Source organism: Pungitius pungitius, chromosome 15 (genome assembly GCF_949316345.1).
Source record: "Pungitius pungitius chromosome 15, fPunPun2.1, whole genome shotgun sequence".
NCBI classification, from domain to species: Eukaryota; Metazoa; Chordata; class Actinopteri; order Perciformes; family Gasterosteidae; genus Pungitius; species Pungitius pungitius.
Window position 1 is genome coordinate 15,011,890 of NC_084914.1, and position 62,035 is coordinate 15,073,924.

General features: G+C 42.8%; 2 protein-coding genes across 4 annotated transcripts in view; both read right to left on the bottom strand.

The window, feature by feature from the left end:
* The window catches only part of col15a1b (collagen, type XV, alpha 1b), a 38,612-nt gene extending 9,214 nt beyond the window's left edge, over positions 1-29,398 (bottom strand). Inside the window, exons 1-34 of one of the 2 annotated variants that reach the window (XM_062557707.1) lie at positions 29,235-29,398; positions 28,982-29,046; positions 14,798-14,982; positions 14,231-14,440; positions 13,850-14,002; positions 11,930-12,004; positions 11,247-11,336; positions 10,507-10,621; positions 10,135-10,172; positions 9,793-9,975; positions 9,657-9,683; positions 9,511-9,573; positions 9,319-9,396; positions 9,046-9,108; positions 8,811-8,960; positions 7,750-7,914; positions 6,421-6,474; positions 6,264-6,299; positions 5,969-6,106; positions 5,788-5,847; positions 5,673-5,708; positions 5,517-5,558; positions 5,267-5,329; positions 4,153-4,188; positions 3,882-3,965; positions 3,724-3,786; positions 3,326-3,361; positions 2,992-3,054; positions 2,771-2,860; positions 2,183-2,218; positions 2,000-2,053; positions 872-928; positions 675-734; positions 151-195 (exon numbers count right to left, since the gene is read on the bottom strand). In XM_062557707.1, coding sequence (XP_062413691.1) covers positions 151-195; positions 675-734; positions 872-928; positions 2,000-2,053; positions 2,183-2,218; positions 2,771-2,860; positions 2,992-3,054; positions 3,326-3,361; positions 3,724-3,786; positions 3,882-3,965; positions 4,153-4,188; positions 5,267-5,329; positions 5,517-5,558; positions 5,673-5,708; positions 5,788-5,847; positions 5,969-6,106; positions 6,264-6,299; positions 6,421-6,474; positions 7,750-7,914; positions 8,811-8,960; positions 9,046-9,108; positions 9,319-9,396; positions 9,511-9,573; positions 9,657-9,683; positions 9,793-9,975; positions 10,135-10,172; positions 10,507-10,621; positions 11,247-11,336; positions 11,930-12,004; positions 13,850-14,002; positions 14,231-14,440; positions 14,798-14,982; positions 28,982-29,046; positions 29,235-29,245 — 2,724 coding nt within the window. In that variant the 5' untranslated portion in view covers positions 29,246-29,398. Of the gene's footprint in view, positions 1-150; positions 196-674; positions 735-871; positions 929-1,999; positions 2,054-2,182; positions 2,219-2,770; positions 2,861-2,991; positions 3,055-3,325; positions 3,362-3,723; positions 3,787-3,881; positions 3,966-4,152; positions 4,189-5,266; positions 5,330-5,516; positions 5,559-5,672; positions 5,709-5,787; positions 5,848-5,968; positions 6,107-6,263; positions 6,300-6,420; positions 6,475-7,749; positions 7,915-8,810; positions 8,961-9,045; positions 9,109-9,318; positions 9,397-9,510; positions 9,574-9,656; positions 9,684-9,792; positions 9,976-10,134; positions 10,173-10,506; positions 10,622-11,246; positions 11,337-11,929; positions 12,005-13,849; positions 14,003-14,230; positions 14,441-14,797; positions 14,983-17,530; positions 18,137-28,981; positions 29,047-29,234 lie in introns of those variants that run through there. The other variant, XM_062557706.1, reaches the window with a different exon arrangement.
* A 1,863-nt stretch (positions 29,399-31,261) lies between these two features.
* Positions 31,262-60,696, bottom strand: LOC119209687 (solute carrier family 12 member 7-like). 2 transcript variants are annotated; one of them, XM_037459173.2, is made up of 27 exons: positions 59,989-60,696; positions 54,952-55,043; positions 54,447-54,572; positions 52,218-52,364; positions 49,293-49,347; positions 48,652-48,782; positions 48,435-48,556; positions 48,255-48,359; positions 47,733-47,935; positions 47,186-47,353; positions 46,897-46,995; positions 46,681-46,738; positions 46,275-46,449; positions 45,594-45,712; positions 45,425-45,523; positions 45,189-45,308; positions 44,948-45,052; positions 44,296-44,464; positions 42,404-42,599; positions 42,108-42,277; positions 41,639-41,770; positions 41,408-41,515; positions 40,704-40,799; positions 34,417-34,586; positions 33,952-33,966; positions 33,578-33,711; positions 31,262-33,098 (listed from the first exon to the last, which is right to left on the bottom strand). In XM_037459173.2, the coding sequence occupies exons 1-27, from the start codon at positions 60,131-60,133 to the stop codon at positions 33,007-33,009; spliced, it is 3,351 nt and encodes a 1,116-aa protein (XP_037315070.1). In that variant the 5' UTR covers positions 60,134-60,696; the 3' UTR covers positions 31,262-33,006. The 2 variants fall into 2 exon arrangements, with proteins under 2 accessions (XP_037315070.1, XP_037315072.1); XM_037459175.2 differs by lacking the exon at positions 40,704-40,799.
* Positions 60,697-62,035: the final 1,339 nt, after the last annotated feature.

The following is a 62,035-nucleotide window of genomic DNA, read 5'->3' on the forward strand; positions in this document are numbered from 1 at the left end:
AGGGAGGAGAGGAGAAAATAAAGGGGGTAAAAAGGTTTGTAGCCCAGACCAGAGAGCTGCCATGCTGCTACACCCACACACCAAAAGAACCAACGAATAGTCAGATTTCAATGTGAAACAGACCAATCAGAAGCTCCGACTCCGACTTACTCGTCCCTTTTTGCAGTGCGGTCTGGGGCGCACCGGAAACACTGTCTTTAAAATTCAAAGAAGAGCGATGTAATCAGACTAGGTGAGTCATGAGCTTCAAAGACAGTTTGAGGGAATAATAAAATGAACACAAACAAACTGGCTTCCAACACTTTATCACAGCGCTTCAAAACCAATATGTGTCGTACCTTAATGAAGTGGATGAGAGGATTTTTCTAATTCTTCCAATGGTTTGTAGAAAGAATTGTCAATCTCTCATTTTCTGAATTCAAACACAAACTCACATCTACACTTGAGCTTGAGTGATTTTCAATGGAAGCTTATTTCCTCAATAAAAGATTTTCAAGATTTTTGGTGTTCCAAAATAATTTCTTTTTTAAGATATTTGAAAAAACAGCTTTTTAAATATTCCAATACAAAGTGTGGGCGGTATCTTATCATCAACCTCAATGACCATAATCATGATGCCAGTCCACCAACTGAATTTGAAGTTAGAGAAAAAAAATGTACGAATGGAAACTCACTCCTTTAAGCCCAATAACTCTTCCCGGATGTCCAGGTGCGCCTGGAGGACCAGGAGGTCCCTGAGAGGGTGAGAACATTATCACATTAGTGTGAGCGCCCAGTAACATTTCTCATCTAGTTTCTAACCAAAGTGAAAACAACGGGTTTCAACAACAAGGACATCAAAATGTTTTAAGTCCTTTCTTTCAATTCTTACCGGTAGGCCGACAGAGTCTCCTTTGTCACCTTTCCTCCCAGGCATACCAGATCGTCCCTGAAGACAAAGAGCGGTATTTGCAAAAGACAAAAAGATTGTGCAGGGCCCACAGTGTATTGCACCATACAGTTTCTCTTGTTGATAAAATATCACTAATTAAGTGTGTTGCCAGTACCACAAATACCGTATTTTCGCGACTATAAGGCGCACTGAATTATAAAACGCACCTTTAATGAATCGCCGATTTTAGAACTCTTTTCCTATATAGGGCGCACCAGATTATAAGGCGCATAGAATAGAAGATACTCCAGTAAAACGTTTGACTGGGGTTGCGTTATGCATCCACTAGATCGGGCTAAGCTAAATCAAACGTTATTAAGCGTTCACTCCCATGGTAACGTTGTTCAAACGTTAATGTGGATATTAACAATATCTCTGAACCTCCAACTGTCGTTCTTGATTAATGAAAACATTCTTGGCAAATGCTTTCGAGCATCTTGCACCGAGAGGCACCGCTGGAACAGACGGTGGCACCTCGCGGCGGACCGTCAGCTCGATCCCGAGATCCAACTACGAGCTTTTTAACTACAGCAGCTTTAATATACGCTGTTGGAGCTGGAATTACCGTGGCTGCTGGCACCAGACTTTGCCTCCAATAGATCCTCGTTAACCAGTACGGATCAACCAATTGATCCATATATCTGGCGCTCCGGATTATGAGAAAAAAAAGGATTTTAAGTGCGCCTTATAGTCGCGAAAATACGGTAGGCTACTCCTCTTACTTTAAGGCTCCTTTAAAAATAAACTAGAAATAAGAAACATTTGATTTGACCATTTGATAACAAGACTTTCCGAGGTGCTGTTTAGTTTTTTGATTGATACGATCTTAATTAGAGAATCATAATCACAGGTAATAAGGAGTGCAGGCGGTTCCTCACCAAAAAAATGGTTATTTATGAATAGATCAATGAAAAAATGATAAAAAGACGAAGAAATACATTGTTTTTCGGGCTTGGCACTAAAGAATACTGCATATAAGTATATGTGTTGTGAATTTTTCACATTGAGTTTTGTTACCAGTACCTAAACTACAAGGAGAGAATTATACAAGAAATATATTGTACTCACTGAACGGCCAGGAAAGCCATATTCTCCCTTTTGTCCAGCTGGTCCTATTGGGCCCTGAAATAAACAGCCACACGGATGTTAATTTCAACTTATAACAACATGAATAAAGAGATTTGTGTTGAAGTCCTACTTAGTAAATATGTATTACTAGATATTTATGTCCTATTGAACATTCAAACTCACCATAAGTCCGACAGGTCCAGGAAACCCACGGTCACCCTGAATGACCAGGTAGTGCAGTGAATTGTGAGGCAAGAATATATAGACGAGACATGTGGCATTATTTATATTTTTGACAGTAATACACATGTTTTCAAATGGCAGCTTGTTTCTCAGGCCTCCAATAGAGCTGTGGGAATCTTCACACAGTCTCAGATTTGATACCGATTCAAGTCTTCAAGAGCTCCATTGTGTCACGATGCTTATTTCTTGTGTCCTCTTCACCTCAACTCTGACTCTTGGTGTCCTCTTCACCTCAACTCTGACTCTTGGTGTCCTCTTCACCTCAACTCTGACTTTTGGTGTCCTCTTCACCTCAACTCTGACTCTTGGTGTCCTCTTCACCTCACCACTGAGTCTTGATGTCCTCTTCACCTCACCACTGACTCTTGGCGTCCTCTTCACCTCACCACTGACTCTTGGCAGCCTCTTCACCTCACCACTGAATCTTTTCAGTGAGTTTGCAGGAAATATTGACATCCGCTCCTCAAATTCCCCTCTGGATAAGTTAAGATTGATCGTGATTGGAGTAAGAGGTCACTTGTCTGGTACCTTGATGCCTTTGGGTCCCTGGGGGCCTTTTGGCGCGGATAAGAGGGACCCATCAGCAGCAATGGTCACCCCCGCCTCTCCCTTCTCCCCCTGTTAGCACAAAGACACCAACATTTTTTTGGTTATATTCCTACATGTATGGTACATGGGTCTCTGTTGAAACTAATTGTCTCAATTGTCACATGTTATAATATTTTTATATTTTTTTGTGTAGCTCTCACCTTGAAGCCTGCTGGTCCCTGGACTCCCACAGGGCCGGGGTCTCCCTTTGGTCCTCTGGGGCCCTGGGGAGTGATTCAATTGTAGTGTGATTTGGTTTAGTGAGTTTTATATATATATATATGAATACACAAAAATAAACATTCCGGGTCCGTTATCAGCCCAAGACAGCAAAAACCAAAATTGGAGAAAAAAATGTTACATGGCTTTAAAAGATATGTTGCATCTTCTGTCATGAACTAAACAAACATCCATGTACTCTTTCAAATTGTAAGAACAGAGTCAACTGGTGATACAAATGATCAGCATAAGGAAGTGTTGTAAAAAGGCTCTTACAGGAAATCCAGCTCTACCAGGCAACCCTTCAGGGCCCTGCAACACAAACAAACAACAAAGCCACATGTCAAAACGTAGCTAGAACAGCAGTCATGGTTTAATACTGTTGTTTTCGGACAAAGCCAAAAAGCAACATTCTCCCACACCACAAACGTTTGCAGCCCAAGCCCTTTTTTAAATGCATAGATGCAAGTGTATGAACTCCTTTTATTGTTTTTTTTATGTATATGACCCCTGCATCTGATGCATTTTTCTGTCCCTTTTTATTTGGTTGTGGGAGGTCGTAATACATCACATTACTTCTGACCTTTTAGCTGGTGCCTCTTAGTCAAACAGTTTCCATAGAAGGTTGGTACCAACTTGATAGACATTATCCTTAATAGGTTAGTGATACGGACCATGGGGCCTGGTGCTCCTCTGATCTCTGTGAAGTTGAAGATTCCGTCGGTTAAATTGAACAGCTGTAAATGAAATAGACAGTGAGTGAAAGTGGCACCTTTCTGCAGGGTATGTTTAGAGCTTTGCAGATTTCAGTAAATAAGAAGGGCACACATACGTCGAACAGATTGGGGAGCGGCCCAGGAAGTCCAGGAGCTCCTGGTGGTCCTGGAATACTGAGTCCATCAACACCACAATCACCCTTTATGACCCCCCAAAAAGTACTTTGTTAAAATAAAAATGTGGCAGCTGCCCACATTAGTTTTCATTTGGTACATAGCTATAATGAAAATATGAATCATAGCCTCTAAACAAGCGTCATAGAGCATAAGAAAACATTGAAATAAATGGTGGAGACAGCATAGCTATGACTATTATGCCAGACCTACCTTGTGTCCTTGATTGCCCTTTTCTCCTTTGGCCCCCTGTTTGTAGTCAAGGGAAATAAAAAAGTAATTTATCTGTTGTTAACCACCATCTAGAAACCATATGCTTATATAACAGGGATTTGACACATTATACCAGTCGTACTGGAGTACGAGTAGTAGTATGAGTAGTAGAAACTGTAGAAGCTAATGAAGCTAGATAGATGTCTACAACTGACACTTCTGCTAACTTTCTTGCTATAATTAATATGTCTTGGGTGACAAATGTGATAGATGAGCTAGTGTAGTTTGCTGTATGAATTTAAATCCTTCTCCTTTTGGGATAATTCTTTAGTGGTAATTATACAAAATGAGTAGTAATTATTGAGTCCAGTCATTTAAAACCTGTAGCTTCCTAGCCTCTTTCTAGCCAGAGAAACGGGAGAAGATGAACAACATCTTGTCTGAATGCATAGAAATGATGCCGATGCCCTGCTGGAAAGACAGCGGCACAAGCTTATTTTCCAAAAAGGTTAGATAAACCGAGCATATTTAGATACGCTTTATTTATGTAATTACACAATTTGACACCATAATCCCATCATTATTCTTTACAAATGAAAAAAACAGTAACACAAATTGGTAAGGGCCACGACAACCAATTGTAAAGTACACAGCAAATCTGATGATGTAACAACAGTTCGACATTTGTCCGTATCAGTTATATCATCAACACGTTTGCTGTGGAAACACCTGCTATTTGTCACCGTTTGGGTTCTTGTCTTGTTATATTTTGAAGTTTCATATCTCTTGTGTTCCTGGGTAACTTCACTTCCTGCCTTGTCCTGTGATTGTCTGCAGTGTCGATGATCGTTTCCAGCTGTGTCCAATCACCTGCACCCCCCTTGTGTATTTAAACCTTGTGAGTCTCTTGTCTCTTGTCGCGTCTCATCATTGTCATGTAAGTTTATGTCCTTGTTGTTTCAAGTCCAGGCCCCCGTCTTTGTTGTTTTCCCTCCTTCCCCTTTTTATCGGTTGGAGTGATTTTGAGTTTCGTTTTTGACTATTAAAGTCCTTTTATTTTGAACACTGAGTCCTCCCTCCTTGCCCACGACCCGCCCCCACTGACACTACTTACCCTAGCACCTGGTAGTCCTGCAGGACCTTGACGACCCTCTGGTCCTGGGTCCCCTGGCTGACCCTACAATCCACATGCTTATTATTTGGGTCATTTCATGGTGAGTTTCAAATCAAACAACTATGTTATTGTTTCATAAAAGGACGAAGGCTTTTTAAAAGTCCCCGCTCACTGTTAGAAGCGGTACACTAAAACCACATATATATATATCCCCATTCCCATTGGCAGTGCCATTAAAGAATCATCTTACTTTGACAGACAGCCCTGGAGCACCAGTGGTTCCATCCTCACCCTACAGAAGACATGGGAGAGCATTTTCAACCACTGTATCATTACCTAATACCTAGCTAGCATTTAATGCTTTCATTTAATTCTTCATAAATAGAAACACTTGTACATGTATTACCTTGGCACCCTGTGGGCCAGGTATGCCTGGGGGACCCTAGAAAAAAACAAAAGGATTTGATATATTAAATGAAACACAGCAAACAATGTATTTAAAAACACTCTCTGGCACTAACCTGTGGGCCTCTGACTCCAGCTTTGATGAGCATGTCACTCTTCCCGGAACCCTCCATATCCTGAAAACAATAACAAAGTCTAGTGCTACACATTGCACTCACACTCTTAATAATTCAAATGGACTTGAAACAGCCGGAATGCTATGTGTGTGCGTAGATCTTTGGTATTAAATTGGGTCACCTCGATAAAGAAGTTGGTTCCTGGAGGGCCGGGAGGGCCAGCAGGACCCGGGGAACCTGCTGGGCCTCTCTTCCCTGGTGGACCACTGGGCCCTGGTTGCCCCGGAGACCCTGCTTTACCCTCAGACCCACATTCACCCTGCAGAAAGAAAAACTGTCTGGTTAGCAGTAATTTGTTGCTCTTCTTAGCCAAGAACCCAAAATGTGTTTGTTTTGATGATGAAATAGAAATGCAGACATCAAGCACATGGTCAGTGGATTTATCTTGGATTATGCTGTGTTGAGTTATATATTACCTTTGGCCCAGGTGGCCCAGATAATCCTTGGTTACCCTTAGGATTTCAGAAAGAATAGAGAAAGAAAAGAAAAAAATTGATGACCATGAAAATGTGCCCTGATGAGAGTGACTGATAGAGTTCACTAAGCTCTCTCAGAACATTTTGAGGACCATACCTTTGCTCCCACTGATCCAGGGAGACCTGGATCCCCATCTCTTCCTGATGGACCCTAGACAAGCAAACGCAGACAGAAACAAAGAGAGCCCAACAAAAAGACGAGTCACAGCAAATGTGCAAACAAAGAAAAATATGATGCTTTCATCCAGCCGTTCATCCAGCCTTTAGCCATTCCAAAAGGTGACAGCACGTCGGTCTGAAGGAATACCCGTCATGACTCAGCTTCCTTAAGTGATAAAATCATCCATGCCGATGTCATTACAAGAAGGTCGTCCATCATAGATAATGTTCACACAATGTTGAACGATTATTAAATTGTTAGTCACAGTCTTGTAATACCAACCTCAATGCCTATCATATTATTTTAAGAAATTGGTTGTTTCGGCTTCAGCTAAAATTTGACACAAAGCAGTGGAATCAGCAGTCATTGTTGTTTTCTCATCACTTTACAGGAAAGTTGAAATGATTCCTTCACAAAAGCAGCATCAGAACAAAGTCTGTACAGTTTATTGTACAAAATGACAAGAGGCCTCAGACTTTTTCAGTAAAACACAAAATACCAAGGCACACTGACTTCTTGAAGGCAAACCCATGGCTCATGAGATTATTAGCTAAAAAATGCACCAAGGGAGGCAATATATCTGCTTGTTGATCTTTTGAACACTTTAATCCTATGCAGAATATCTCAATAACAAGTTTTTCAAAGCTATCAGAATGACAAAATTGTCATTGTGTTATTTGCCTAATCCAACGTTCCCATACAGTGATCAGTGTACCTTGAAGCTTTGCATTAACTGAAAACAGCCAATTTAGAGCAATGTGCAAACATTTCAGCAAATGCGTATGCTGTTTACATGCTGTCATTTGCCAATGACAACATGTAAACTAAAGTTTAGAGGTAAGTGAACCAAAGCGTGTTCTCAACAAAGGAGCTCATACAATGTGTAAGCAATATCATGGCTGCATGGGGGGGATACAAAAGGGACAACGAAAGCAGTGACACACACAAAGACATACAAACAAATCCAGCCAGGTAGGTAAATAGAATAATAGAAAAGCTGCAGTGGTCTGCCAGCAAATAAGACAACATGGTTGTACAGCCATTATCCTGAGTATTGTGCAAGTGAGCTAAAGCTGGGTTGAATCTAGAATGTGATTGGTTTAGCAAGTTAAAAGTACCTTGGATTGTTTCAGATTAAACTCTAATAATATAGATTATAATACATTTTATTTTCTCAGAGTGTTACTTCCTCAATACACAGGTGTTTGACTGCAACTCTGTCTTTTTATTGTTTGTTGGTTCACCCAGCAAACCAGAAAAATATACCTCTCCTGAACCCCAAGCGGACCCAAAGTCAGGACCAGAACCAGAGGCAAAGCTGGACTCAGGACTGAACCCCGAGCTGAAACCAGAGCCGAGGTCATAAGAGAGCCCCGAGCCCAAACCTGAACCCTCGGGTCCAGAACCACTAAACCCATCCTCATCAAACTTCTGAAACACAGTGGGAGGTGATGGGAGGAGGGGGAGGAGGAGAATGAAGAACAAGGATTTGGTGGAGGACATAAAAGAAGAAAGAAGGTAAGAGAAGATGAGGGACAATGAAGACACACCGATCATCGACCATGACACACACAAATACCAATCACTACCATATTATTAGAGAAGAAACAACCTGAAGGTTAATTTGAATGGGAGTGGAAGAACGACGATGATTAAACAGACGGGTTTAAAGCATCACCACAGTATAAAAAGGTAAAGGCTACGTATTTACATATAAATCATTTAATCGCAAAGATAATCAAACTTAAAGAACTTAAAATTGTTTTACAAAAGCACAGATTTTATTTATGCTTTAATGTCATCAATCTGAATTTTTCTCTCTGCCTCCCGATAGCATCTGATATGAGTTCTGAGTTCTACTGAAACATTTACGGTAATTAAAAAACATTTGGTCCTACTGAAGTCGACCAGATGTTTGGGGCCACTAGTTTTGATTGACTGGTGAAACTTGATAATGGATGGATGCTTAATACTGAAAGACATGAATAGCCAACATTGCGCAAAAGTAATATGAACATATTCCACTTTGATCTGGACCATTAGCACAGACAGTGTTTGGTTAGTATTCTGTGTCTTTCCTGCATCTTTTCTCTGGCGAGTCAGATCATTCGTTGAAAACAGCGTTTTAAACATAACTGTTGATTACCATGAATTTATTAGTGCCCATGCATGAATTTGTTGAAGAATGAATTCATGAAACTATGTTTTAGGGCTCTGACATTACTGACAATTATTTGCAATGAAAACAAATCTGCAGGTCCTGGTTGATTTGTAACAAAATGAGATGGAAAATGAAATGCTGAATGTCTTTCATCCAGGGAACTGACCGGTATTCCAGGTTTGCCTGGGAGCCCGTCTCTGCCAGGGGCCCCGGGTGGTCCGGCATGCCCTAGAGAGAGCCCTTCCGCTGAGTCAGATGATGACAGGGGTCCCGGGGGACCAGGAGGACCAGGAGGACCTGGTGGACCAGGATGACCCTGGTTGAAAGAGTTTTTTTAGTATTCCCACCGTCCAAATAAAGCTCAAGTCTATCCCGTCTGTCCTCTGCTACCTTTCTCTTACCCTGAGGACATCAGTTTCACTGTCCAGCTCTTCAAAGCCAGACCCCAGGGCATCTGCTCCATACTGTTACACATGAACACACAGTCACAGATGTCTGTTCAAACATATTACCTCACTCACACTGAACTTCTCAGTAGCTCACAGGTTGCCAACTCGGATTAACCCTTGTCTACATTTATTACATTGATTGATTTCATCTCTGGAAAATACAGGATCGCACACTACAAGTGCATGTTGTGTGAGCACAAGTCAAACCAAAACTGTGACACTCACAGGTACACTGCGTGATCTGGGGGGTCCAGGAGTCCCAGGACGCCCGGGAGGACCTGGCAGACCAACTCCTGGGTCTCCCTGTAGAGGTAAAGCAATAATTACACTGAATTTGGTGAAATACACTTAAAGGGATTAAATTTAAAATTAGGATTCTATTTTTACTATGCTGTGTAATTAACTTGTGGGCTCTACCTTCTCTCCTTTATGTCCAGCTTCTCCATCCAAACCTGAAAATCCCTGAGATCCTCTCTGACCCTGGATGGAAAACCACATTGGAGTTATTGAATGACACATTCAAAGCATAGCACATATGACTTAAGGAGAGATGAATGACTTACTGGAACTCCTGTATCACCCTTCATTCCCTGTGAAGGAAGGGAGAGGGAGGGAGAGAGTGAGAAAGAGAGAGAGGGAGAGATTTTGGATCAGCACTAAATCTCAAGAACTCACACAAACAGACAGACGCACACACACCTGCTGTCCGTCTCTCCCTTTCGGTCCCGGGGATCCAGGGGTTCCTGGTGGTCCTTTTGTCCCTCTTGGACCTGGCTGAGCTTGCCCAGGTAGAGGGCTGTAACCTGGGCGACCGGGCGGGCCAGGTGGGCCTTTGGGTCCAGGATCTCCACGCTCTCCCTTTGACCCATGTCTGAAATGACCCTGGAAAATCAGATGAAATATAATTTACATAGAACAAAAGAACGTAGTCTGTGTAAATAACTAAACATGTATGTCAAAGGACTCATAAGGTTGTAAAAAAGCATTGACGACGATATGAGAATGGTGAAAGATTGGAGATAGAAGTCCACCCCAACTCACATGTCCTGATCTCTCCCCCAGCTCTTCCGTCTGCGGCTCTGTGCACACCATGTGACATCATCAACAGGTTTTTCCGAGCATGTGAGGTAACGTTTTGCAAAAAAGCATTCGACAAGTATGATGCAGACATATGCACATGACTGATGTTGTCAATTTTCATTCCGTTTATTGTCGATATACGTGATTTATTCTGCTTTTGTTGCTGCTTTAACATATTTTCTCATCTGCGTATATCAAAAAAGTGTATTTACAGTTATAGCCCTACTGAATAACATTATAAATGATTTTTTGCAGTGACGTTGACCTTGAAGTACAAATATCCAGTCTCCATGTTTGTCATGTACATCAGTTATAATAGAGGTTCATTCTGACCTCTGATCAGCATTTCGTCACTGGTGTCTATTGGGGTGTGGTGACCGGAGTACTCGTCCAGCTCCGTCTCCGGGGCCTCAGTGGGCGGAGCTATTACTGGAACGCTGTCCTCCTCCTTAGGGAAACCAAGACGACGAGTAAACCTCAACAGCCCAACCACATCAAAAATTATACTTTTTTTCTTTGTAGCAGTTGACACACTGTCAGAAAATTCTGATTCAACTATTTGTCCGCACTGTTTGCCGATGAAGGTCTCCGGACATCTACCAAGACTTTGATATATCTGGTAACAGTTATTTAACTTCTGAGGGATTGTTTCCTTTGAAGCTTCAAAGTCATTGCTGATTGTGGGATGTTTGGGGTCGGACTGACTCCCTCGTCCGAGGGAGAAGGAAAGTTGGTACCGGAACAGAGAAGAAACAAACACACACATGCAGATATTCCCAAAAACTAAATGCAACTTTTTGATGTTCAGCATATTTGAGCATCAATGCATTCAGAGCCATTTCAGCTGCCCTTTTTATTTATTCATAAGGCATTTGAAGAACCAAAAACCTCTGCTCACAGTTGTTTTTCTAACCCAGAGGACATTGTTTTACGCGTATACTGAGGTCCCAGACTTTCAAAAGATGAAGACAGAAATGCCAAAGCCGTCGAATGAGTTTCCATTTGATGAAATGATAAAAAACCAACAGGTTTCCCCGGGTACTAGTTCCCAGCATTTCATCCAGCCAGCTCACCTGGACTGTGCCATGTTTTCTCTTGTAGGTTTTCATCTCCTCTGTCTCTGTGTCATCCAGAGCATCATCTCCACTGGTGAATCCCGAGGCCTTCACAATAGACAATAGACATCACAATATGCGTTGGTTTACAAAAACAATCATACTTTTTTTTTTTTACCCTAAACAATGATGATTCCGTCCTCTATTATTTTTCCATATTGTTACAAATAATAGAATAACTTTTAAGGTTCTGTATTCTGTAAAGCTATCCCAATGACAACTTAATTTGTTTAGACTTTGACAAGTTCTGTGTACAAAAGCGTTTCTTCTAAGGACCAGTCAATGCAAAGCACCGTCTCCGTCCGGAGGAGGAATCCAGGTAAAGTCGAATCTGGATCAATGTAGATCCCATAGAGACATTAGTATTTCATTACCAGTTCAAATTTCTAACTAACTTGTATGATATAATGTATGAAATATTTCCCATGCCACTTACAAAGGGGCAAGAAACTGCACAAAGTCCTCACATTACAACCATAATTACCTCATTTGATCTTTCAGTGAAGTTCTTTGACCACTAGATGGCAGTGTTGATTAATGTGTTTGATATTTGAAGAGAATTTGAAATATCCACAGAAGAGCTACATAGTGATCTCCTGCTTTCCAGCCACCTCCACCATGTTCATGTGTGTGTTCCTCACATAAGGATCGTCATCTTCACACTGCTCCTCAGCTACTCTGGGGTCATCACTTATCACCAGCTGCTGAATGGATCCCTGGATGAAAGAGAGAGAATTAGATCACACTGAAATATGTAAATATGATCTAAATATTGGAGCTGCATTACACAGGTATATTAACTCCGGTAATATAAATCGAGTTGGAGCCCCACAAACAAAGCGGCATGACAAAAACAAAGATAATTTTCACTTTCATCGTCATCAGAATCCGCTTTATTTTTTCCATTTATTTAGTCATTCCATCTCTTTAGTTTTTATATGATTTTATATATTTTAAAAGTTGTTCTGCATAACAACTTTGATTTAAGGCATTAAAGGGTTTAAACCCTTTAATGTATGATTTTGCATGTTTATTTGTAGTCATATTTTCATATAGAAGTATTGTTAACACTTCATATATCTTCCACTCAATATAGAACCCTAACTGAGATATCTCGAACCATGCTGTGCTATGGTTTTCATGTTACCATAATCTGGATATTAGAGCACATTTTAAATACACTTACATCAATCAAGGACAACTTTGATCACATATTACTGACACAAACTTCAAACTCCCACAAGTCACTGTTGGAGAATGTGTGGAAAAAGCCTATGTCTGCTGGTCATTTTCATATTTTTTGGGTTTGATGAAAGATTATAAATAGAGACGGGACACACACAGGTGCACAACACTCAAACGTGCAGCATGGTAGTGATAGTACTATTACTGTTATACAACTGGTTTAGTTTTATAGGAGCATGAAAAGGGCCCCATGCCACAACATGCCGGCAGAGTCAACAAATACTAACACGCATGCACACAAACAGAGTGTGACCCAGTTATTTCACACCACATGTCGCTGCTGCGGAGCATGAACATATTCCGTCGTCATGCTTTGGTCAACCCGTTCAGAAATTCAAGCTGCGCTGAACAAAGCAGAATAGAGTGCAGTTGTCCAGTCACTATGGCAACAAATGAACGGCAGCTTGTATGTGTGTGCGTCCATGAGTGGAAAACGGACCCAAAAGCAATTAATAATATCAATGAGAAGAGAGTAGAGTAGATGAGTGTTTCAGTTTCCCACTGACACGCTGGAACTCTGCTTAGAGTTTTACCGTACCACAGCATAATGATTGACATGGCGGGGGACTCAAAGGCCAGAGTCAAGCCCTTGATGTGACCGCAACTAAGCCTTCCTCATCCGACATCTGCTTACTCCTCCCGTCCTCTCCTCCCACACTCCCATTTCACCCCTCTCCCTTCATTCTTCACCATGTCTAGTCTTAGCCCCCATTTATTGCTTCCTCTCTCTCTCTGGTCTTATATGGCTTTATCCAGTAACATATGCTAAAGGGGTAACGGGTTCCACAATCATGCCTCGTTTTACATGTATGTTGCATGTATGTTGCGAAAAGCATTGTAGATATCGACACAATAATGATAAAGCACTCCTTGAAGTCAGCTCACCAGTCCAGCTCTCAGGTGCTAAACTCAACTGATATTTTATGTTTAAATCATAGCCACTGATTCATTCATTCTAAAAGTTAACTTGAAAAATGGCAAGAAAAGAAGCAAAGGAAGAGCACGATAAAATGAGTAATATCTTGGTTTTTACCAAAGCCATGTTCTTGGCCACTGTGCCATAAAGTTTAGGGAAAGGTTATGTTTTTACTCCTGTTCTTATCACCTTTGAGTACTCGTACCAGCAAAAGGGAATACTCACATTTAGGCCGGAACACAACTTCACAAGCCTCAACACACACATGAACAAATGTAATCTTAACCCAACTTCACACGATGCCATTGACACTGGCATCCTTCTCCTCTTCCTTTCTTCAGAGTAAAAGTCGTGCTACAAAAGACACTCAAAACTAAATTTAGAGGATTTCTTTACTCACCACAAACTTTTCGAGCCCCGTGCTTCCCGCATTGGCTACAAAAACACCTGAATTGCGAGAGAAGTTCAGTCTTTCGGGACTCCGAGAGAACGTGGTCCTTTTGGCGTCTCTGCAGTTCATGTAGAGACGCACCTCATCGTGCTCCACCACCACCTGATGGACCAATTCTCATGGTTGACAATAAAAAAAGAAATCTTTCCATTTTGAAAATGGTATGGTGACGACAGCATTCTCTTTCAAAGTGTTTACATCTGCTTACGTCAGATGGAACCTCATATACGTAGGTTTAATACCTCTGCATATTCAGTGGTGAATAAAATTATAAAGGGTACAAATATTACAGATCCCAGAATAGTTTAACGTACAGAATGAAATCCTCACCGTGAACCGTGTCCACTGGTGGGTCATATTGGGAACAATAAAGGATGCAGCTATGCTGCTGTTGGAGGCCTGCTCCCTGTCAGTGTAGTATAGTGCGATGCCCTGGAGGCCCCCGCGCACCGGATTGAGGGCCAAACCCAGCTCCACCTTCTCCCGACCGGAGTCTGTGATGGCAAAGAGCACGCCTCCTCTCGGAGTATCCGGGCGTACCTGCAGGGATGGCACAAGACATCAGAGGTCACCAAAGGGCTTTGTTTTGGCATATTGCTCACATATGAGTATTACAGGCATACCATGAGGCATATTAACCCATTCGTTTGACACAGAACACTGAGAGCCACACAACGGGGCATTTGGAATAGGTATCATAGAAGGCATATACAGATGTAAGAGAAATTAAATAACTGTTGATCAGGAAAATAAAGAAAACTCCCTTTTTTTACATAAAGGTTGCCATGGCTTCAGATACAGCGCCCAACAGACCACATGCAAGTTTAGCTTTGTGGACACAAAAGCACTGCATATTGTTATGGGCTTGCAGATAAAATATCATTTCTTTAGCGTTACCGTGGCAATGATGGAAAAGTCCCTGTAGAACGACCCTGGGACGAAGGTCTTTGTGAGCCGGCCGATGTTGGCGTTGGGCCCGAAGTTGTAGGCTGGCCGGCCTTCATAGCCAGGGGTGAAGGAGACGGAGGGAGGGAGGGGAGCACCAATTAACTCCGTCAGGTCCAGGTGACCTGAGCCTCGCTCTGAAGGACACAGACAATGTAAAAAAAACATGAGGTAGAATGTGAATGGAAACCATGAAGGAGTAACAGGTAGCATGCTTTTCTTTCCTTTGACATTAACATTGACCTCTAAGTGAACCGTACTGAGATGCACAGAGGCCGTTCCAGCTGAGGTCAGTTTGAACTGGCTTCTTCTCGTCTGCTACCCGTGTGTTGCTAAATCCACACAACACATCAGGGTGGAGAAGAAAGGCTACCAGAATCATCTTGACATGGCTTTAATTTGAATCAATTTGTTCCGGGACTCTGCCCACGCCTTGCTGCCCGGCTCCGTATGGACATAATCCATCGAAACAGAAGTGCACACATAATGACCGGCAATTAGGGGTATTCGCCGGGTCGCATTCCCCCACTTCCCCTCACCGAGGAGTCGGTCTCCTGTGGCGACTAACTCTCACCTCGGCATTCCGGCCGGGATCATCGCTGCCGCATACATCTCTGTCAAGAGCAAGCACACACACTCAAAGATACATGCTCATTTGTATGCATAGCACACACATCAAACACACATCTCTCCCACACAGACCCTAGACCAGAGCAGACAGGCCAACATTTGGAGGTCTTTAATTCACCACCCTGACCAACTGGAAGCACGCCTGATTAGAGGGTTACAGGAGTGTGTCTGCGTGAGGCCAAGCTCTGCAAATGTACGCGTTTATTGTCGCAACCAGGAGGTCACTGGGGGTGTGCAAAACACACAAACACACCAAGGCCGTGGGGGTCGTGCCCCCCCCCCCCCCCCGGGCAGGATGCACAGTCATTAGTGCTCAGTAATAATGTGTGCTGCCCCAAACTGCACAAGTTTGACTTTTCATTCGTCCGGGCGTGAGAGACACAAGTTTGAAATACAGCTGTGGACATTGCTGTTGGAATTAGTGTGAGCAGGACTTGGCAGCAGCAGTAACCTGGCAGAGATTACCAGTCATGACTTGGACGGCTGCCATTTGAAGGCAAGGATCCACGGCTGCGTCGTTAATGCTGTGAAGAGTTCTCAAGGTTCATGTTGGCCAGTAGGAAGAGGGCTGGGGGAATTACTACGAATCTCATCGACATTTTGGAGTACAATAATCTGGTCTTGTTTTATGTAAAGCACGGTGTTCTTTAAAACAATAAATTGTTGAAAAATACCCCAGGAAAATATCCAAGAAACATATTTGACATATTTTGAAATGAGTCTGATGGATGTGCAGAGAGACCACCATTTGCTAGGAAATATTCATTACATAGTGTCAATGACCTATTGATGCTACATTTTTTAGCTTTTACCACCATCCCTGTAATGGCGTAAATGGTTTTATTAATAACATTACATGTAAAAAAAATCATAAATTCAAGTGAAAGTTGAAATGTTACTTGTTGCAAAGGTATTTTCAGACATTTACTCATAATAAGAACAAATTTCAAATGGACCACGACTGAAATAGTGTGCTTGTCATGTGATATTTTACAAAGTAGAACTTTAGCTTCTGCCCGTCTTTGTTCTAGTTCCACTCTAATGACATCATGTGATGGTTTTAAGAGTACACACATTTACTTTAGTTAGATTGCAAGGGGAAATTATTCACAAATAAATCTCTATATTTCCAATGAATTACTAATTAAAAGTTTGATTGAATTCCTATGAAACAACACGGTACAGCCTTTAGTGATCTAGTGAGGGGCATCGGTCACTGTTCACTGCATTCATGTCGCCAACTCAAACAGTCTGCAGGTCATTTGATCTCTGAGTCATTCCGCCTCACATTTTTCCACATCAATGTTGAAGCTAATCCTTGTCATGTTGGCCCCATGAAGGCCTGAGAAGTGGATTGTGGAAACCCCCTATACCCTACAGGGAGTTTGCCATGTCTGACCTTTTAAACCCACCTTGACCCTGAAACACCACACAATAGGCTCCCGCTGCCATGCCCACTCTGTCTGGATTTTTTAGGACTTTGACGGCTTTAATGGAGAGCACATCGAGGTACTGGGTCACATTACAAACCCACGCTACACAAATCACGACTTCTGTTCCGAATTTGTGTGACACACTGGGGCATGAGAATGAGGAACTTAACTGCTGTCCCATCAGCATGAGATACTGAACCAATGACTTATCTTCATTGCAGCTTCATGCTTCAAGTTGAGTGAGTAGTGGATTTGCATTTGTCAGGTGGACACAACTACTTCCCTGATGCATGTTGCTCTGAGTCCGCTGGATGAGTAAAGGCAAGCGCTTGCTTGTGAGTTAGAACTATCAACTTCATTTCTGCTGCCTCCAAGTGGACAAAAAATGTTTTGGGGCAGGCAGGTTATATTTATATATATATAATTATATATAATTATTTGCAACCTTATTGAGTAGTTGTTGATGTTATTTTTACAGAATGATCTAATCCAATCAGTTCCCTACCAGTGGGAAGATGAACAACATGAGAAAATATTAAAGTTTCCTGACCTTTCAATTATCTTTATTTTTTTTACAACAACCCTTTTCTCCTATCCTCTCCAGCGTCCCCACATCACTCACCGCTCTTCCAGTGTTTCAGTGCCTTGTATCGGGCCCCACCACCTGCATTCTCTGGATGGAACAGCCCGGCTTCTGCAGTGATGCGGGCGGAGATTGACATCCCTGGGCTGGACGTAGGGGTCAGCACGGACCCCTCTGTGAGAGGGCTACCGTCCGGAGCTTTCTCTTCCCCCCCTTCATCCAGTGACACCACCATCTCCGTCGCCCCTGGGGTGTCAGATGGGCCCAGCGGGGTGATGGATGGAGAGGGGATAGGAGGAGGAATGGAGGGAGAAGCTGAGCCCTTGCTGGTTTTGGGGTTCCCCCAAAAGGAACTCCACCACAGGGCTTGTACAGGAGAGGAGAAGAGGAGGAAGAGAGCGAGAGGGAGGCAAAGGGCTCTCATCCTCTGACTATGCCTTGCATTTATGTACAAAAACGCTGGTTAAATGCAGCTAGTACACACGTGCAAACAGGCACAAAGTCTCCTTCTCTGAGAGGATGCACATGAAAGTAAATTTCACTAATCCAGCAGGTCCAGGGGTGTAAGTATTGAAGGTTCTTCTTGCCGTCCTCTCAGCTCCTTCTCCCTTTTTTTCTCTCCTTGTTACCTCCGTCCCTCTCTGTCTCCTGCCCTGTTTTTCACTGCCTGACCTCGCTCTCTTTCCCTCCCCCCTCTCCCTCTCCTCCTCGCCCTGTGTAATTACCAACTCCCCCTCCTCTGGCACTCCATAAAACAGCAAACTTGATTTTCTCTCCCGCCTTTCTTTCTGACAGGCAGATTAGAGAGTTAGTTCACTACCCCCCCCCCCATCTGTGTGTGGGTTTTGATGGGCTCACCCCTCACACCCAATGTACAGCATGTCACGTCTGATAAACTCAGAGATACACATTTAGAATAATCATTTAGAATGCTGCGATGCAGCAGAAAATTTACGGCTGCCATTTCCAATTAATAGGTGGTGTGGTGTTACCTCGCAGCAAGAAGGTTTTGGGTTCGGATCCACCCACCAGCCTTTCTGTGTGCAGTGTGCATGTTCTTCCAGTGTCCCCTGGTTCTCATAGGGTACTCCGGCTTCCTCTGGCGATTTGGGTGATTGGTGACTCTAAATTTCCCGCTGGTGTGTGGAGGTGTGTGTGAATGGTTGTTTGTGAATGTGTGTTCGCCCTGCAAGTGAGTGGCGACCAATCCAGGGAGTACCTCGTCTCTCACTGGATATTGGCAGGGATTGACTCCAGCCCCCCTACCCCTATATGAAGAATAAGCGGATGGGCATCCCATTGAGAATGATTAATACCAATGTTAAAGATTTTAGATTAAATCATAACAAAGGGTGAACACATCTTGGGCCAAAATGTATTGGATGCATGTACGCTTTTGATGACTACATGGGCCCGCTCATTTCTTACAGCTGTATACAACAGCAACAAAAGCTAAATACTACCACTCGCTGAGTGAGACACTTTTAGGACACCAGAATGTGACAAATAACTTTCCGAAAACTGCAAACCCAGTGTGAACAGCTTAAAGTGACAAATAGAGTGAAAAGAATGAGCATTTAAGAAGAGTTGCCCATTAGAAAGAATGCAAGTTTAAGGCATTTCTGCAGCTGCTTGACTTTTCATAACAAGAGTTTGCTGCCCGCACAGATGCCAATCCCTTTGTTTAAAGGATTGGTGATGACATCGACTCAAAGACACTTGAACGACCTCCAAAACCAATGTGTTTGCTGGGGGCTGATGGTGTTCACCAGTCACCAGATGCATCAATAAGCGTTGACAAACACGTCTCAAATTCAATCTCCGCTACAATTTCTTACAGAGTCTGATCTCTGTTTTTGTTAGATCAGCTTACCAGATAATCGCCTGACTGATGACTAAGTCACCTGACTGTAATCAAGATCAAAATCTAGACAAATTAAAGAGGTTGGATGGAAGCACTGATAAAGTGGGGCCTTTCTCTCTTCTGCAGCTGACTGATCAGGGAGAGAGGGGCAGAGGCCCCGTGTTGGTGATGACAAAGGGATCCCTGTTCTGTCGTATTGTGCTCCTCTAAATGTTAAGTGATGTCCAGGATGTGGATTGAGAGGCTGATTAGGGACCTTCAATTTCTTGATTGGATGTTTTTCCATTTGACAACTTTTACAACTTAGAAGATAAAAAAAGTTTTGGGGAGTGTACTGTACTGGGTGCATTGGGATGTTGATTTTTGTTAAACAGACTTATAAGGGCGCTTTAGGATGTTAAAATTCACCTATTCACACCCATTCATACCCTGATGGCCGGGACTCAATGCAAGGTGCTACCTGCACATCAGGACTACAACTAATCGTTCATGCCAATTTGGATTAATGAAGAAGTCTGGCAAAGGACACATCGACATGGAGAAGCTGGAGAAACTAACAACCAACCTTCTGATTGATGGACAAACCCGCCTCTTTACCTCCTAAAACACCTCCACCCGTTTAGCCACAATGTGGAATTTGATTGAAAGCTGGGTGCTTTCCATCATTGTATGTTCTGGTTGAAGAGCTTAACACTGTTTGCCTATTGGTGGTAAATAGGAGCCTGAATCTGCCATTTGCATTTCAATACAAACTCATTTTAAAAGACAGCAGAAAACTAGCAAAATGCTTAAGATGATTCTCTATTAGATGCCGTTTACTTTCAGTTAAGGCTAAAAGGTTCCCATCAAGAATCAGAAATTCTGAATTTGTAGTTGTTTTCGATTGCTATGTTGATCGGAACCTGGGAGTCATTCTGGTCAGAGCACAGCAAGACACAAACAGTCGTGGGAAGAAAGGGGTGAGGTGGTCTCTAATGGAGCAGATGATAGGGTTAAGATTTTAAAAAAGGGTGAGGGAGAAAAGAGGCTTGATTAGTCATGGATTACCAAGGATAAGGGGGTGTGGAATGGTATGGGATGAGGATGGGTACGAGGGGGTAAGGAAGAGAGGGAGGGTCACCTCTGACACTGTCATAACACACAGTGGATACTGAGGGCGTAACTGTTAGCACAGTGGTCCCCACACTCATTTTGTCGACCCCCCCTTTGATGATTATAAAGAGAATGAGAATGAGAATGATTATAATTGTATTTCATATTGCTCTACCGTGTGTGTTTGCCTGTGTGTGGGGGGGTAAGTGATTAAGTTGCGCCCCCCCCCCCCTACTGCTAAAACTTGAGATAATGAACTTCTTATCTTAACGTGTGGCGTTGGCCTGACAATGCACCATGTGCATGTTTACCGAGCCACTAGCGGAGGTAAACGTGACGAGCAGATTCGTGCAATCCCTCTCTTCTAAGAACCCCGCTTAGGGCCTCTGGATTTCTGGAAGAGTAACCCCATCACCGTTCACCTCTCTGTCTCTCTCTCACTTCCCCCTCTACCCAACAATCCCAACAGCAAACTTTAATTGGTTTACTGTTACGGCCAATCACACGAAGATCATATGAATCTATTTTGCAAAATTTACCAGGTTGCTTTAGGACACAGATCAGTTGCTTGTGCTTCGCACACTATAACATGTGACTTTAATATGGAAGTTATCATTTTAAGTCATTAGATTGTCAACATCTTTACAGAGAGATATGATTGCATATAAGCGTACTACTGTTAGTCACTTCAAACAGGCACAACAGAGGAGACACAATTAAGGGGCCACAGAGGACCTGCAGCACAACCCTTCTTTATAATTCTAGCTCTCTTGCATCACCTATTGGCCGTAAACAATAATGCACACAGACTTGAGAAGAGAATAGATCAAACCATTTAGCCCATGGTCTGTCATGTTATCTAGATTAACGTTTATTATCTTAAGTTTTAAAAGTCATGTATGAGTCAAATCATGTATGAGAAAAACTAGGTTAGGTACGTCAGAGAAAACACGTTATGAAACAATGGCGTTAAAATATTTTCACCTGGTTAAAATAGTCTGTAATAGACCCAATCATGTATCTGCCAAATTAAAGGACATATTGACAAGAACAAAAAGTCTTTCTGTAACAGTATGACTGACTGCCCTGTTCTAAGATGCTCTCGATGGTCAAAAGCTCTTATGTAAGACTGAGTTCATTACGTTTTTTGTGTGTTTAGATGTCCTGTGTGTGTGTGTGTCTGAGGGTGCAAGTTGGTGCCAATTGGAGCGAAAGAGGTTTTGGCTTACTGGCCAGTGATTTTGTGCCAAAAAACACAGGAACTCATTTATTGGGTGCTATAGATGCTAACAAAGTGGAATCTTTTTTTTAGAAAATCCTGAAATATAGGTTACTTGTTCTGTCAAGATCATCGCTCCACTCAAAGAGGCTTTTTGCGTTGGGCCCTTTTTTCTGTTATGTCGCTACATTTTACTTTTTGCCCCCCAGTAGGGTTGATTGACACATGTTCTCGACCAACCCTAGTGCAGAAAAGGTGGGTGGGCTGTGGACATCAACAGAGAGGACCTGTTCCCAGGTAATGGTAATACACGCACACATTTTCAAACGCTAGCACACTGTACAGCCACTAGGAGAGCAGTGAATGAGGCCTGTGTTACAAAGCTGCTCTTCCCATGCACCCCCCCCCCCCCCCTTGCACCCCACCTCTCTTCTGCTTCTCCTACCACGTGTTTTCATTTCAGATTTGTAGGCCATGTCCAGTCAGGAAATGTGCTCATAATTCATAAGCTTTTGTGGGAGAGAGCAGTTAAGAGACGACTAAATAACATCAACTATCATCATGACAACAACAGCAGGTGGGGGTCAAAAACACCACCTAAAAAGAGTGCCTGGAATGTTTCAGATAATGTACATACTTAATGACGCACACACACACACACACTTTCTCTCTCTCTCACACCCTCTTTGAACCTCTAGCTCCGCCCCCAACCCCTGCTACGACAAAGGGGACTTCGTGCAGGCAAAGGGGCCAATGCATCGGTCTCCATCACTTCTCCTCTGAGAAAGTATGAGCGGAACTCTCGGTAAAAGTTAGTTTACCACTGTACATGACCTTTATTGATGTACATATTAGGTATTTTAATCTAGACTAATGCATCACATGCTGTAAGGCATTCATAGCATTGTGTTACTGTCCTGTAAGAACCTTGATGTTTACAAATGAAAAAGGTTGTGTTTCATTGCAACGCATTTTTAAAAAATGGATTTAAATTTTCCTATTTTATAGTTTTGTTTATTTAGCTTGAGAAGTAGGAGGATTTTCTCAACAAATAAATTTTCCTCCTTCAACATCTACACATCAGGAGAGTCCTTTGGTTTTTGTATTTTTTTGTGTTATTTTTAGCAACTTATAATTAGACGTTTTGTCTTTGGTATGCCTATTAAAATCCTTTTTTTGACAAGTTAATCTGGAGCATGGGAAAAGAAGGGGAGGATGTGCAGAGGAGGAGAAAAAAATGAAAAGGCAGGCACGGTTAGGAGCTTCTTCAGGATAGAGAACAAGAGAAGAAAGGAGGAAAGATAAGTGGAAGAACAAAGAGAGGAAATAATTGGGAGTCAGAGAGGTTATCGGAGGAAGAGACTTTGACCCCAGGGTGGGATTAACCCCAAACACGGACAAGCCAAAAGTCCAGAGACGTAAGTGCTGCAGGCCAAACATGTCCCACCATTCACCTGATCTCCAGAGTCTTAGAGGACGATGTGTGTGGAGGGCAAGCGCTTCTTTTCTTGTGAACGTGTGATGCATTAGAGAAAGAATATGAGTTTAAAAAAAACACCCAGTCCCTAACAAAGTCTCCATATAATCAGACTATTATATTTGACCGGCACGGTACTTTGAAGGAAAGCTTGCCCCTTTAAGATTAACAACGTTTTGGATACTTCCAGCAGATCACATTAGAGAAGTCACAGGGTCATCACAGCTTGAGATACACACGCAGCCAGCAAGTCAGGAATGTAAATTATTTTAATCTAACTGCCATTATCTTAAGTGATTTGAAGCAATTATCTAAATGTAAGTGAATGAACAGCCTGTCCACAGGGAGGACAGATATATCTTTCTTGGTTTGCTATCAATAGCTAAGCTACTTCACATGCCAAGTAAGGGAGATAAACATAGATTTATTGAGCAGAGCACAATTCCTTTTTGTTTGTAAAATAATTGTTAACTTCAGTGAAAATGTAGTCTTTCGCTGTTTTTGCAACTACTAGAAAAAGCAAAAAGCTGAAGAAACACCACCTTTTAAGGTTTACATGTATTATTGTTGCTTATATATCCATGTAAAATATATGCATATATTTGAAGTTATGTGTATGTCCACCTATGTGATTTATAGACACTAACCCTCTCTAAAGTATTAGCTCTGTTTGGTCTCAGCAAATTCCTGCTAAACATATAGCTAGCTGCTAATTGCTCCATTGATTTAAATAGCTATATAGCATATACATTAGCTTCATTAAAGCCTGTTCTCTAAAAAACAGCTGCTGGAAATCATTAATAAGAGTTACTGCCTTTAGACAAAGAGATCATTTTTGCGTAGATTTGTCACTTGAGTATCCCTTTCCACAGAACATAAAGGCATTCACTTCTTTCTAAATATAACATGGGGATAAGTGCAGCATTGAGTATATTTTGAATATTATGAAAGAAAACAGTCAGATGTGCTGATTGAGTGTTGTGGTCTCTGAAATGAATTTGCGGTTAAGTGGTGCAGCACGGACTCTGCTACAGGACGGCTGATTGGTTCAATGGGCGACAGGCTGCCTGCCGATCCACAGGATGTTAACACAATAAGCATTTGAGTCTGTTAACGTCCTGAATGAACTCCTGACTATTGCACACACATACGCGTGCGCACACACAAGGGCACTCATTGCCGCAGTACAAGGCCTCGGCCGTATTTGATGATAAAAGAATGCATTGTTTGGAGCAGCGAGAAGGTCAGAGGTGAACATCTGCAGAAGGACACTCATATCCCATCAAATGCCCCGGCTTTCACCCTGGCCTTTTTGTATGTGGCTCACTTTTTGTATATTAGTATATAAAAACTAGTGACTTTGCCATGACCGTTGCATTCTTACATTTTCTAGAAAGCTTTCTATAATAGTGTAAACTAGTGTAAAGCTCACATGATGCCTTCAAACTTTATTTGAGATAACAGGGTTCATGCATGCATGTAGAAATCATTTGAGATCAACTGATTGTTGCCAAACCAACTATGCCAGTCGATCAGTTTTTCAGAAGAAGTTGCTGTACTGTGCTATAATGTGTGCGTAGGGCACAGGGCATTTGTGTGTCTTTGTGTGTGCGGGTGTGTTGGGGCTGTTTGCTCAGCTGCAAGTGTTGTCCTGAGTGCAAACAACCTCTTGTTGCTTCCCACATCGACTCATCTCCTCCTCCAATACAAATGTAAATGAAACACACAGGAGGCACAATGGAGGGGTGTGTGTGTGTGTGTGGGGGGGGGGGGGGGGGGGTTCTGATCCCGGAACAGATCGGAATGAAAGACAACCTTCAGAGAAATGCAACAGGAAAATATTATCTCATCATGTTCTGTCCGCGGCCGGCTGGCAGAGTACCATCTATTGACATGCGCCCACTGAAATGGGATCACAGAATTTACTTTTGTTCAGAACGGCAGAAGTGAAATTATACTTCCATCACTGACGGTCATCACTGACGGTCATCACTGACGGTTTAAACCTTCGCAAACATTCTCGAGTTGGGTATTTCCAATTTTTTAAGCCAATTTAGAAGGTCAAGGTTCACTTTTCTAGATGAAACTCCAATTTGATTATCTATTTCTTGAGCATATTAAGTATTTGTGGAGCATTGCCAAATTACAATTTCATCAAAGTTAGTAAGTTAGTGTCCTGAATGAGAGTGTTTCATTTCAGTAGCTACAGACTTGGAACAAAATGTGCTAGAGCATGGCTGGAAGGACAGAAACACCAACAGAGGACTATCAACATTGAGCCAGCATGACAAACTCCTAAAAGACAATGAGGAATTATGGATAACCCTTTGCCCGCGGGCCTTGAGTTTGACACATGTGGTCTAGATGGTGTGAATGATTTTTAGCCCGAGGAGTGGCAGGTCTCACAGACGCAGAGGCACCAGGCCATAACTGTGGACGCACTTAGATGTGTAAGTGTGTGTCAGGAAAAAGAGACCCTGATGGGCATTAAATTATGTGTATTATGTGTAACATTTAGCTTTTCAGAATTCCCTGAATTAATATTACTTTAGAAATCTTGAAATCGATTTATGAATTGATACAGCTGGTATTGAGCATCGCTTCACCTTTCTTTGACAACACAGCTATACTGAACTATACGTGAAACTGTAGATTAGTTAGTGGTGTAACAGGACATTAATGGCGAAAGATTTAAAGTCTACTTTCAAAAGGTTTTGTATCCTGAAAGAAATGTAATATTTCCTGGGTTGTGAGGATAGTTGGTTATCTGAAAGAAACAAAAGCCATTTGAAGAGATGAAGAGAACCTCTGGATCTGCATTTTGCTTTAAAAAAGACATATTAACTAATTGATGATAATTAATTTACAATTAAAAAAACATTAATTTCGGGGAACCAAATGTTTTTATCTAATTTTAAGATTTTTTTTATTTGACACACATTGTCTATAGCAAACAATAACAATACATTTAAAAGTCTCAAAGAACAACAAAATAAAATGTGCGCATGAATGCTAATATTATTCTCAAGTAAAAAGAGTTTTTGATTATCGTTCTTTGTGTGTGTTTTGTGCCAACAAAATTATATCATGTGACAGACGTACAATGATTAGGATTCATGCTCCACTTTCCACGGTAACTATAGAAACGCTGGACCCAAACTAAACAGAAAACACTCCACTCCCTATGAAAGCATTACATTGCTTAAGCTTGTTAAACACAATTCTGACAACAGTTTAACTTCCTATCGAACAACAGAACAGATTCTTCTCTCCTCATTTTGGTAATTCAAGCATGGCCTCTTCTCTTCTATGGTAATGGGAACCAAGGCTTAAGAATTACGTCATCTCACTGAGCATCACTTCATGGAAAAACTGAATTCCCTGAGACCCAGAAAAGAAACAACTATTCTTATATTCCATTTTTCCAGTGACCAAATGTTTCCCCCGTTCCACAGAGCTGACCGTTACACACATACAGCAATGACACCTTTTACAGTTGGCCCATTGTGCCCAACTCCGTTCAAATCAAAGTCACTCCGGTTGAGTGAGCACATTCCAGACAGGACGCCGCTGCAGCGAGAGGGTTTGGTTCTCCACTACACTGAAGACATTTAGGAGGAGGCCCTTTCAAACAGTTCTATGACATTCACTCCAGGTTTTTAGACCTAAAACACTAAAAGGGGGCATGGGAGTTTTATCCCCCGTAAAGCCAGAGACCAAATCAGGTCACGACAGTAAGCGGTTGAAAGTACGTAAAGCTTCCACTAAATTATTTTTTTGACAGAAAAAGAAGGAATCATGCAACTACAGTTTCACAGTAGAGAGGAGGCCATGTCCAAAACAGACTCCTACTGGGCTCACCTCACAATCATTTAAATGGGCTAAACATGGAATCCTTTCAGAGCCACTCAACCAACGCTGAATGGAAAGTGAAGGTTCCTGGAGGCAGGAGAACATTTTTTGGGGGGGGGACAAAGGTTTAGAGGCAAAGATAAAAGTTGCTCTATCAGGTTGTTCCATTCGGAAAATGTTGATGATGACAAATAAGATCTCAGAAACTGAATTCACTAAAGCAACTACAAAGGTATGAAAATCATTGTTTTTAAATCAGTTTTTTTGAGGAAGCCGCCCGTACAGAAATAGTTCAAATCAAAGCAAGGATTTAAGATTTAAATCTCAAAAAGGTTGACTAAAATGGCTCAATGTTGATGGAGCAGAAAGCAATCTTACTCACTACATTGATGTTGATTGATCATATAAGATCCCTGCTCATGGCCTATTGTTTGATGTAAGTCAGGTAAAAAATCTCAACATGGATGCAGGATGGAGGTGTCTCCTACTTGAAATTTGTCCAGTTAACACGCCCATCCTCCACAATCTTGATAACCCTGAAGTCTGCCTCAGACAAACTGCTTGTTGGATGGTTACACAAAGCACCTCTTCCCTCCGTACTATGTACAGCTGTTGGATTCACTAAAGAGTTCCCCCTTATCGTTATTGACAATAGAACAATCACTTACAGTGATTGGCTCCCGTGTCAAGAAGTATAAAACTTGTATTTTTGAAGTGCAACTTTAATTGTGTGCAACACACAGAGAAGGCCTTCAAGAATAGCTTGTGCAAAAAGTGTTTTCACCCTATTTTAGGGTTTATCATATCTTGCCCTCAGGACTGCTTGTTGCAGCGGGCTTTTTATTATTATTTATTTCGAGCTGGTTTTGGACTTTTCTGCACCTACACACACTGACATTAAACTTGTAAAGTTCTGTTGACCAACCCACACTGGTCCTCTGTGATGTTGCCAAGCACACAAAGAGCAAGTGCATTGCGTATGAAACCCCTCACACCATCACCATTACCATGCACACAAAACACTTCATTTCTCACCCTGGTGCAGCGTTTGACTCGACTGTCACTTCCAGCCAGCTCATTGTATACACACACACAGATACAGGAGGCTATCGAGGGCAGAGGAAGCCTGTTCTAGTTCCAAATAAACAAACTATCTATCTCCTAAAGAGCTGTATAGGAGGGGCCTCACAGTATGGAGTAACTCAACAAAACCCACAGCTGCAGACAGAGGTGTGAAAATGTTGATGTAAAGTCCACTTCAAGGGTTTCGTACAGGATCTGTGAAATTAGTGAGTTACTTTGATTCCGGGTTGGGCCATTGTCATTAGATAAGGTTCATTGATAGTTTGTATTACTTATTTTGCATGTTTTGCATGTTTTGCCTAATTCCCAGCATCCTTTTGGAAGGTCCTCTAAAACTCACACCGGTATCGCGGCCCACACTGAGCAGCTCTTATGCTCTTCACTCACAAAAACTTTACACTAGAGGTCTATGAAATTATTTTTGGGCGAGATGACTTAAGGAGTCATCAAAGTCGTGGAGCATTTGAGGTTTTCTTGCAGGTTACTATAACAACCAAGTGAACTCTTTTTGAAAATAGTATATAAATTGAGTCTGCGCTTTTAAAGCTATAACACCTAACTTCAACTATCAACCAACATCATTCTATCGGATCCTCAATTTTGCCTTTAAAAGGAAACAGTTTTTTCACTGCCACAAGATAAAATATATTATTTCTTTTTCCTGGTTAAAAGTGGCCCCTAATCTGATTCATTGTTCAGTCACATCTGAAGCATCAAATAAAGGAAATAAGTTTATCGTTGGTGCTATGGATTGAAAATTAGTTGGAGCTGAACCAACATGAGGAAGATCTCCTTAAATGCTGAATTCGGTATGGTATTAGCCCTCTATTCTTCTGTTGGCTCCAACTCAGCCGCATTATGCTTTACTGTGTCCGGAAAGATCTGCAGCAACATAACTCTTACCTTCTGTAACCTGTAGAGCAGCGACCAGCCAACCCAGCAGGACTGGATGTAGGGCGAGACACCACCTGTAGGCAGATCAATCACATAAGTTGCAACGCATCCAGGCATAAAATGTAACAAAAATGGTGTGAAAATGTTTTAAGTAAAAACCAATTAAGTACGCTGATTGGTCCCCTGTGAGGAGAAGAGTGAAGAGTGCTAAAGTCAAGCGAAGTCCACTCTGCTTTCTTTAAGTAAAATTCAAATGCCTCACCTTTGGAACATTTTAGCAAGCAAAGAAATAAAAATCCAGGTTTGTAAGTGAACTGAAAGTGTGTGTTTGATGAAATTCCGGCAAACTCCGTGGTCCCTGTGCCTCAGTGCAGACCTGAAGTCACACTGCTCTCTCTCTCTCTCTCTCTCGCAGCACAAAGGCTCTCTCAGTCCTGAGCAGAGTGACTCTGAGACCCACTACGTTGGGAAATTTGACTCTCTTAAAGAAAAAAAAAACCTCCCCCCCTTACACTCAGAGTGGACCCTCTCTCCTGACCTCTCGCTTTACTCAAGTTCCTTTTTAAATGGTTGACATGTATGTTTAATCTCTCCTCTTTTGTACACATCTTAGACGTCATCTCTGTGCCACTCTCACTCTAAACACACCAATTAATTTTATTCATTACTGCAAGTAAGATTAGTCAGAGAATACATTTTCAAAAAACACTCACTCACTAAGTAGTTCATTAATAAATATGTGTATAGCAAAGAGCATGTGAGATTTAATCTGTTTAATAGAGATGCAGTGAAAAATAAAGAAATGTTCGGGAAACTGATAACTCCCATCCCACCCTGTATGTATGTAACCTATGTGTATAGCTTCTAAAAATGTTATTCACTATGGTGGAAACAGGAAACTCCACACAGCAGCCTTCTTGTATGCTCTGAGAAGCAGATAACGGCCAGTAGGGCTACTGCTGTGATGGAATCAGATTCAAGGTACTGTCACTTCATTAGTTTTTATTTGAACAATCCTAACTCTTTGTTTTATTATTTGTGAAAAAAAAATTGTTTTAATTTCATACCAGAGTATGAAAACTTTTTTACAATTGATAGAACACTGTTCAGAAATATATTCAAAAAAATAAAAATCTCAAAGCAATAATACAAAATTATTTTTGTGAATTACGATTACAAAATGGATTCTGGAGGTTGTGATCCACTTCCATGTGCCACCCGGTTACAGGGGCCAGGAGGAGCCGCCGTATTTGACAGAAAGAAATTAATAATTTTCAGCTAACATTACCTGGTGTCCGCTAGCAAGTCTGCAGCAATCTCTTTTGGGAAAGATGGAATTTATATTTGAAAAGTCCATCAGGTACAATACTTTGGCTGTGATGATGTGAGTCAGGTGTCCACTTTACCTTGTTAGGAGAAGCAACCTGCCATGGTAAATCCTTTTTATCCACTTCTCCACATTGAACACATCACCCAGTTAAAGGCAGATCAGACAGTGTCTCAGGGAAACAATCTATGTTGTGAAGTTAACAAACCCACTATTTGCACAAGCTGGAATGATAATGGCTCAGAGAGAGGAGAAAAGAAAAGGACCCCCCCCCCCCCCCGTCCCCCGCCCACCTCTCCATCACCTGTCCTCACAGACTACATTCCCTGCGTTTTCCCTCTTTAGCTCTCTGTCCAGATTAAGCTCTCAGATTTATGTGGAAGAAAAGAAAATACTTTTTCACCAGCTTACAACTTTTTACTTGAAGGTCAATGGAAGCTGTGGAAAGAAGATGAGCTGTACCTGATATGTGGATATGTTGAAAATGGTCTCGCACGTGACGATCAACATTTAACAACAGGAAAAAGCACCAATTTTCTTTTATATTTAGCATCTCACCTTTGCATGTCAGTTTGCAAACATTGACCGCGTAGCACTAAACAGTAAGTTTAGCTGAGGCTAATAGGTATATGAATTGTTTTGCAGGTATTTGGTCAAAAACAAACTGTTCCACAATCAAGCACACAGCGGGACCACACGATGGCAGAAGATCCAGCCGGACACAGTACGGGTCGTTGGTTGGATGGGAAAACCTTCTTGATTATTAACATTAGCACTTTGGAAGCTTGTAAAACCGACCACTCAATGACTATGAGCATTTATTGTTTAAACCAAATGCCATGTCAATCAATACGCAGACATGTCAATCAAAACCACAAACGAATAGTAAGTATTTATTTGAATAGCAAATATTTGAATATTGGACCAAATTTGCACATTAAGAAGCCATTTGGAAAGTTTTTCCTGTACGTCCTTGCAGAGTGAGGATTCCATACAGCAGAGAACATGGCAGGGTTGTAACTCAGACAGTGGTCAGGCATTCAGGCCTAGCTTGTTGTTGTTGTTGTTGTGCGTGCTGACCCGGCTAACTGCTCAAACAGGAAGCTATTTATCTGAGGCCAAGCTTCTTACTGCAGCTCCAAGTTCCCTTTGTTCTTTTGTCTGCCGACAGTCAGCGATGGTTTTAGGCTGAGATTGATTTTTGGAGACTGAGTTCCAGTTACGTAAGAGGCAACAACTATCTGGCTCGCCTCCCATCTGGCTGAGAGGAGAAAGTATTCACTTGGACAAAAACACAATTCACGTTCTGGTTTGTCGCAATAGGGAATCCTTGATTTTGATTTTATTTACAGAAATCAATTTTTTTTACAAAGGGTAATACCAACAATATTGACTGATTTTGACACATAACGTCGCTGAACTTACCATAGGATGAAACATGACAAGATGGCGATCAGAGAAATGACATGCTACATTTGCTTTGTCTCCTAACTTCCTGCTTTGTCCTTTTTCTGCATGTCCGTTTGTTGAATGTAATGTTGTGGAAATCTGTTTGACTTACACAAATGGTCCTTTTAAGCACAGATACCCCTATCTGTGGATAATCTGCTATCACGATTGATTGTTGATGTCGTTACTGACAACTGAATACAGAATCTCATATTATCTGGTGAAAACATAGTCCTTACTGCGTTGCCGAGCAACATGCTATGTCCTTTTATTCTAAGTAGGTTGTATGAACAAAAATACAAAAAGTGGTGGACATTTGGGAAATTATCTTGTCAAAAATGTGGTAGAATCATTCATTTGTGGTTGGGTCAGAGCATAGTTTCTGCAACCTAAAATGAGGTTCATCGGCACCCTCTCTTTCAAGTTTAAACTTCCTGCGTCAAGTTTGTAGGACATTAATACTCACTAGCAAATGGATAATCACAAACAGATGCAATGAAAGCTGCTATACAATACAACTGCAACTCACCGAATCAATCATCAGCGGCGCAATTCTTTCTTTGAAAGTTTGCTGGTCGGAGTTTTAGATTTTTTTGGTTTGTTTGTGTCTTTTCTTGTTAAAACCCCTTGTTGCATATTTCCTATTACATTAAAAGCAATACTAATATTAAATGAAATATTACCATATCGGTTCCATATTGCTCAGCATATGCAAGCTTGTCACATGCTCACAAACATGCTTTAAAATATATTCACCATTTCAAACATAGCTTGTATGTTCATTGAGAGCGACTAAACTAGTAAAATCTTTTTTTACATCAATTAAAGGATTCCTAAACAGCTCTGAGATAATTAAAGGCACTATATTGGCTACCTTTGTTTGGACTGATGAGCCTACAACAATCAGTGGAAAGATAAAAAGGATCTCATACTTTACAGTTCAGCTGAGCATAGAACCTCCCCACAGTGCAGCCACACAGCGGTCCTTTTACAGTGTGCTGCTGTGTCGGAGTTAAGGGCCTCCAGGAGGTGGGTGTGCAGAGATGACTCTGTTTCCCCAAACGATGCATTGAGATCAGCCTGTGCCGCAGGAGCCTCCTCCACAGCGGCCATGGTCCTCTCAGTGTACTGTACTTCTATCCGACATCTTTGCCCATGATCCATCCCAAGTCTTCCCTTTCCCCTTCAACAACAACATGCCAACTGGGGTCCCACTGCTCAACAGTTTTTTGATCGATTATATGGAAACATCTTGGTGCTAGGAGTAGATGGTGATGACCTCCCGACCACCTCCACGAACCAAAAGGACTCGATCCAGGCCGTCCATGAGGACTTCCAGGAACTCCATATCTGTGAGACACATGCTGGTTAAGGACATATAACATGTCACAGCAACACATGCTGCCATTTTATGGTTTATTCAATCATCAAATCCCAAATTCTGCTCCTGTCATTGATGGAATTTACTTGTACAATACAACTGTATTCATGAACAAATTTGGGGTGCTCGTCCTCTACTTGAGAATTGCGTGGTGGTGCCATTGGCATCCGCTTTATGGGAATCCTTTTCAATAAATACATAAATATCGTCTGTGACTTCTCATGGTGTTGGTAGGTGTTCATTTTCAACACAACACAGGATAGCTGTGCAGTCTGTGCTAAGCTAAGCTAACGACCTAGCACCAGCTTGATATCTTCTATATCGGTTTCTTGGAAAGTGGTTTGTTGTATTTCCTAAAATCTTTAACCCATTACTTTAATACGTTGCCTTTTCCCTGACTGAATGGCTTGTTTACTGAACAAAGGGCTAAGTAGCAGAAAATGGATACAGTTGTCGTCTCCTTTCTTGTTCTTTGGCGGGCCCGGCATGTTGAGCAAGACCAGCTGCGATTTGCGGGACTTTTTGACCACAACCTCGTTCAGCTTCACAGCCGTGTGCATCCTCCTCACGTTGGTCTGGTTGCTACGTTGGACCACAAACGTTAAAGAGAGCATGGGTTATCTGTTGTTCGTGGCAGGGTTAGAGGGCTGTTTGGGTAAGATAATCATACAGTCATTCTACATTAAGCAAAGTCAGTTTCATATTTGTCATCATGCAGCAACACGCAGACATGCACATCTACTTTTACAAAAGCATGCCAGCACAGACTTTTCTTTAATACATTAAGCATGCAAACAAAATAATAAAGATGAAGTGACTTACAGATTCTCCCACTCACTAGAGGGATGGAGCAAAAAGAAAAAGAAGAACACAATAAAAAGGCCTGCTCCTTGATTTCATTTTAGAATGTCTAAATGCAAGGTCTTATAATTTGTTCTCCTCTGTCACCAAACACATTAAAATGACTTGACAAACTACATTTTAATAGCAAAAACATTGAACACACTTATAAACCACCATTGAAAAAAACAATCTCCCCTCTCTGCTCGTCCTTCAAGCGCGGTTGAAGCGCTCAAATAGGCCAGTCTACGTTCAAATATTAAATATATACAACTTTAATAAAATTATTCTAAATGTGGAAGACACATTTTTAACCAGGGGAAATATTGTCTAGTGTAGAGTGGCATGTACGTAAACATGTTTGTGGGTACATTTTTGGGGGTCCGATAATAAAAATCTGGCAGTTTGCTTTTAGGAGTTTTTTCCAGGGCATCATCATCTACTTACGGTCTCATGTTGAATATGTCTTTAACTCCCAGACCCTCCCTGTGTCTGTTCCTCTCGTTGACAAGTTTATCCTTGGTCCAGGTCATGTGGACGCGATCTGCCGTGGCTTTTGCATCTCTGTCGTTAGTTGTAGAATGAGATGCTGTGTTCCGGTCGTGGATTGACTGGGCCTAAACAGATCATTAAAACATAGTAAAGTTCTAGTAAAACAAGAACAATTTAAGTAAGTAAGGGCTTAACTCCAAATGGTTCTACGTTTCTGACAGGTAGCATCTTGTATCGTAGCATTTCAAACACAGCAAAATGCAAGTATGTAATTATGCATGGTGTGAAAGTATGACATAAGAAGATGTGATATATTATTTAGATGTAGACGTAGGTATTTTTTAGGCCGGACCGGTTTATTGTGACGAGAGCACATGCAAGAAAAGAATTTAGAACAACAAAACCTCTTTCACAGTGGACACAGTTAAGCTACTTGTCTATCAATGTAATCTCATTCATAAAAAGTGAAATAAAAACAAATTTTTAAAGTACTAATTCTGCCCATATAACACAATTGTGATATCTTGTTATATGCAAAACCGTATTTTATATCCAAATCCCTTCATTTTTCATTCCTGTTAAAGATCTGAATGTTTTGAGGGCTCATATAACTTCTTCTTTACATTTGATACCCGTTGCCTTAGACAAGAAAAGATGTCAACCAAATGAGTAACATAATGTAAAGATGGGGATGCGGATGAACCCACAACTCCCTCGCTAAAATCTTTAAACAATTTGCCCCATTTTCCTGTGTTAGAAACGTCTTTCGGTTACGTATGTAACCTTTGTTCCCTGAAGGGAACGAGACGCTGCGTAAAGACGCTGTGGGAACGCTCCTGCGTGACCGCGTCATGAAGCATGTGTGAAATCTAACCAATGGCGAGCTGGTACGTCATAGGCGGGGACACCGGACCAGGGCGCTATAAGGGACCCGAAGGGCAGGACCATTCATCTCTGAAAGGCCGAATCGAGTGCCACGGGCAGGCCGGGAGTTTGGCAGAACGTTTACGCAGCGTCTCGTTCCTTTCAGGGAACGAAGGTTACATACGTAACCAAGAGACGTTCCCTCTCAGGGAACTCAAGCTGCGTAAAAACGCTGTGGGAACCCTATACCCACTCACCATATGAGCAAGTGACCGTGGTGTGAAGTTTAAGACGCACACTCAGACGAGAGCACCTGTGCTCCAGGTGTAGCGTTAAGGTAAAGGTGGTAAAACCTCAAGAACGTGTGGGGAGAGGACCAGCCTGCCGCCATGCAAACGTCGTGAAGCGACACTCTTCCCGACCTCAGGGCTTTAGAAGCCGCCATACCCCTAGTAGAATGGGCCCGGACAGCCAAAAGTGCGGCCGATTCATAAGCAAGTGTGATGGCCTCAACCACCCACTTGCTCATCCTCTGCTTAGTCACTGGGCCACCAGTATTGGGGGGCCCGAAGCATACAAACAGCTGTTCGGAGAGCCTACACAGGGCGGTCCTGCGAACGTACAAGGGCTAGGGCTATGACTGGGCAGAGGAGGTTAAGCTTTGTCTGGTCCGACGTCAGAAACGGGGGAGGACAGAAAGCCTGCAGCACAATAGGCCCGACCGAAGCGGACGGGACCTTAGGAATGTAGCCGGGGGAAGGAAGTAGGAACACCTTCACCATACCGGGTGAAAATTCCAAGCACAATGGGGCCACCGAGAGGGCTTGCATATCTCCAACTCTTTTGAGGGAAGAAATAGCGAGCAGGAAGAGGGTCTTAAGAGCCACATACTTCACTGCAACCTCCGCCATGGGCTCGAAGGGAGCACCGGAGAGACCCTTGAGTACAATGGCCAAGTCCCAGGACGGAACTCTAGTGCTGGCCTCAGCCTCAGAGTGCCACGAAGGAAGCGGGATACTAATGGGTGTCTCCCCAGAGAACGCCCGTCTAGTGGGGCATGGGATGCCGACAGGGCCGCCACATATACCTTGATGGTGGACGGGGATAAACCTGTGGCAAAGCGCTCCTGCAGGAACTCCAGTACTGAACCGACCAGGCAATTAACTGGGTCCAGAGTTGCCGGCACCAAGTGGCAAAGAGCTTCCATCTACCGGAATACGCCTTCCTCGTGGCGGGGGCTGTAGAGTGAAGGATGGTCACCACGACCTGGCTCGAGGGCTACGCCGGCAGTCTCCATGGCTCGAGGCGAGGGTAAACGATGGACCTTAATGCCTAAGACTGCAGATCCACCCTGATGGGGGTCTCCCACAGAGGACCTGCGAGGAGCGACAAAAGGTCTGTGAACCATACTAGAACGCCTGGGAGCAGCGCAACCAGGGAACAACACAGGACGAATAGGCGTCTCTCTGGAGGTAAACAGGTCCAACTCGGCCGTGCCGAGGTGTTACCAAAGGAGTTCCACCACCCCAAGATGGAGTCTCCAGTCCCTGGGCCTTGGCCCCTGATTCGACAGAGTGCCTCACCCCTGGGCCAGGGCCCGCAGGCAACGCAGAGTGACCTTGATCAGACGGCGCTGGTTTCCCCTTGGGGAGAACCCCCTGGCCCTGAGCCACTACTGAACAGTGGGTGGCTGGCCTAGCTTGACTGCAAGAAGGGTCGAAACTACTCGAGCGGGAGACGAATGTGCCCGCGTCATGGTCGAATCCCAAATAACGCCCAGGAAGGTGGTCCATTGCACTGGGGACAGCACGCTTTTCCTGGCGTTGCGTCTCAGCCCCAGACGGGTGATGCGCTGCTCGTATGGCGCTAAAATCGACCCGTCGCTTGTGAAGCTCAAAATGCGGATGCCCTGGAGACACTCTGGCGCCAGGGCAGCATTCGCGCATTTGGTAAACATCTGGGGTGAGAGGGCTAGGCCGAGTGGAAGAACCAAGTGGTGGAAAGCTTTGTCCCCAAAAGGGAACCTCCGGAACTCCTGGTAGTGTGGAACAATGAGGTAATGGCTGTGATAGCCAGACTCTCTGTCTGGGGGAAGGGCTCGTACTGAGGCTTCCAACCCCAGCAGGGTCTCTTCTCGCTCTGATATACACGCCTGCTGGAGGTCTACCCGGGTGGGTAGTACCTCGCAAAGTCGCCACGGGCACTGGCTGGCGCAGCCTCCGTCAACTGTACGCAGGGCCCATTGAGATACATGGGGGAGGGCTCGCGTTCCAAAAAGACCTCCCAGGGGCACCGGCCCTGCGTGGCCGGTCTCTGGAAGTCCTGAGCCCACAGACGCAGTGCCCTGAAACAGCGCACTGGCAGGGAAGCGCTGGTCTGGTAGCGTCCGAGTCCTCCTTGGAGGGGGCGAAGCGGCGGCAGGGACAGCGGACTGACTCCCGGAGAGTACCGGGGGAAAGGGAGCACCGAAGGATGTGGTAACACCCTGGGGATCACTCTCCGGACCCTGACCCCTAAGGCGTCAGGGTCTTTTAGACGAAGCCTTCTTCGCGACGGCTGTCCTCAGACCAGACCGGCCACGAGAGGGCTCCGCCTGAGCGTGCCGCGCTGCGGCCCAGCCTCGACGGGGGGTGCACGCAGCGCGACGCTCTCCTGCTGCGCCAGGTGGTGCAGGCTTGTCGACGGCCGGGGCTGCCCTCGAGCAGCCCCACGGACGCGGCTAGGGGAGGAGTCTAGAGCCTCCGCCTGCCGCCTCTCCGCGTTGAGCTTGTCCGCCACGGCCCCAAAGGCACCTCTGAAGAGGGTTGCCGAGGAAAGAGGGGCATCTAGGAGGAAGGATTTGTCCTTCTCCATGAGGCTGGAGTGACTCAGCCACAGGTGCCGCTCCGTGGCCACCAGGGCTCCCATGGAGCGGCCCGACGGACTTCGCCGTCTCCTTTGTGGCCTTCAAGGCGAGGTCAGCCGTGTGCCGCAGCTCACGCACTACCTCCGGAGTTATCTCCTTCCCCTCGGCCACATCGGCAAGCACCTCTGCCTGATACGCCTGGACGAGCGCCATCGTATGCAGGCAGGAGGCCGCCTGCCCAGCCGCCGAATAAGCCTTGCCCACCAGAGCCGAGGTAATCCTCGCAGGCTTGGTGGGCAGCACCGGTGTCCTCACCGACACGGCCGCGGGGGAAACATGGCCCGCCAGGGCCCCCTCCGCGGCCGGCATGCTCACATAGCCAAGTCGCCTAGCCTCAGCTAGAGAAGAGTAAAAAGCCGTACGCGGGTTGTACACTCGAGCGGACACCGGCTTCCCCCAGGACACCGACACCTCAGTGTGGACGTCCGGGAAGAATGGCAAGCACCGGCGCGGAGGAACTATGCGGGAAGGCAAAAACCGTTCTTGCAGCTTACCTGTTGTAGTAGGCTGCTACCTACCAGCTGAAGTCTGTCAGCGGCACAGGTAAGAACCTCCAGCAGTTCCTGGGCGGCAGCGGGGGAATGAAGCGCCTCGACGTCAGCCTCCGCTGCCTCCACGCTCACCACGTCCACCTCCTCGGAGCTGGAAGACCGTGAGAGCGGCGTCTCGTCCGGGGTGGAGGAAGCCGCCGCGGGTGCCTCCGACGCCGGAAACGAGCGCCTGGGTCCCGCGGTGAAGGGCCGGGAAAAGGCCATAGCCGTCCCGGAATCCTCCGCGAGATCCACCTACGATCCCCACGAAGACATCTGGCGCGGGGAGCGCGACTCACCGGCGAGAGAGAGACGGGAGCGCTATGACAGGCGCTCGCAGTCTCCGCAGCTAGCCCCCTCGAGGGCTAACTGAGCGTGCTCCACGCCGAAGCAGAGGATGCATAGGGCGTGCGAGTCTCTGCCCGTAATGAAACGGGTGCAAGGGAGGGCACACTGCACATACCGCTTAGCCATTTCTAAGTGGAAAAACTTCACACGCACTAGATGAAGGCACAGAGATGAATGGTCCTGCCCTTCGGGTCCCTTATAGCGCCCTGGTCCGGCGTCCCTGCCTATGACGTACCAGCTCGCCAATGGTTAGATATCACACGTGCTTCATGACAGCGTCTTTACGCAGCTTGAGTTCCCTGAGAGGGAACTAACTAATGTAATGGTATGGGTTAATTACATCGAGTGTCATGAGGACTTCTCATACTGGGAGTCTGGTGCACTCTTAGAGGCACTCAGTGAGGAATTTGTCCCCCTCTAGTGGCAACCTCTGGTTCTATCACTGAACATCTAGAGCAGGAGTCCCCAATAGGTTAATTGCGATCGACCAGTCGATCTCGAGGGCAGTACAAGTCCATCGCGAGGCATTGATAAAAAAAAAAAGACATCACGTCACGCTTGCAGGGTCTACCGCGGGAGATGACTGAAACTAATGCTGATGCTAATTAGCGATACTTGCTTACTAATGGATGCATTTAATTTCATCAGGGCCGGTTCGGCCCTCCCGCTCTCTGATTTAACCTGTATAATAAAAAAGAACTCATCAACTAATTTAATAATGCCGCACAACACAAGAAACATCTGATCCTGGACTATGAAGCCAACTAGTCTGTTTGAAAATCCTCAAAACACAACTTCAACAAAGGTTATAAGAATTCTTGAGAAACGAGTTATAAGCTAATTTTGCCTAAACTGATCACACGCATTTGTGGACCAAAGAAACTGAAATGGCAAAAAGCGAGCCAATTTTACCCCGATTCCAACCATGTGTTTAACATTATTCTCAGACAAACTTTTCCTTAGTTATGGTCAAACCAACATCAGACACACAAATCGCTTACCAATCATAAAAACTCCTCACCGTTGCCGTTTTCAACATAAAAATGCATTATCTACGTGATTTATAGAAAGACAAATGCCCAGTGGAGCGTCATCACCCGCTTTACACGTTTTGGATTTTTGAAAATCAGCCAAGGATTGGTTGAGATATAAAAATTAAAAAGAAGTGAGGCCTGTACTAAACCTCTCTAACTTTGTTCTGCTTTACTTCATGAGACATTCCAGACTGTTCACATTATGTGCTATGAAATATAAGAGTTTCAGCCTTATTCATTCACATTTTAAGGACAGACACCCTGTAAGTATTTTAGGCAAATCTGAAATCTTAATTTTTTACATACTATATACATATATATATATAGTATACTATAATATAGTATAATATATACTGATGTCTACATATCATAAGCGCATGCACAAACACATTTTATAATGAACACTAAAAATGATTCAAACAGACCCTGTAGTTTCAGAGAGGTTTTTTTAGTATGTGCATGCAATTTTGAATTAACCATTGCAATGGACTGAAAGGAAAGGATAGGATGATAAATGGTTGGACCAGTGGCTACTACGGCCTGTATGGTCGCCGTGGCTACCTCATCCTCCGGTAAGCACAGGTTGTTGAGTGAAGGGGAACCCGGCAGCTTCTTCCTCTTTACGGAGCCGCGCGATACATCTGTGATGCTCTGAATCTGAGCCGGTCCAATCACAAAGCCGGGTTTAGGGGAGTGTTCAAAGGGCAAGCACATCAGAACATGGAAGTTATGCTTCATTTTTGTATTTTGGTTGAGGATAGCTACAGTGTATAGAATCATAGAATTGCATCGGTGTATGCTTCTCTCCCCCATAAAATGTGACATTTTCTTCATCTTCAGACTGACTTTGTAGATTTAGAGCTTGTTGTTGTTAAGCATTTTGTAACGGAGATACTTGTTATGGAGAAAGCTAGCCAGCCGACATTAGCACATCATTAAATAGTGTCAGCACATGTTATAGGAACTGTTGGAATTGTTTTTTTCTATCTGAAATCCATTTTCTTGTTTTCTAAAAGATGTGATTGTATTTTTCAGGGTGGGCAGTTAGTGACAGTATGGGCTCCATGGCAGCTCTGACAGAGGAGCAGCGGGGGCGGGGCTTAGCAAAGGCTTAGTTGAATTCTACCATTACACTTATTTGAACAACGCATATTTGTAACTCAGAAATCTTGATGCTGTTATTGGGAACACATCCTTTTAATGTTTGTGAAATGCGTTAACGTTTTACGCGACTTGTTACATTGTGAAATGAGAGTGTCATGTACCTCTCTCTCCCTCTCAGTACGAGACAGCTGCATCTGTTTCAGCAATTGAGACCTCTGCTCCATCACCAGTGTCTTCTCATAGGTGAAAGCTGAGATGTCGCTTTCATGCTGGAGGGAAACAGAACATATTTGTAAACTAATGTTCTCATTAAGGGCAGAAATAGGTAATAAAACCACCTGGCTCCACCACCATCACCAAAATGAATGGAGTTAAAATCATATCGTCCCCACCATTTCCACCACCTCCACCACAGCATCCAGACGTAGTTGGTAAAGAAACATCTGGAGGTCTTTTTTCATCTGAATTGAGTTGTCCTCCATATGGGCCACCGTGAAGATTCGCATTTTACACTTCCTCCACACCTTCCAAGATCAAAGACAAATCAGAATCTCTCATGTTTGCAGGTCAGGTTCACAAGTGCATGTCTTCAAGTGCAAAGGACACTGAAGCTTTTAGAGTGTGAAAATGAAAAGCTTATGAAAGGAATCACTAATGAAATGTTAAATCCTTTTTACTGTAAAAGCATCTGTTGAATCAAACAGGAGGAAGGCTGAGGAGGACCGTCTTTTACATTTGGCTAGAATCCACAAAGGGGCTTAACCTTTCGAAAACAATGTTATTTATAAAGAATAAAATGTCTGTTAATACAATCTCATTGAATAATATAAAACCAAAATACATTTTAGACATCATACATACCTTGTGTTGACTGAGTAAAAATGGCAGCAGCATAAGCATTCCACCGTCATGTACGATCCACCACACATCGATGGTTCCCTCCATCAGACGGTCCTGGTTGCTGGGGAAATGGTCAATGTTCTTGGCAACCAGGAGAGCCTGTTGGGCCGCTGTAGTCTCTCGTACTGTTTCTGCAGAGAGAGAGAGATTTTAATGTTAGGGTTCTGTCTCCCTATACTGTTGTCCCGTGTTTTTCCCTCCAGTCTTTGATTTCATTTTATCCCAGACCTCCTCTAAGGCCGTCTCGTGTTTTTTACCGATGAAGTTCCTCCTGCCCAAGGAGTCATGGACTTGCCCTCCGCCTGCCGGCCAGGCCATCAGTACAGCGTTGTGCTTCATTCCTCCCAGCCCCGCTGACTGGATGAGCAGAGAGAAGCCGTCTCGCAGGTTGGAAGAAACCACCACGTGGGAGAAGCCCTTCATCTTCTCTGCAGCCATGGCTGCTTTCAAGTTCTGAAGAAAAGGAGAAAGGAAAGGACATTAAAGTGGTTTAAGGTGCTGAAATGATAGTGTAAGCTGAACGTACACTTAATTGTCAGGGTTCAAATTCAGACTGACTTGAAGGGGATTTGTACGGTGGCCGAGAAGGTTCAGACAAATACAAAAGCCACAACACACCCGCAAATGCCACAACACAACACGAACGCGACAACACAAAATACAAAAGCCACAACACACCCGCAAATTCCACAACACAACACGAACGCGACAACACAAAATACAAAAGCCACAACACTCCCACAAATGCCACAACACAACACGAACGCGACAACACAAAATACAAAAGCCACAACACTCCCACAAATGCCACAACACAACACGAACGCGACAACACAAAATACAAAAGCCACAACACAATCGCAAATGCCACAACACTACCGAACGCCGCAACACAACACGAAAGCGAAAACGGAAGTAGCTAAGTAACTGCCCACGGGAACGAGCGTATTTTGGAGGAACGCGCACGGGAACGAGCGTATATTTGACGAACGGAGCTGGAGGATGCCAGATTGTTTAAGTAAGTGAAACGTGATTCCTTGCATCTGCGATCTGGCATCCTCCAGCTCCGTTGTTACGTGCCTACTGGTTTTTGAACCTACTGGTTTGACTACGCGTTTAGATGTTATTAAGAGAGTAATCCTACTTGGGCAATGTGCTACAAAACCTGACAGAACTATGTATTTCACGCTACGCCACCAAAAACCAGTTGTCTCGGCTCACCCTGAACCAAAAGATGTTCTTGCCACTGACGATGTGCAATTTCATGATAGTAGTGAAATCAGCAGCAGCACTTGACAGCTCGGTTGGTCGACGGCGTAGCGCCGCCGTCTTTTAAAGTTTTGCTATTTTGCTTGACTGCATGGGTTCGAATCCAGGTTGTGGCGATCTTTTAATAAACGTATGTTCTTTTATTTATTTATTTATACGTTGCAGTGATGTAGTGCTCACTTATACAATCATAATCGCTGCATTGGATATGGGATGCATTTTGAACATTTTCAGCAATATGTTTGCGAATGTGTGACGGATCAGGTGACCGCGGCAGACTAGATCTGCCGCTGTCGGGGCAAAACAAACACGCACGCGTAGCCAAACCAGTAGGTTCAAAAACCAGTAGGCACGTAACACCGTTGGTCAAAAATACGCTCGCTCCCGTGGGCAGTTACTTAGCTACTTCCGTTTTCGCTTTTGTGTTGTGTTGCGGCGTTGGTGTTGTGTTGCGGCATTTGCGATTGTGTTGTGGCTTTTGTATTTTGTGTTGTGGCGTTCGTGTTGTGCTGTGGCATTTGCGGGTGTGTTGTGGCTTTTGTATTTTGTGTTGTGGCGTTCGTGTTGTGTTGTGGCATTTGCGGGTGTGTTGTGGCTTTTGTATTTGTCTGAACCTTCTCGGCCACCGTAGATATGTCATTTAGCTGATGCTTTTATCCAAAGCGACTTTAAATAAGTTAATTTCAACCGTAAAGATACAAACTCAGAAGAACAAGTAACAAGAAAGTACAATTTCCGTCAAATAAGCAGTTTGAAAACATGTCATAGATAAGTGCCATTATAAGTATAATTTGAGTGCTACAATGTGTTAGTGGTACAGTTTTTACAGATATATATAGGCATAAGCAACAATCTAATCAGGCAGAGCAGACCGACAAACCTTCTCTCCCGTCTTGGCCTCGTTCCCCCTGGTCATGTAGGTGCCCTCCAGGACAGAGCTGACGATGGTCAGTCCCTTTCCTGCTTTGAGCTGTGAAGTGAAGGTCAGGAGGCGAGGGTGTTTCACACTCAGCTCGGAGTCCAACTTACACAGCACCAACAGCTGAGGCCTGAGGAGGGTGAGAAAGACAGGGAGAAAATGTCAGAGGTAGCATAGAAGGGGGATAAAGTGAGCATTACAAAGAAAATACTACAAATCTATTGTTATACTAAAAGAAAAGTGTGGCAGTTTCACTCACAGTGTGCTCTTGGGATGTGGGAACTTTGCAATTAGTATCTTAAGGTTATGTTATTTCAGTCGGCATTAGTTGGGACTGAAGACAATAAGTGTGAAAATGTAATAAAAATGTTAGTGTGTGTATGTATGTATATGTGGGGAGGGTGGTGGGGTTACAATTAAGTGAGTTAATAAGCTGGGGACAAGTAGATCGAGCAACATGAGTCACTACTGATAATGTAGGCACAATGTTTGGAGGAGAAGAATACATGTAATACATTTGGATCTTCTTTCCAAAGTTACGGTGTGAAACTAAATTGCAAACAGTATTGTACATCCCTGTGCATGGCTTTACAGTGTACACACACACTCTCACCTCCAGTTTTTGGTGTGTAGCGGCACTTCCTCCAGCCGGATGAGAGCGTAGCGGGCTGCGTTAAGGGACAAACCTCGGATCCCATCTCCCCATTCTTTCACTGCCCTGCAACCGAAGAGTCCAAACAAGAAGCGTATCATCTCGATCCCAAATACTTAACTGTTGTCATCGGGTCTCCGTGGCATGATAAATATAAAACTTCCACTACTATAACCTCCTGACCTGAGACCAATAGACTCACCCTCTGTACTCAATATACTTGTAGAGACAACCAGCTATCACCATGGCGACCAGGGCGTAGTACCAGGAGCAGATGAACATAAGAGAAAGACAGAGGCTCATCCCTAAGAAGGACAGTGTCCTAGCACACACACACACAATACATATTAATCCAGGTGTAAGGACCATAATCTTTGGGGTAAACTAAAACTTTGAAAAGCCTGAATCTTTTTGCGTTCATTTGGAAGCTGTTCTCACCAGTGATAAAACTTGAAGCGAGGTCTCCAATTAGGGGTGCGGAGCAAAGTCTGAACAGCACAGGCCAGGTTAACAAACAGATAGCACATGAGGAAAAACCTGCAAAAAAAAGATTATTAAAGAGAGAAAATAACATGCCTGTTGTTTTCTTAATGATTAAACCACGTACATGGAGAGGATGGGGGCCACGGCATCTAGAGAAGCGATGAGGATTCCTATCTCACAGATCCCCACTGTCAGCAACAGAGCCCAGGTGGGCTCACCGTTAGCCTTCCCATGACCAAACACCTGAGAGACAGACACGGACATAGCTTGTTATCAGAACGTTATGATACGCTGCTAGTTACAAGAGATGGTGAAAGTGGGCCGACCTTTAAAAAGTAAAATTCTACAGATTTCCGGTGACACCGCGTTTTTTTGTGGAGAATTTTGCCTTCTATATGGTTCATATATTTTTACACATGACTTTATTTCTGAACTCCTATGTTTTGGTTTCTTTGTATGTATGTATTACTTGGGTTGTTACCAACATCTGGTGAAAATTTCATGTCAATAGCTCCTTTGAAAATATATTTACTGAGAAAAATGTTGACGTGTTCAATAATTATTTTACCTGCTGTATGTATAGTTATATATATATTCATTGATGACTGAATTGTTTGAATAATATGTCCCTATTAGGTTAAACTTTGTAATAAATGTTAAATATTTAAAAGTAATAATGCGTGTTTGATACCCTTTTTTGCATTGAATCATGTTTACTGAAACTGATTGGCTGGCCAAACCAAAAAAAAATCCACCAGCTGCCACTGACTAACATTTAAAAAGCACATGCATTTCTGACACTGACCTGCAAGAACGGGATGATCCCATCCCGAGCGATGGCCTGCAAGAGCCGGGGAGCGCCGGTGAGGCTCTGAAGCCCGGCCCCGCAACAGGAGAAAAATGAGCCAATCACAATCACCCAGGGTGACGGCCAGGCCAGTATGCCTATGACCGGGTTGTTCTTCACTGAGTAACCAAATCTGCAATGATCACAAGCATATACAGCATGAAAGGCACTTAAGGAAGTTGCATCATCCTTATTATAGAGCCACTTTGATACAACACACTAAGTGCATTGTACTTAAGCTACTTCAAAGACAAATTTCCATTTCACGCCAGTAAACTATTGAAAAAAAACTTTCTGTTAAATATAAAATACCAATATTGCCTCAATTTGTTTCCCCATGCAAGAGCTAAACAAATACAATTACTTGTCTCTCAGCACCACTCCTTCAATACAGGCTCCAAATAAGACCACACAAGAGATATCTGAGCACAGAGTTAAGATATAAAAGAGTCACATGGTGTACTTAGGTTGTTCTAATCTAAAATAAAATCAGCAAAGTCTGAGTTGTTGGTTTCTCTCATCCTCTAACACATGCATTTAGTAGTTTGTTCAGTCTTTTTTCGAAACGTCTAGAGGATACATAGGAAGGAGGTGGTGAGAATTGCCATGATGGTTCCTATTGGGATGGACCTCTGAGCATCTCTGAGATCACCAGATCTGTTGGAACCAGCCATTATACCTGAACTCAAACACAGACACAAGGAAAGGATTAGAGTCAGGTTTGGAAGATGTGTTGTGATCATTTACTTACTTCAATGTGTCTTTTGCAAGTCTATCCAAATACAGTATAACATCATCATGATGATAATTTCCTATCAATATAATCTCAAGACTCCAAATCTTTTTTATTTTTGTGGTATTTTCTCTACCTGTCACAGAGGGGAAGTATATTCCCACCAGCAGAGTGAAGTAGGTGGCAATGTCATTGAAGACGTAGGGCTTGTCTGTCTGACTGGACGATTCCTGGGCTTGTACTGAAGGCTGGCTTTTCTTCTCCAGATACGTACCAGCAGGACCATAGTCGCCCCACAAGTTGTCTAAGAGAAAGAAACAGAATGAAAAACAACTTCATCATTCTGGTTGGGCAGTGAAAGTCTTATGGACAAAGATGATGATTTGTCCTAGAGGAAAGAGAGACAAACAATACAGGATTTTAGCTTCATGAAGGGAAAGGCACAAAGTTAATGTTTGTTCACGTCTATTTTATCCCTGAACACAATTGACACGGAGTAAAAACAGTGACGATCAACATACCTCAAAGCAGATCATTCATTTGAAAAAGCAGCAGCACTAATAGAGTACTTTTCTTTGTATGTTAGTCCTGCATTTGCAGATGGACCCGCGCTGGCAAATAATGGGTGGAATCTTTCAGAAGTGATTCTCAGAAGACCTCAGTATCGCCATGCTCCTTCTCACCTTTAATAACTCCACTCAGGAGCCCAGGCACGGCCCGTATCTCTGTAAGGTTGTTTAGGTCAAAGTAGTCATCACACGTTGCGTTTGGTTTACAGAATATGCCCCATAGCTTTGTGAACTCTGTGATGTTTTTCACAGACACAGTCTTGGCGCATGTCTCAAACATCTTGTTGTTCAGGGATCGGTTCCCCAGCAGACAGACGCTGTGCAGGACAGAGAGAAAATACACACTATATGAAAAAAGGATTTCCCTTTTTTGCCACAATGCTTCTAACAGATATGACATTTGTGTTACCAATACACAACAGGAGTCAAGCAATACCCCGTTCAGGCATCCCTTTCACTGAAAATTCAAGCAATAGCATGTTGTTGGTGTTACACGTACTGTCAACCATTAACTTTTGCATTAATTTCCGACACCTAAAAGAGATCAATTAGCGTTTTGATGGTAAGAACATTTCAGTCCTGAAAAAGAATGTCAGTGTTAAATGAAAAATGTTGATTTAGCTCATAGACACTCACTTAAACTCTGGTGGTTCAATAGCCGTCTTGATGACTCCCGCGTAAGTGGCCATGATGGAGAGAACCACACATGCCAGAAACACCAGAGCCAGTTTGTTCACATACCTGCAGAGGAAAGAAGAAAATATCTGAGTCTGCATGCTGGTGTGTAAGTGTGTGTGTGGGTGTGTGGATACTTACTTTACCCCTACAAACACCACCAGAGCCATCAGGAGCAGGCAGCATGTGCCATAGACCCGCATAGTGTTAGACATTGTGCTTTCGCTTTCTGGAAAGACCGTTGGGTTTGGAATTATGTAGATCTAGCAGTGGGGAGAAGACATCCGAAACACAGTGAGTGTGTCGTTAACATGCAGCATAAGTTACTGCCCACTGGGCCGACCTCTTGGTAACATACCAGCAGAATCTCTATGGTGCCTAGTATGTACATGGATCCAGCGAAGGTGGTTCCCAGGTAGAAGCAGAGGCCCACCGCTCCTCCAAACTCGGGCCCCAGAGATCTGGATATCATGTAGTACGCACCGCCGGCTTTCGGGAAAATCAATCACGGTTACTTTATCTGTATCATTTTGGAGTATGAACATTATTTTGTAAAGCTCTGATTTGATCCAATGACAACAAGTGTATCTAATTCTTTATACTATGCTCACATCCAGTGGTAGAGTGAAGAGGGGATTAAGTGATTTTTGGAGGGATGTGTGTTTCCCAACAGCTTAAAAAAAAAAGACCCTAGCACTGCTTAGTTATTCCAACCTTGATTTAACAGTATCAATCATGAAGTGTTAACGAGATTTTAGATTATTTTAGGCACAACGTTTTAGGAGGCTATTTTGTAGGGATTTACTGCCGTATCAATTGCCTCTACTATTTCTTCCCCTCATAAACATCCTAATCTGGGTAAGATGTATTCAAGTCGTTGTTGCGTCATGCCGAAGGAAAATTACAACAATTTATTACTGTATCAAAGATGTTGGCTTTGAATATATTTCAAGAAAAGGAAAATGTATTATGCTAATTAATGCATGTTTCATAACGCACCTGGGACAACTCCGTTGGTTGCTATGGCGCTCATTGATATGGCTGTGAGCAAGGTCTGAGGTGAAAAAGAAAGGACAGATGTGCGGTTATGGATGGAAAAAGACAGATGATTGCCAGCTGCATTCATTGTATTAGTGTCAAAAGGCTTCACAGGATGAACTGTAATTGAATACTGTAAGTGTTGTTGAAGCAACAACTCGTTACGCTGTAGGGCCGTGCATCAATTCAAATGTTCTCCTGGCATGCAACAAAACTAAAGAATTGAAATATATATATATATATATATATATATATCTTATCTCAAGTGTTATCCTTGATTAGATCTCCAAGTATTTTGCAACCAAAAACGACCTCTGAACTTATTATTAGTTATGTATAAGAGATGTTTGTGGGGGTAGATGAGTGACACCCAGACTTTTCAAAATGTTAAACGTTGCCTTATTTGGTTTTTGATACCGAACACTTCGAACAAATGTGGTTAGATGCTGCAACTCGAAGAAACTCCGACCTCCGGACAAAAGAAACATTGACTCAAAGTCCTGTAAACTTACCAAGCCATCCACCCTTACTTCAAATAGCAATTGTCACACAGCTACATTTTAAATGGTGAACAATCGTCTCTGGGGCAAAGTAGAATGTGTTTTCCTGTCCCATTAAAAAGAATACATACTATCATAGAATCAAACCTGTTGTGCATGTAAGGTGAAACGTCGCTAACATTATTAGGTATCTGATTGAAAAAACGCATCGCTGCAAAAATACTCTCAAAAAATAAATAAATAAGAAGGCTGCACTGTTGAGGGTTTAAATATGTTGATGCTTGGAGGTAAAAAACGGAAAATATCATCAGGATTACTTACACTCAGCCGCGCTAATAACACGCAACCTCTTGAAAACAACAACGTCACCATCACATCCTCGGCCTCTATCGTCTCTTTGGTACACAGCATCGCAGCCTGACGTGCCATGGGGAGGGGGGGCAGCATATACTGCAGGAGGGCGTTGACAGCTGGCTGTTCACATCACATGAGCACTGAGCATTTAGAGTTCAAACTTTTCCAACAGTCAGCTCTCTGTTTGGCCGTGGAGCCGCTGACGTGTGAGCCCTGGTTGTAAATGATGCGCTCGGTTTGGGGGCTGCCCCGCCGAGCCCGGGCATGTAGCGACATCACAGACCCGGAGGAGGGTGTGTTGGTTGGCCTGCCCTTTAGTCGGCTACGCTCTAAACCCCGGACTGAACCTCAGACATGTCATTGTTCCTGTGGTGGCGGGCATGGTTTGGCTAGGCTGCAGAGGGGAGGAAATTAGGTGTAATTGGCCTGAGCTGCAGCTTGTTGACTGATATTTAAACTACAATTAAATAAACCTGCAGGTTAATGACCACAAAGTGACAAATGTTGAGTTTACATTCTATTGAACATGGTTCCCCAAGGGCTTTGCTGTGTATGTACAAAAATATTGCCAATTATGCATAACTTGCGCTACACACAATGAAGACAGACCCGTAGAAGTAACATCCACCACCAACTGGACCTTTTGATCACATTATGGTGAATTTTGTGAAACGCTTTTCAACAGGAAAATAGTACACTAAAGACTCAATTAGCAACGGTGCGGTCGCGGTTTAGAGCTATGCTGGAGATGGGGGTAATAGAAGAGTCCAACAGCGCCTGGTGGAGCCCCATCGCGGCCAAAAACTAAAAAAGGGGTGAGGCGGTTCTTGGAGTGTTACTACATTTCATTCAGAGCGTCTCAGATCTGACCTGCCCGGTCGAAGCAATGACGTTTGAGAAGGTGAAACATGCCCCATTAACTTCTCTCTTCCATTTACTCTGCAAACCGGCACATCAAACACAGAGCCTGGGGCCCTTTTGTCCAAGGAGGTGGACCGTACGGTGGCCGAGAAGGTTCAGACAAATACTGTTGTGTTGTGGCATTTGCGATTGTGTTGTGGCTTTTGTATTTTGTGTTGTGGCGTTTATGTTGTGTTGTGGCATTTGCGGGTGTGTTGTGGCTTTTGTATTTTGTGTTGTGGCGTTCGTGTTGTGTTGTGGCATTTGCGATTGTGTTGTGGCTTTTGTATTTTGTGTTGTGGCGTTCATGTTGTGTTGTGGCATTTGCGGGTGTGTTGTGGCTTTTGTATTTGTCTGAACCTTCTCGGCCACCGTAGGACCGCCCCAGTACTCTACATCATACGAAAGCTATCAGAAAGGGATGCCAGGTACAGCACGTTCGAAGTGCCTACAGTGCCTGGCCATCGGGCGGCTGGCTGGCTCCCTGCGCTATTTGCTCATTCCCCCTCTGTTCGGCTCCAATGGCTCCACCGCATCAAAAATTCCAACGGCCCGATCACTGTATGTCTTGGACATTTTATTACAGCATTCTATGGGCCTCTTCTGCTCTCAAGAGGCGGGGGTGGAGGGGGTTAGGCCAGATGCTGCCCCGGGCGGTGGGGGTATGTGGTGGCGGGGCGTGGTTCGGCTCGGCTGCAGAGGGCATGGAGCGTGGGAGTGGCTCAGGGAACAGTGCTGGAATGAGGTGTAGTTGGCCTCAGCATGTTGACTACTGTGTCTCTCTCTTATAAGCAGTAATGGGGATTTGGCGGAAAAGAGGAAAAACACAAAGCAGTCGGAGAGATCTGACAAGGAGAAGTGTTGCTCCTGAGAGCATAACATATAGCAATAAAGTGCCCCAAGATGTTACAGTTCCGTTTTGGAATTCAAAGTCTTGGCCGAAAGGGACCATGCTCGTTTTTCTTTCCTTCATTCACAGCCTTGTTGTTCACCCCTGTCCCATTCTAAATCCCCCTACTAAAAGAAACGCATGTCAACTAATACGTATGTTATTTCCTTAGTTTGCTCCTGCTTGTGTCTGTATTCTGCAGAAAGTTAGTATGTTCGGTGGTTGACTTTGTGAATCACTCACGCAGATGCAACACATAGAGACGATGGCAAAGCTTCCCAGGATCCCTGCTGTACCGACGATCCAGGTGAGACGGAGAAAGAGGATCACGCCAAGGATGTTCTGCATGCACGGCAGGTACACTCCGATAAAGGTTCCCATTTGGGGCACCTGGGGACAGATTAACAAGCAGACAAAGTGCACAGTGTTGAGACCTCGTGGACGCTCCGTTTTTACATTCATATTAAGCTACTAAAGATAGTGTTTTCATACGCTATAAGGTTTGAAGTAAAATAAGCCATTAAAGGAAAAAACAATTCTTCTACTTTTTTAATAATTGTTTAATAATGCCTAATAGTTTTCTTCTTTGCGCTTGAGTTGTTTTTCTGGAGACTTCATGTGATTTAGAATGTCTTTTTACATGCTTTATTTAGGGTAAGCGTCAACTTGTGCATGATGACTTCATTATATTGATGCGATTCATTTTTATTAAATGCTGCATTAGAAAAGAGTTACCAAATGTTAAGAATACTGTGCATTTATTTTCAAACGTTAAAGGTTCATACATGTTAATCAACCTTTTTAATAAAGTGCTATGAAAATACGCTGCACATTTTAAAGGTTTCTCTGCAGGACATAAGCAGTCTCCCACCTCACTACAAATACATTTCTCAGAAATGTCCATGAATCAGAATTTTCTTATATTCTTTTCCAATAGGGGTTAATAATAATATGCTGTTATTAGAGCAGGTCGAATTTCAAATACCCACATTAAGTATGTTTATATACTAATCTTTGAGTCTATGGAAAAAACTAAATACACCATTTTTTTTATTCAGCAACAATGCATACGTACCTTTTTCCCAGTTACAAACACCACGTCCTGCACTTTCTCCTCGCCACAGAGTTGTCTGCCTAAATACTGTGACCCGCCTGCAGTTGATCTACAGATCTCCAACATCTTGTCTCTCGTGTTACTTTGTCTCAATTGTTCTTTCTGCTCATTTCCTTCTCACTTTCCCTCTGCATGTCTGTTTCATTCTTTTTAAGTGTCAGACCTCCGTTCTTAAAGGAAAAGCACAGCTCTTCAGATCACTCAGGGGGCGGGTTTCACACATCATCAGTGCCGCTTCAAAAAAAGGTCACCAGAGACGCAAATTTCAACAATTTGCTTGTGCGTATTTATGTACATGGAGAACTTTTTATTTGTATGGCTGTTTTCAGTATTTCAGATTTATTGAGTAACCAAAAGGGTCAAAATATGTCAACAAAATTCAGCGTTCAGAGTAAATTCAGAGTTTTAAACCTGGTTTTACTCAATTAACGTTGTGGGAATGTATACAACAGTATTGCATATTTCGTTTAACAATGATTTATTTGCAAATTGAAGCAGACATTTTCAGAAAACTAATAATTGCCTCAATGTTGATTATTAACTGGGAACCTCTAATACTGATATAGTGTGATAGTGATAAAGTGTCCTAATTCATCGGGGGTCAGTCCCTGAATTACCTGCTGTTAGCTTAGCTTAGCAAAAAGACAGCTAGCGTGACCCTCCCTGAAGGAAAAAATATCCACCTTGAGGGCTCACTAATCAACACGCTAAAAAGGAAAACACCAACATCCTTTAAAACCACAGTTTTATGTACACCATGGTTTCTCTGACATCAGATATATAAAGGGGGCATGCAGGCAGACCCCTCTTGAATTGTCTCTACTTCCCACCCTTCATCACAAACGTTTCAGCGACCGGCTTTTACAGAGCTGACAATGTGTGGCCACAGCCCATTCAGTGTCACCCACCAGATGATCAAATGGACGAAAAAGGTCTGATTCTTGCACTGCAAATGTTAAGCTCTGTAATTGCCATTAACCATACATGTATAACAAAATATGCAGCTAATCCATGGTCTAATTATCTTCTTTTCACAAAAAAAAATGTGTCTGTCAATAAGAGAACCGGCAGTGACACTGTGAAGTGGACTGAAACCCTCCACAATTAAAGCCAGTCTTGACGTTGATGTCCAAAAATACACATTATATTATCTTGATGTAATACATGGAAAAAAGAATCAATTGGAAAAACGTAATTGTTTATATGATTTTCCTTGTATCATCTCATAAAGTACAGTGAGTATTTGCCAAAATGCCACAGCAACAGGCCCTAAAGCCCAAATCTGCACCATGTTGGCTGATGAAAATAAATCTAAAGTGACGATCCATCATGTGAGCTTAAAAAGCTTTGGTGCGCACCTTGACAGCGACCCTCCTGACCCCGTCCTCGGCCTCCTCGTGCTCTCGGACACCCTGGGTCAGGTTGGTGTAGTTGGCCAACTTGTTGAGGAGAGATGATACCATTGGGTTACTGTCCATTTCCTCCTGCAAACAGCATGAATGAAGCAAAGCATGAGCATTTGGGCTTGAACCGAACAAGAACTGAGACATGGCCCCACATCGCTCCTGTTTCAGCATCCAGTTTAAAGAAAATTGATTTTAAGATATTAGTGATTCTTTTTAAGACTATTTCTGATATTATTTGTGACTTTGCTATTTGCTAAGTTTGCACTTTGTAACGTAGCAGCTTGTACATATTTTTAAGTCACTCGTTTGTATCTCTTCCACTTCCAGATAAAAACAAAAGGGGAAAGTTTGCAAACCACCAATTTAATTTTCCAAATGTCACCATCAATTTTGTTTTACATGTGCATCAAATAGTATCACAGTCATAAACACTGGAGGAAAATCATTTTTGTCTCACCTCAAACAAGGCCATGTTCTTGTCTTCATAATAATGTTCTTCCTCATCGTCTGTGTTGATGAATGGACTGGACTCTTTCTGACTATCATCTTCTAATGGGACACACAAGACAAATATACTGAGAGAGGACTGATGGACAAGCAAGGGAGCAGCCATGTACTGTTTCTGTGTAGTATCTGTATGCCTGTATACAGTAATAGTAACAGTGAAGGATCAGATGGCAGGCAAATACAGTCTTTTTGCTATAAACAACACAAAAAAACACTCAAATACGACATTAATAATACACTTGATAGAGATTTACTCTTAATGGACCATATTTTGGCAGTGTTTACTGTTTTATAGGTTTAACTTTTTTTTTTAAATGTATTTCCATATAGCCATTTTGCCGAAGAGCTCCATTATTTTAACATCAATAAATTAGTTTGACACTCTGGGATATATGTTTATTTGCAATGTAAACAGATTTCATGAGAAGCTTCTGGCTCAGTGGATTACGGTGATACTTGTTGCTGTCTGTTGCTATCTAGTGGCCGTGTCTGAAAGCGTCTAGAGCCAGGCTTATTGGAGCAGACTGGTAGTCCCACATGATAAAATCTGCTGTCTCTGGTGAAGGTAGCATTTAGTCCTTGGTGAAGTACTTTGTCAGGGACATTTTTTTTGTCCCCTCCACCATCCACTCCGTGGTTTGAGCCTTGCATAGCATGCATCCCCTGTGTCATCATGAAATAAAAAACGAATTACTGCAAATAATACATATTTGTCCACTGATCTGTGATGGAAACGCTAATATTGTATGATTCCATCATACATTCCATTGATGTTTATAGTCAATATTGCTGAATTTGTGTATTTTCCTGTTCAGATACAGATGAAAGACGCAAAGGGAGTAAAAGTCTCTACACGTCCCCTCACAGCACGTCACTGTCAGTCAGATACACTATATATCGCCTTGAGTCTGATGACGTCGGCCAACCCGGAATTGCCAAATTAATAACTAAAGTATTAACTCATTACAGGAATTATTAAAAATGTCCAGGTTTTTTTTTTTCCAGCATTCGGGGGGTTGGTAGACATGCGTATCATCACACTAGACTACACTGTTGTCAGCCCCTATTTATTGCTTCGAAGAACCCAAGACCTGACAGTGGTTCAGAAATTAGCGGAGCCTTGTTTTTTAACAAGGCACTGTGGCTGCACACGTCATAAAGAGGATTATAAAACAAGTCCTTAAAATAAACAGTGTCTCCATGAAAATCTAAAAGCCGTGTCGTGTGGCGGTCAAAGTCAAGGTCAGGGTTTAACTCTGCAATCAGTGTCAGCTCAGTGTCACTTTGACATTTTGCACTGGTGATGAAATGAAATACATGAGCAAAAATGTCATGGTCTGTCATGGGCCCCTGTTACCAATTTACCGGCCCAGCTGTAACACATCCAATAATCAACTAACATGCATCATATTCTCCCGGCACACACATACATGTAGACATACATGATTCTTCTGCTTACTGACAAACACATAAATGCATCTACTGTAGGAATAAAGATTTGGCTGTACCTTGTATTTCTGTCAGCAGAGCATATACTCGTAATACTTGTGAAAAGATCAGTTTAGAGCAACACACAAATAATCCCTGTACCAACATGCAGTGTTGCGGACCTGTCTGGAAATTGACAAACACATACACCTAGCATACACAAACACATGTTAACATTGACCTTAAAAATGATCTAATTAACGTAAACTTGGCACATAGTTCTTTCACTACCCAAAATCCAGGCTCACTTCATCAATTACATCACAAATGGAATCAACAAAAAACTGTTTCTTTTAGTATGACGCATGGAAAACCAATTGAGCCTTCGCTTAGCTAACAGAGCCCTTAGTTAATAGACCAAGATGCGCACACTTTACACATTGCCTGAGTAAATATAACCATTTTTTTTTAGAAAAACCTATTTCATAGGGAAGCAATATGTGTTCAAGGGATAAATCCAGGTTGTAAAGCTGATTAGCTGCAAAAACTGGTTAAAAGATAAATACAGAAGCTACGATCACTGTCTAAAGGTGAAGCACAACCTAATCATTTGATCAAGACAGAAGAAAATGAAATTGAGTAAAGCAAGGTAGGTCTTTATTCACCTGTTCAATCATTACAAAGCAGAACCAGCATTGATACATTCAGTAGCTAGCCAGCATAGAACTGCTAACACTAGTTAATGATGTTCTAACGTTCTCTGCTAATGTTAGCACTAAAGGTTTTTACGTGAAATGAAACCCTTAATAAAAAATTAAAAGTATATCGCTTTCAAGTATCTGTGGCGTCAGAACTTTTCTTGCTACCATTCAAAGACAAGTTGTAAATGAATATCAGTTCATATAGATTTGAATAGTTATGAAGTTTACCAGTCCAACAGTAAACGTTGGATTGTGCATTGGCATCTTCTGCTTGATTTGATTTCTATAAAGACATACTGTAGATAAAGGTTCTTCAAGACCTGCCAAACGCAGACAACACCAGGAGTTAACTCATAAAGTTGTCTGCACAATTGTGTGCAGCCAAAGAAACAATACATCAAGCAAAAAGTGGAACAACACCAAACACGGGGAACGGCTTGAGGAATGATTGTACAGGGATGTAATTGTTTATACAGATGAAATCTTGTGCCATCAGCACTGAGTGCTTAACGTTCCGTGACTTCTGCTTCCATCGCAAAGCACAACAAGTACAAGAACCCACTGTACTGCAACTTAAGGGGTTTTCTGATAGTTTAGGGATCCCATTAAAGATATGGGATTGGTTCTTAAGATTTTTCTCAAAGTGTTTTTACAAGGGCAATCCACTTATCTTTACATCACATTTAGTTAACTGATTATCATCTACAGTTGTGGAGCCAGAAAGAAGTGATCGTGACAAACTCTTGCTCAGCTGTGATTGAGGCCCAACAAAAGCAAACTGCTCTAAAATGTAGCATCCTGTGCTGTTGAGGCCAAACCCACAGGGACTATATGGGTCAAAATATGCCTACCTCAGCTTAGTGACTACATGTCTATGACGTCAGTTTGTGGGCCTGTGTGTTGTGAAGAATTCTACAAAATCTCCCTGCTTCTAGCTGAATGTTGAGAGATAAACAAATGCATCGATGATGGGGTCAAACCGTACATTTAATACTTTGACGGGACAGCTTGCACATTACTTTCAACTGAGATCGTTTTTGCGATAATGTCAAAAAATGAAATATCTTTTAGAATGATTTACTATGCTTGTTTTTCAACATTTTATTTAAATGCTTTGTAATTTCATTTGCAGTTGTCACGACGCTCAGCTAAATCCTCATGTTTGCATTAACCAGTGTGTCAGATACCCACATAACCCTGGGGTGGTTGGGCCACAGCTTTCTGCTGAACAGGAATTGTTTTACATGTAGATGTTGCCGAAAAAAATGCTCAGCCTTCATGCAAAAGAATGTTATCATCATAGTGTGGAATTCATGAGCGGCAGATGCTTGGGAACTGAAAACACTTGAATGCTGATATATTCTATTAGAGCAGTAACCCAAGTTATAGGGAACAGCAAACACAATCACAAGAATAACGATAACATATCTGCCAAGTTTAAAGAGACACAAAATGACCACAAAGAGAGGGCAAAGTAGTTATGAATCCACTAAAAGGACATGCAGAACAGATGCAAAAAACACTAAGAATTACCAAGATATACAAAAAAACATTTTGTCCTTTTTGCAGCTCTTTTAGTCTGTGAAATAAGATGAGAATTGGAAGCAGCAAGACGAGGCACAGATAAAAAACTGCCTTCAGTTCGGACAGGTTTCAGCCACCCTTCAAATAATTAACACAAAGTCCCAGAAACAGTTACCTGGATTCTATTTTTAGGCTAGTTGTAGTTTACAGAGCTCAATGGGATCATTCATATGTTTGTACATATATATTTATAAATGAGTTATATGTGCTGTTTTGTTATATATATATATATATTTTTTTTTCAGTATGATCACGTTTTTATTATTAATTCCGCATGGTTTTCAGATTTAATCATCATTGCACAAGACAATATTATTTTGAGCGCATATTAAGTACTACAAGATGTGGTGTCAAATCCAAGTGCCAACGAGCTCTCCAATTTGGCAACAGCCAGGCGTTTCCCATCATGCCCTGGGTCATGGGGTCGATAGAGAGTGAATCTAAAAACTACAGCCTGCTCCCTCTCGTGAAGTTTTCGGTGACCTTGTGTGCATGACGTCGGAGTAAGTGGGGATCGAGTCAAACATAAATCGAACCGGCATGCTTTATGAGGGAATCTGCTCTGATTGGTTGTGCGCTGAACTGGCTCATGTTGAACAAGCTGATTGCCTCTCGGCGGCTCCCAACATGGAGGCAGCTGTAGGTGGCTGACATTGCCAACGACATCCAGTATATTTGAAGTCTTAGTCAAACCAGTTAAAAAATGACAGATCTGAAGTCGTGTTGGTAGAAAGGTGCTACATTTCATACCAAACATTCCATGGAGATGATATAAAAGTCAGTGTGCGATATCCGCCTGTTTTTGCGATGCCATCTAATAGCGTTGGTTGTATGTCAGGTAGTTTGTTGAGATAAATAACCAGCGTGAAGGGGATGACGATTTTCCTCAGATCATCTTTCAACCTAAATACATTAAAACCCCTTTTTCGTAATAATAGCTTGTACAACCATTTCCCAGAATTAAGGAGCAACAACATACCCCACCCCTTTCCCTTCATTCTACACTCATTAACGTGGCCATGCAAGTTTTAGCTTGAACAGCGTCACACTTAGAAATTCAGTGTGCATTTGTTTGTGTACGAGTGTGTTTGTGTATGCCTGTGTGCGTGCATGTAGACAATGTGCCTAGCTTTACCTGTGGCCGCTTACAGTGCCAGTGCATGCTGGGATAGGTTACAGAAATAAGAAAGTCCAAAAAGCAAGCCTGCCAAGCTTTATGAAGCCTTCAGGCCAAAGTAAGGTCTTGCACCCTTTGTGTAAGGTTGTGTCCTTACCCAAGTGAGCTCCTTGTGAGTTTTCCTCATCGTCTTCCTTCCTGAAGATTTTTCCCAAACTGGGTCTGCTGCCTCCGGCCACGGCCTCGCTGTCGCCGTCGCCCTCCTGATCCTCAACAGGCACTACTGTGAAGTTAATGGGCATCTTGGCTCTTCAGTTGTGGGACTCCTGGGATGGACCTGGTGAGGTAGTCAGAGCTTTTGACCTCAACACGGCACTTGCTCCAAATTGTTGGTTCCTTTCCTCGTTGTAATAAGATCCAGTGTCCTCTAAACTCGGGGTGAAAGGGCTGCTGCCTCCTGCGCATGAGGCATGCCAAAGTGCTCCGGCAGTATAGCTCTTCACTCTTCTGGTTCGTTTCCCTCCCTTTCCACCCCCACTGCTCCAAGACTATTGCCCCATGTGACCTTCTTCTGTTTACCATATGAACAGAGTTGTAGACCATACATGGAGACCACTGTAGCTCCTCCCAGTGGTTGAACCGTCCCACTCCTCTGACTCACACCTTTGTCATGCCCTAAGGCAGTGAAACTAACTCTAAACTACCTACAAATGTTTCCAGAGCGCCTATCCAATCCACTTTGACTAAAAACAGCTGGCTCATGTTTAAGGAGAGGCAATCCCGGCTGAAGTTCCTTTTCTTTCTCCGTTCCTCTGCCTTTCTTTTTGTTTCCTTTCGACAGCTTCTGTCTCTGGCTTCCTCCAGGTAAACACAATGGGCGTTACTTTTTTTCCCACACTGCCTTATGGGTAGCGGTGTTTGTCACCACTTGCTCACATACGCACACACATTGTGCCTGCAAAGGAAACACCTTGAAGACCTTGGACATTAACTGTCTTCTGGCGTGGATGACAATGGACAGTCTGAGTGGAACAGGACTAAGCTCGGAATCAACAATGGATATAAATAAACATGAATTGTTGTCAGTTTCTGGAAATGATTTTATTGGCCGTCTGATGCAGGGTTTCTCAGAAGGTTGGGGACATTTGTTTTGATGCAATGACACACATACAATGGGCCAGCTTATTTGTCAATAAACTTTATTTATACCATGCTATGCCATTCTAGTTTCAATTCTTCACAGCAAAATCCTTAGAGTTAATTTTCCGGTGTTAGGCAAAAGTGCAGAGTTGAAATCACACTGCAAAAATATTCAACTCTCACAGAGTCAATTTAACTCCCTGAAATTTGCTGTATACAATGGTATTACAGCAGATAATCCAAATCTTACTTTATACAGTAGACTTCCAATTTGAAGTCATTCACAATATATTGAAGCTTTTTCATCTTTTTATGTCAGAATTATTTTTCAAATATAATATTAATGATATTGGAATTATAAATGCATTTAAGCGGATGCTAAAGGAATACAAAAATCATTGTTTTGTTAGTGCATGACGTAGGATTGAACACATTCACGCTGCATAGTCACGTGGACTTTTGATACATTGGCAAGTAATTAGTATACTTCACATACTCAACTTCTCCACGATGCATTGCTGTTGGATGCTTTGAGATAGCTGTCAAATTTTGAGCTCTAAGACACGTGTCACTTCATTAGATTTAAATATGTATATATGTCAAAAATGATTCTCAATGTCTTGTTTGTTTGTCCAAATAATGCCTATTTACTGAGATGTGAGAGCCGCTAGATATACTTTATTTTCCTGTTCAGCCTACCTCCACAGTTATTACGTATTGTGTATGTATGTGTATGTATTGGAGCTAAAAAAAACATAGCCTTAGCTTAGTTGACAATATTTTGCAATTGCAGATATTAACCGTATTGTAGTTAGTTTAGCTTTACTGGTGAAATACATTTATTCCATTATGACAAATACGTAAAAGCAACAAAAAGAAAGAATTTTTACAAGGCTATTCATGATTCTACATATTTACTGTACTAAGGATGTGATAATGATGTACGAGTGTTTTGTTCCTTGAAACAGCTTTCCATGATATTTACCTTTTCGTCTCTGAAAAAGAAAAAGTATCATGTATTGATCAATTCCCCAAGATGCTCTGACTTAATCAAACACAATTTT

Excerpts from the sequence above, each read along its gene's own strand:
- LOC119209687 (XM_037459173.2), bottom strand. The coding sequence starts at position 60,133 with ATGCCCATTAACTTCACAGTAGTGCCTGTTGAGGATCAGGAGGGCGAC. Across the intron at positions 47,936-48,254 it reads ATTGAACCACCAGAGTTTAA|CGTCTGTCTGCTGGGGAACC; the intron begins GTGAGTGTCTAT and ends TGTCCTGCACAG. Across the intron at positions 45,309-45,424 it reads CGCTTCAAGTTTTATCACTG|GACACTGTCCTTCTTAGGGA; the intron begins GTGAGAACAGCT and ends TGTGTGTGCTAG.